The 72,089-nt window shown below is 37.8% G+C and overlaps 1 protein-coding gene across 5 annotated transcripts; it reads right to left on the reverse strand.

Annotated features, from left to right (window-relative positions):
- Positions 1-10,891: 10,891 nt before the first annotated feature.
- NDNF (neuron derived neurotrophic factor) lies at positions 10,892-47,814 on the reverse strand. 5 transcript variants are annotated; one of them, XM_045392826.3, is made up of 4 exons: positions 47,612-47,814; positions 19,818-20,006; positions 15,063-15,187; positions 10,892-12,901 (listed from the first exon to the last, which is right to left on the reverse strand). In XM_045392826.3, exons 2-4 carry the CDS (start codon positions 20,003-20,005, stop codon positions 11,508-11,510), a joined length of 1,707 nt encoding a protein of 568 aa, XP_045248761.1. In that variant the 5' UTR covers position 20,006; positions 47,612-47,814; the 3' UTR covers positions 10,892-11,507. The 5 variants fall into 5 exon arrangements, with proteins under 5 accessions (XP_045248761.1, XP_005555877.1, XP_015306272.1 ...); XM_005555820.5 differs by lacking the exon at positions 47,612-47,814 and adding an exon at positions 46,712-47,257; XM_015450786.4 differs by lacking the exon at positions 47,612-47,814 and adding an exon at positions 45,927-46,066.
- Positions 47,815-72,089: the final 24,275 nt, after the last annotated feature.

Here is a 72,089-nt window from a genome sequence, read left to right on the forward strand (position 1 = left end):
AAAGTAGTCATAACACCCCAAATGATAATAAAATATGATAAAACACAGCTGTGTTTTTTCAAATATTCAAGAAAACAATAATTCCTAATATTATACAAAATTTGTCTTAGATAGAGAAGGAATGCCTCCCAATTAGTTTTGTGAGGCAAGGATAACGTTTATAAGAAAACCAGACAAGGGAAGTATAAGAAGGAAAAATTAAGAATTAAAAGGCATTCTCATTCTGGAACATGAAAGCATAAATTTAAGTCTAAGTATGTAAATCTAAATCTAAGTATGTAATGGTTAATATATGCCATATATAGTTTTTATACATAACCTTATGTCCTCTGTTTATTCATATAAAACACACATACATTCCTGTAAATACACATAAAATCAGGACATATACAACAAACCAGATGTTAGCATTAACTGTGTATTTTATCATACCTCAAATGCAGACGCAATAAAAATTTTTACTATATACTCCTTAAATATACTTTTCAAGTCTTAGTCCTCTGTGGATCCCTTGAGAGTAGTTTCAGTTTACTTTTTTATTGTCACTTCACTTAACCAGAATTTGGAATGAGCATGCAATGGAAATTTTAAAGTATCTTTGCTCAAGCTCTTTACAGAGACAACCGTCGTGACATTTAATTCCCAGACAGCAGAGACACTGAACCCGCATCTCTATCTTCTTTTGTGCCTGCCACGTGTCAGTCTTCTGCCTGAACATTCCAAAGAGCAGCATGCAAAGGAGAAAGTGGCCAGATAGCTTGAAGATGTTTATCTTTTTCACCCATGCCAGAATTGTTTGGTAGTAATAGATGAAAAGGTAAGAGTCTTTCTCTTCCCACTACCTGCTACCCAACCAAGAAACTATCAAACCCTTCAGAATATTTAATTGTGATTCAAAAATACATGTAAAAATTTCCTTTGAAAGGGCATGTTATGACACCAAAAGCGCAGGCAACAAAATAAAAATAAACAACTGGGATTATATTGAACTGAAAAGCTTCTGCACAGCAAAGGAAATGATCAACAGAGTGAGAAGGCTATGGTTCTATGGAACCTGCCAGAGAAAATATTTGTAGATCATATATCTGGTAAACAGTTAATCTTCAAAACATATTTTAAAACTCCTATAACTCAGTAGGAAACAACTAATAACTAGGCAGTGGGAAGTGGGGGATAGGAAGAGATTAGTCAACGGGTACAAAGTTACAGTTAGATAAGAGGGAAAAGTTCTGGTGCTCTGTTGCACAACAGGATGATATGATTAACAATGTTACGTCATATATTACAAAATAGCTAGAAGAGAGGATTTTGAATGTTCTTGCCAAAAATGATAAATGTTTGAGGTGATGAATATTCTAAATATCCTAATTGTATCATTACACAATGTATACATGTATCAAAATGTTGCACTACATCTCATAAATATGGCCAATTATTATGTGTCTATTAAAAATGACATTTTAAAAATGGGCTAAGGACATAAATAGACATTTCTCCAAAGAAGACATACAAATGGCCAACAAGTTTATGAAAAAAATGCTTAACATAGCTAATTATCAGGGAAATGCAAATTTCAACCACAATAAGATATCACCTCACACCTGTTAGGAGGTCATTATTAAAAGAAAAAAAAAAGACAAATGTTGGTGAGGATGGGGAGAAATTGAAACCCCTGAAAACTATTGGTAGGAATGCAAAATGGTGAAGCTACTGTGGAAAACAATATGGAAGTTTCCCCCAACATTAAAAATAGAGCTACCAAATGATCCAGGAATCCCACTTTTGGATATTTATTCAAAGAATTGAAATCAGGATATTGAAAAGATATTAGCATTCCTATGTTCATTGTAGCACTATTCACAGTAGCTGAGATATGGAAACAATCTAAACGTCCATTGACAGATGAATGGATAAACAAAATATGGCAAATACATACATTGGACTACTATTCAACCTTAAAAAAGAAGTAAATTCTGCAATATGCAACAACATGCATGAAACTTGAGGATATTATGCTGAGTGAAATGATCCAGTTGCAGAAAGACAAACACTGCATTATTCCACTTATATGATGTATCTATCATAGTCAGATTCATAGAGTGAAAGTATGGAAGGCTGAGTGTGGTGGCTCACACCTGTAAATCACAGCATTTTGAGAGGCTGAGGTAGGTGGATTGTTTGAGGTCAGGAGTTTGGGACCAGCCTGGGCAACATGGGGAAACTGCCTCTCTACAAAAAATTCAAAAATTAACTAGATGTGGTGGCACACACCTGTAGTCCTAACGACTTGGGAGGCTGAGGTGGGAGGATCACCTGAGCCTGGGGAGGTTAAGGCTGCAGTTAACTGTGATCGTACCACTGCACTCCAGCAGTTGAGTGACAGAGCAAGATTCTGTCTTACAAAGGAAAAAAAAAAAAGAAAAAGAATGGAATGGTGATTGTCAGAGGCTGAGGGGAGAAGACATAGGGAGTTACTAACCTATGGGCACAAAGTTTCAGTCAAGCAAGATGAGTAAGCTCTAGACATCTGCTATGCACATTGTACCTATAGTCAACAATACTGCATCATACACTTAAACTTTTTTATTAAGTAGACTTCATGTTAGGTGTTTTCACCACAACAAAATAAACTTTTTTAAAAAAGAAAATACTTGGTTCCTTGCTTTGATTAGATCAAGTGGTTGGGGGGTAGAGGTTTGTGGGGAGATAGTAAAAGAGAAACCAGGTGATGACCCGCTTTTTAAAATTTATTATTTTTTATTATTATTATTTTTGTTTCTGATCCCACTTCCCCAGGATGGATGACCTGCTTTTAACCCAATCTCTTTGTCACATGTACTCAGGAAAAATTTCTATACAGAATGTCATCTTTACTTTCCAAATATCAACTTGATTAGTGTGAGACAGAAACAGTATTCAGTAAAATTTTAATATAAAAAACACTCAGCTGGGCTTTAAGAACATTTTGTTTGAACTTACATTTAAATATATTTGTCTGATTCTTAGAATAATGTGTCCATGAACCCCTAAGCGATATCCCATATTGTCTGGGAGACACTCCCACAAAGACACTGATGAGTCTAAAGATGAAGACAAGTTCTAGAATATGTTACTTGTTGGGAGAGGAAGCTCATATGCAATAGTGAACATAGAAGAGGTAGGTGATGGTTCAGCATTAAATTTGAGGATGATTTAATATGTGTGTTCATAAGACATACACCTTCACAAATCATTGGAGAATGTCTGGGAAGAATTGATTTTTTTTTTTTTTTTTTTTTTTTTTTGAGACGGAGTCTCGCTCTGTCGCCCAGGCTGGAGTGCAGTGGCCTGATCTCAGCTCACTGTAAGCTCCGCCTCCCGGGTTCACGCCATTCTCCTGCCTCAGCCTCCCGAGTAGCTGGGACCACAGGCGCCCGCCAGCTCGCCCGGCTAGTTTTTTGTATTTTTTAGTAGAGACGGGGTTTCACTGTGTTAGCCAGGATGGTCTCGATCTCCTGACCTTGTGATCCACCCGTCTCGGCCTCCCAAAGTGCTGGGATTACAGGCTTGAGCCACCGCGCCCGGCCCAAGAATTGATTTTTTTAAAGGTCAAGTTGGCAGGGAATGTAACTCAAAATATCAAATTCAATGAAAAAAGCAAAACTGTGTATTCAGTATAATTCCATATTTGATAAAAATGAAAGATAAATATTTTATGAACAGGAAACAAAAAGTATTGGAATGCAAGTAGAATTGTTAAAAATAGTTTTCTTGGGGGAAAATAATAAGGGCGAATGTTCAAGTTTCATGTCATGTGTTTCAATAATTTGTAGTTTATATATGTCTATAATATTACTTTAGCAACTAGAAAAAATATTTTCAAGTTGGAGGAGGACCCAGAGAATCAACACGGCCATCATTCCTCCCTAGCACTGTCCAGGATGGAGTCCAACCAAACAAGCCCTGATGACGCTACCTGAATCCTGTCATCAGCTGGCTCCTTTCCCATGCAGGACATGAAGTTCACTAGCTCTCAGCCTGGGACTCTGGAAGCAGCTGTGTGAACTCCTTCACTATGAAGTAGATGAGGAAAAATTTATATAGAAACAAAAGTGTAATAGCGCAAATCACAAGAATGTCAATAGTAAGTATCTCATGAGCCATCAAAACAAGTGCTTTGTAGAACGAACACAAGTCTAACAAATTTTAAAAGTAGATTTGTGCCAATGAGTTCCTTGAAAAGCAGTCAGAGGATCTTTCCCAAAGGCAGTAAATAAGTATCATCCCTTCCTGCACTGGCATTGTCTAAAACCCTGAATTGGACACAGAACTGCACCCCATATTTGCTGCATGAAATTGGGGAAGTTACTTAACTTCTCTGACCCTCGATTTATTCATCAGTAAAATGTGGAAAATAGTAATGTCTACTTCATAAGGTTGTTTTGTGGGTTAAAGAGATGCCTCAGCTCGGTCTATAACTCTCATCTCAGGATGTGGCATCTAATGAAAGCCCAGTAAACATTTGCTGTTAAATAATGATAACAGAAGTCAAACATGTGCAAAGGCAAAGCAGGAACAAAAACAAAGACAAGCACAGACAACTCTTGATATGCTAAAACACAAAAGCATTAAATAAAGGTTTATTAACATCATATTAAAGACACATTGTATCATATGTAAGCATTACATCAAACTCTATATTATAAGATGCAAAGAAATACCAAGCAAAGTTGTTATGGTAGTATGAGTCCCCATTAAAACGGGAAAGTTCTACACAATAACAGCAACTTAGCAATATTTTGTCAATTATTCGTCTTCTGTCCCTAATGCTTGATTTGTATCTATGTCAGAGAAAACTTGTTTATAAATATGCAGGCCAAGCTTTAATACACTTTAACTTTACCCAGTTTTAGTAAGGAACTCGTCATGTATTCTATTCTGGTGAGATTCACTAAGTAGCACTGGAACTCACAAGCATACAGGTGGATGTGGAAAAATGCATTCATTTGGTACCAGATGTATCTGCGTTTAAATTCCAGCTCCATCTTGTATTAACTTTGTGACCTTGAGCACGTTATATAATTTATTTGTTCTTTGAGTTTCTCCTCTGCTTAATGAGAATACAATAATGTCTTCATCTCAGGGTTGTTATAAGGATTAAATAACGGTATTTCAAATGCTTGGCACTCAGTGTATGCTTAAAGGTTGTTAGTTTCCCTGCTTCTCCAAAAAGGAATCTAGGAGATCATCACCCTTCTCATTTTACAAATGAGAAAGCTCAAGTCCACAGAAGTTTAAGAAAATGCCCAAAGTCCCACTTCTGCACTTTTTCCACTGCTGCCCTCTTATTAGCTTGCTTAACTTCAATAGAGAAGAGAAAACTCAGTGGAATCAAAAAGAATTCTTTTCCTCTTTTTAATATAGGTAAGCCACCAAGAGACTTTTAAAGTAGGAGTGAGTTTTATGAAAGGTAATAAGTAGTCTAAGAACTGTTTTAAATCCTCAGAGATATTAAAAACAGAAGTTCCGTTCTTCCCAGATTTCCATAGCAGAAAGTCAGTATTCTGTATGCTTTGGCACCAAAAAACTCCAGAACTGAGTATTTATCTGCACATTTTAACTCGGGCCTCCTGGAATGCTTGCCCATGGAATTGGCAAAGGAACTGGCATTCAGTATTTAGAGCAGCCAAGTTTGCTCAGTCCACAGCTGTATTTGAAGCACAGCTCTCTGCCATTAGTCAATGGAACTTGCACAAAATTCAATTTAGATGTAAATGTTGTGATTCTTACCCTGCTTTCATATCTCTTTCATCTTTTTCCATACCTGAAGATCACCCCAGGACAACCCAACAGAACTTGGGATCCTGTGCATAATAGAAGGCAAAATTCCGCAATCTGTAATTTACAGCTTGACCTCTTTATTTGAAGAATGACAAGCTTTATTCAGCAGGAATGAGATATTCAATATTACTCTTTTAAAATAGCCATAAAATAGAAATAGAGTCTGCTATTTCCTTAAAAAATGTTTTTGAAGTTATATTTTACCATAATAAAACTGGTTGAATTTTATTTGATTATTTAAAACATATATGTATGCTTGTTTGTCTCTCTCACTTAAAGTTCTTACCATATCCAGAAGAGCTGGAAACATCAAATGTTGCTAAAACTCAACCATTGGAAATGGGCCATATTTGTGACTAGATCAGTTGCTCTTACCAAATTGCTCATGTAGCAATCTATGTCTACCGTTATAACTATGACATTGGTTAAGCCACAATCTTGTTACTTCAGCCGTATGGACCCACAGAGCACAAACCAGGTTGGACAAATGCAGATGCCTATGAGACATTTACCAGTGGTTCTTGAGTGTGACATGCTTCTTCCAAAAACTGTTCATTGGTCTGGCAATGTGGAAATTATCAGGCCTGTATGATGAAATGAACTAATATATTAATCCTATTTAAATAGGTCTGAGTTCATTTTATAGGAAGGGATGAGAACGAACAGTCAGACTTCTATGCCTATAATGTATTCATATACTTGGTTCTGTTTATTATAAACAATTTTTCTCAGAAACACACTACTGTCAGAGTTAATATGGGCATTTTGGGGTTTTCAGTCTATCTTGAAATAACTATTGGTGTTATTCTGTTATATCTTATTTACACAAGTTGAAAGGATTATCTCAAAAGGTAATTATAGACAAGAAATGAATATTTGTTTATTTCCCAGTCATGGCATTTGATTGGGTATTAATCTTGGCCGGTGTTTACAAGAAAAGAGAGACACAAACAACATTTTGAAGTTGCACCTAAAAACTGACCAGTTCAGACAGTAATACTGCTAGACTCAAAAAAACAAAATAACACATCCATCATACCCCCTCGTTGGAAGAGTTACTTTTTTCGAGACTGTTCTGTCTGGATCTCATCACCCATAACCAGTACTGATCTGCTCTGACCTCTCTGTTTTATACCTCTGTTTCAATTCAAAACATTATGCCCAGTTCTGAAGAGGCTTGGGGCCTGGCTATTCCCTGGGAGGTTGCTTGATTGTGTTCCTGGCTCAACGTCTAGACGACATTTCTAACAAGTTCCAGGGAAACCTTACACTGTCTTGCAAGTTCTCCTCTGTAGCATAAAGGGATGATAAATTACATTCTGGTACTTCATTCTTATTTCTGTTTTTTAATGGATCTTTTACTAGGAATCAATGTCCTTCCCTGCATTGCCCTCCTCCCGGCTATACTGTGGGATAGCCAATCTCGCCCTCTCCTTTTTGGGATCTAAATAATGACAGTGTAAGATGAAACTGTGCCTAAGACCTTGAGCTATTCAATCTTGAGCTAATGGTTTTTCCGTAATGAAGATCTACAGCCTTTTATTTCTATTACACTTAGAGTGAATATTTACAAATATCTTTGAAAGAGTTCTAAGGGTCCATCTGGAAAGATATTTTAAAAGACTTTATTTCTATACTTTGATGCCTGTTTCTCGAAGGTCAGGAATGGGGAATGTAAAGAGAAATGAAGGAAATCTTGCTCAGATGCATGATCAGCCACTCCTGGGAAATGAAAATGTCCATCAGTGAGATGCAATTCTGACAGAGAGGATGGTGATCCAGGTACAATGCTCCAGCATAAGGTTACATGAAGGACAGAATGCAAACATTAATAAAATCAAATTACACTGGATCTCTTGCTTCTCTTGACTTCTTAGATCTCTCAGAGAAAGAAATGAGATAAAATTATACTTCTCTCCACACCCCACTTCTCTCCCTGTTCTCCTTTCTCCTACTTCCCACTTTCAAAACAACAAAGGCCCAAATCCCCAAAGACTCTCTATTTTTCTGGCTAAAACTCTCTGGGGAAACACAATTGTGAGTGCACCTTGGTGCTTCCCAGGTCATTTGGCTGACTACATATAAAGACCAGCTAAAGTCTGGCAGTGGTCACTCTACTTGGTCATAGGGAGAGGGCCAGAAGGCAGGTTCCCAGCCTATTGTATCTAGGGGAAGGAAGTGGCTGGAGATGCTCCAGATGACATTGTCCTCCAAGTTAGATGCTTGTTTTTGTGTTGTTTTGAAGCTAGCCAGTGAATAGAGACAAAGAAGTATACTCTGGGTGAGTTGTCCCATGCTTTCTATAGTGAAGAAGTGCTTAAGATGAAGTCCTGAGTGAACATTAAACTGGGAGTAAGAATGTCTGGATTCTAGTCTTCATTGGGCCTCAATTTCCTCATCTGTAAAATGAGATGGTATAACTAGACCATCTCTAGAAGGGATTGGTAAAATATTGGAAAGGATACTGGATTGGTTTCAGCTACAACGGATTCCTTGAATATATACAAAAGTGTGGGTGTGTGCGTGCGTGCGCACATGTGTGGTTTCATTCAGAGTCAAACCGTTAAGAATCATTAAGCCTTTTTCAAACTCTGAAGTTCATCTTTGTCATTTTTTAAGTCTCTTCATCATATCAAAATCATAATTTTTCAAATGTGTTCTGAGTAATTATAATAAGTGCTTTTCAGCACTAATCCTTAAATGCATGTTTAAACATTTAATCTAGAACTTGATTATAAAGTAATTTAACAAAGAAAATAATCTGTTATAATTCTTATAGATTTTTTATTAGTTTTAGATTTTAAAAAACAGGGCTTATAATTAAAGCAATTGACTAATTATTTCAGAGCCTCGAGGTCGTATGTGCATGCAAACCTAGATTAGAAATACTTTGTTTCTCTAAAAATAACAAAATGACCATAAAATTTTTTTCTTACAAGTTTGAAATGGTCGATTATGGGTAACACATACATTCCTAAGGAAATCTGAAATGGTCTTGAAGAATAAGTTTCTTTGAAATGGTAAGTAACACAAAAAGTGTACTTCTTTTTTTTTGGAAAATGATTCACAAATAACCCCTTTAAACCAAGAATTGGTGATTTATATTCTGGTCAGGATTTTGGAGTCTGGGCAATGCCATTACTCAGCTGTTTTGACTATGAGAACTTTTACAAATTTATTCTGACTTCTGTGATCTTTAATCTCTTTTCTACACCTGAAAAATAATAAAGATTGTAAACTAAATGTCCTCAAAGATTCTTCCCTCCCCAATGATACATGACTATACTTGGGACTCTAAATGCCCTGCTGTCAACAGAGCTATCCTGAAGCTTACTGAACACAAGGTGGTGCTTTCATATGAGCTTCTTTCTAGTTCTTTTGTTAATTAAGAACAAGTTTTTGTTTTTTGTCCCCAGTTTAGCCAAATGCTCCTGAAATAGAAATGCATTAGTAAATAAGAGAGCTTCATTTTTAATAGGTTTTCCCCTTTCTTTAGGAATGATAGAAGTTTCATAACGTGTATTTCGTTTTCTTAATAATTTCAAAAAGGCACATTTCACTGGGGCCATGAAAGAATTCTTGGATTTATCCAGACTATGTAGAAACCACCATCACAGCTGGCTAAAAAGCAAAAGCTTGGTTAAATTGACTTGGCCTGGTTCCCAGGGTTTCCCAGGCATTAAGCAATATCTGAAAGTTAAGTCTGTCACCTTCAGAAGCTGCAACAACTCTTTGATTCACTGTAGTCCCATTTAACTCATTGTTATGTAATAATATATATATATGTCAGTAATATGAGAAAGCTGATTTTTCTTCAACGGCAGCACATTCATAACTTAGGATACAGCATCTCTGGGATGCTGTCAATTTTAAAGTCTCTCTTTCCAAGTTGGTTGGTTACATAACCATGGGGGTACTGTTCTTTATCTGTTAAAAAATTCAGGTGTCATTACTGTTGGGTACAGATGTGGTCACTTTTGTTTAGATATCTTAACACTGAGGAGTTGGATGATAACGTTTTTAGGAACTATCTTTTCCTAGGGCAAGCAGAGCACAGTTTATAAGGACCACCACACACACTACCTTGGTCATAGCCATCTATACTCCACAGGAATGTTGCTGTTGAATGCCCACCATATGAATGGCAGGGTCAGCGTGCAGGGGGCAGTAGAGGTAAAGGGATTATACCTGTCCACACTTGTAGTCACAGTACTTTAGAATCATAGAATTCCACCAAAGACACCTCTTACAATAGAAAGTATCTAACAGTGTCATCTCATCTAAATCTATCACCACCTAATGTTATAGATGGGAAAGGGAGATGATGGGAGGTAACAGATTTTCTTAAAGTCATATTGCTTTAGGTGATGATAAATTCCAGACTTTTCTGATTCTTGGACCAATGTTCTCGTAACCCCTCATGATTCATGTATAGAACCTGTGAAGAATGAAGTTACTTAAAAGTGCCCTTTGTGCACGGTCTCTGATAAAATATTTCTATTATGATTTGCCTAAATTGTCTCTTACACCCGAAATTACTTTTTAAAAATCCATGAAAAATCAAAGTTAAAAGTAGCAGACCATTAGTGTTATAAAACAACAGCTTTCCTAGTTTTCTTCTTACTAATAAACGTCCTGATTGGTGTTTGTTAAGTTGCGTCAGCTAGAGGTTAAAATAATTATTTAATTATTTTGCTAATATTCAAACAGATGGAAAATACTTGAAATATCTCAATTTTGTACTTAAAATAAATGCTTATAATGTGATATATTTTAGGTTATTAAGGACAATTTGTTGAATACTTATCGAGTCAGTGTTTGATATGTCCTATTCTTTTAAAACAAGTCTATTGTAGCTCTCTCTACTCTCCTAACAGCTGGCTCCTATTCAACGTCAAAAATACAAATTTTAATAACTATTTCTAATGACATAGTAACTTAGAGAGATGGGGCATCCCTTTTTAGTTACTAAAAAAGGGTCTGTTTTGGTGCCAAACTACAGAAGGTGCAGTTTTGAAGACAGATTAGAAACTGAATACACCAAGGTAGCTGCTTGGGAAAACGAACAGTATATAATCTAATATCTTTAATTTTATGTACATGAATATAATGTATGTCAACTTTGTACATGAGATATAGTATTTAAACATTTTACTCAACAAACAAGAATTTACAATAGCAATATAACTGACTAGAGGGCTATCCACTTAATAATACTTAGATTAGATCTGTAATAGGAAAAGAATAGTTTACAATCATAGAAACACTGACATTTAAAACAAGAATTTATAAAATAATTTATATATATCCTAGCATCTATAGAGAGGAATGATTTGCATTTGTGGGTGTGTGCAATGAATGGCATATTTTAAATTTTTAGGTAATAAAATAATTTAGAAGCAGTTCATGCAGTGGTCAAAGCAAGGAATGGCAAGTTCCTTTAAGAAGTCCTCTATCTTTGACACCAACCGGCGTAAGACATACACTAGGTACCATGGGGCACGCTAGAACAAGTCTCCTTCAAGAGTTACTTATATAAACATCAATATACACACGTTGATATCCTTCCTTCCATAGTACAAGTACAGGTCACAACTTCTCTCAGCTGTGGGAGTAGTCAGTTTATACTTAAAGTGATTTAATGTCCCTCCTGGAGTTCTACATAATATATCTCTATCATAAGGTAACTAACAGAACTTTCTAGTTTTCACAACCTTACTCTGATACTTTACAGAGTGCCCCCCATGTCCTATGACATAAACATCCAGCAGGTAAGATCTGCCAGGCTGAAGACCTTTAATTGTTTCTGTGGTCACTGCTTTCTGCAGGTTTTGACTATGGAAATATTTACAGAGGACCTTTTCTGACTTCTTCCTGATATCTGGTCCTAGGCATTGGTTTTGCTCTCTTCTCTTCTGGTCTTCATTGTAGTTATCATCCACTTCTTTTTTGTAGATGCAAAACTTATTCCTTTCCTGAGTGCCTAGCCAAGCCACGGTGGCCGAGGAACAGGTACGGAGCTTGTCAAAGGCTTTGATTCTTGTGTCTTCAGGAAGAGAGGGAAATGACTGCTTAGTAGGCCTTGTGGTAGCTAGTATTTTCAACACAGATGCTCCTTTCTTGTTTCCTTTCAGTCGAATGAGGTATTTCGCTTTAGGTTTTCCTCTAAGCTGAAACTGCTGAATGCCTTCCACATTCTGAGACAGAAGAAGTTTCCCATCTCTTCTCACTTGGATTTGGACAGCATCCAGACACGAGTGAATAAAGAAGGTGACTTTTTGGTGAGAAGAGACTGGAGCGAACCGTAGAAACTTTGCTCCCTTCCTTTTAACAAATATATCTGTTACCTTCCCATCTTTTAGCTCAACTGTCTTCTGTTTGGCTTCTTCCTTGGTCCTGGCAAAGGTACCTACGTAAGCGGTGCTCATGTTGCTGTTGACGTTGACCACAAATACATCAAAGTAGTACTGCGTGTCGGGTTTCAGATCGGAGACGGTGAAGATGTTCTTGTTTCCTATGCAGATTTTCTGAATGTCAACCTTGGGCCTGGAGTAGACATGACGCCCCAGTTTTGGAAAAGGCTTTGCTTGGAAACTGCGTTCTTTACCTGAATTATCTGAAGGAAATCCAAAGTGGGCAAAGTCAAAGGGGCTGAAGTCCAGACCAGGTTTCGGTGCCATCATAAAAGCATCATCTGCACTCAGTTTTGCTTCTACTGCACAGAGACTTTTGAAATTGTGCTCTTTGTTGATGACCACGCAGTACTGAATGGGTTGTTTCAGCAAAGAGGCAGTGGGGCTTGGTTTCCAGGCCAAAGTGATCGTGGTGCGCCCCAGTGAGGTCACATCTACTCTGGGGTCATAGGGTAACTCAGGGTATGGCTGATCAGATTCTGGAGTTGTGGTGGCATATACTTTGAAATGTGTATCTTTCTCTGTTGAAAGAAGATCCAACTGATATAAACCGGATGGGGAACTAGAAGATATAAAATACTCAACATCATTGCCTTTGTAGGAGAATAACTCAGTGCCTTCCTCATTAATGATCTGCTGCTTCTGCTGCTCAAGAGGTTCCAGATCACCTAGAAGACACATGAGAAGCACAGGCTACTGTCAGGGCATACACTGTGGCTTGCCAGCCTTAAGTTATCCTTTTATCTTATTTCTTCTCTATTATGAAAATAGTACATGTTCATAAGTAAAAATATTTATAAATGTATTCAAGATAATATTTATTTTGACCATTATACATCATGCTCTTATATATGTGTAAGGCTTTTCTGAATTTCAATTATTTCTTCAGAGCAGAATCCAATTAGTAAAAATTTCAGGTCAGAGACTGTAAACTTTTGAGATATTATGAATCCTGACTTGTCAATCTGCTTACCAAAAGAAATGTATCACTTTGCATTTGGATGGCCAGTCATTTTGCTAATTTCACTACTGTTAGAAGGACTAGACAATCTGATTAAAATACAGAATATAAAGTACCAGTAAGAATGTTTGGCCGGGTGTCATGGCTCACGCCTGTTATCCTAGCACTTTGGGATGCTAAGGCTCTAAGATTACTTGAAGCTGAACCTGGACAACAAACAGAAACCCTGTCTCTACAAAAAATAAAGATACAAAAATTAGCTGGGCATAGTGGCACATGCTTGTGGTCCCAGCTACCTGGGAGGGTGAGGCAGGAGGATTGCTTATGCCCTGGAGTTCAAGGCTGCCGTGAGCTATGACTACACCACTATGCTCCAGCCTGGGCAACAGAGCAAGACCCTGTCTCAAAATAAAATAAAATAAGATGAAAATTTTAAAAAGAGTGTTTAAGGTTCAACGTATAGAACATGCACCCAGGAATAACATAGGAATAGTGTTAAAACTAAACTAATTTTTCCATATTTTGTTACTGTAGGTAGCAGATATCACACAGATACCAGTGTATAGATAAGTTTCCAGGGCTTGGTGAATGACTGGGTAGCTGCAGTGAGAAGAAACCTTTCCCAGTTTATCACTGCAGGTTGAAAGTGAGCTATACAGAATTTCATATTCCTAAACACAATCATCAAACGGATATATTAACATCAAGATTTGGCCAGGTGCAGTGGCTCACGCCAGTAATCAGCACTTTGGGAGGCCGAATCGCTTGAGCTCAGGAGTTGAGACCGGCCTAGGTAACACAGTGAAACCCTGTCTTTACAAAAAAAAAAAATTAGCTAGGCATAGTGGCATGCACCTCTGGTCCCAGCTACTTGGGAGGCTGAGGCAGGAGAATTGCTTAAGCCCAGGAGATGGAGGTTGCAATGAGCCGAGATTACACCACTGCACTCCTAAGCGGCAGAGCGAGACCCTGTCCCAGAAAAACAGGCCCATCAAGATTCGTTTTCTGTATCTTGGTCTCCTTACTCCCCAAACACACTTCCATAATTTTCCTAATTGTGATGTTTGCTCCTCTTTGTAACTACTATAGCTAGCCTTTGTAGCTATACCTATACATAGCTATATATATGTATATGTATACATAGCTATATATATGTATATGTATAGCTATATATACAGCTATATATATGTATATGTGTGTGTGTATATATAGAGAGAGATTATATATATGGTCTTCTGTAGGGCACCGTTGTCAAGCCTTCACCTTTAACCTATGATGCCCTTAAAGAGCTTTCAGGGTGTCATACAGACTCTTCTCATTTCCCTTTTATCTTATTATTTGCTCTCCATCATGTCTTCTTTAAATGCTTAGCCCATTCATCCTACTAACTTTGTTTTCATCTTGGCCTTTAACTACTACTAAATGCCTCTCTGCTTCTCTGTCGCCATCTCTTATTCCCTGGAGATCAGAGGTTCTTAACCTTGGCTGTATATTAGAATCACCTGGAGGGCGGTGCTAACAATCCCAAAGTTCGGACCTCACCCCGTGGCAATTAAATTAGCAGTTTTTAAAGCCTTATATGTGATTAGGATGTTTAGGCAAGATTGCAGACCACAGCCATAGAGGCTAGTCCAAACCTCTCCCCTTCTCCTCAAGCCATCAGTCCCCGTACCTGTCTCTCCTAACCTTTTGTCAGGATCAATGTCATCTGATGCCACCCTCCCACCTCCCTTATCTCTGTCTCATACCTTCAGCTTCACCTGTGCACCCATGCTGCTTTTTCTTACTAACACACAGAAGTTTGTATGTTTCACAAGCCTTAAAACCATCCATTCAAAGGTCCAGGGGCAGATCTATCCGCTGCTTACCTGAGCCTTCCCCACTTGTGTCCTCCGGAAGCTCCTGAAGGCTCAGCTTCCACTCCAAAGGTGCATCACAGGGCGTCACTGTGACTGATAATGGAGTATTGTCTTCTTCAACCACAAAGAAATACCTGTGGGAAAGTGGACCAGTTTAGACCGTGGTAACTCTTTCTAACATTTACAATCAAGACTTACCAGAGAAATAATTTGGTTTTAATTTTGTTTTCATTTTACAAATTTTATAAAATTTTCATAAAATGTCATTGTATTTTCTCTTAACAGAAAATAAAATCGGCTATTTGACACAAAACATGACATGGCATTAACTGTGGAAGTCCAACTGCCTCAAGGATCTGCAACCAGATTTATCATCAACAAATACAGTGTGAAATAAAAGACATTGAACTCAAAAGTATTTTGAGTTAAAAATCAACACTTACCTGTTGTGTGGTATTATTTAACACATGCCCTGCCATTGCAAAATGAATCACAACCAAGAAAATTTCCAGGTTTGATGCCCTAAAGGTGCTGTGCTTTCCATACATTTGGTGATAAATTTGTACATTACCTTGAGGGCACTCTGACATAGTTACAACTATTTCAAAAGATCATTTTCACAGCAACCTAGTCCTAAAGTGTATGTTTGTCTCTGGCACTATAATGCTGTATTCACATTTTTACATTAGTGACTTTTATTCACAGCTTTACTATTTCATCTCTTTTTATTTGTTTGTTTTGAGACAGGCTTGCACTGTCTCCCAGGAAGGAGTGCAGTGGCGTGGTCATAGCTCCCTGCAGCCTCAAACTCCTGGGCTCAAATGATCCTCCCACCTCAGTTTCCTGAGTAGCTGTGTCTACAGGCGTGTGCCACCATATCTGGCTGATTTTTAAATTTTTTGTACAGATGGGAGTCTCACTATGGTGCTCTGACTGGTCTCAAATTCTTGGCCTCCAGTGATCCTCCTGTCTCAGCCTCCCAAAGCACTGGGATTACAAGTGTGAGGCACCATGCCTGGCCCATTTCATATCTTTTTGAATGGCATTATCTAATCATCTTTTGAGAAATACTTTTAAAAAGTAAAGAACACTGTGTCAGTCAGTAGAAAGACACATTCCTCTATCACAGGTTTTCTGTTGAATTAAATAAGTTAATGATTTTAAAACAAAATTTAAAAAATCAAATGTTCTACTCTGTGCTTTCCCCTGAGCCTTTATTGTAATGCCTTAAAAAGAATAAAAATATTGCTTAACTATAGAAATACCATATATTCTTACTCCAAATGACTTAGACAGTTTCATTTAATTATCTTTCAAAACCTATAATCTTGCCAATGAGGAAACAGTGGTTTCGATTCTAGCAAGCCCAGAGTTGCTCACTGATTCCATGCAGAGAAAAACAGCCTTTGCCTCCTGTGGATTGAACCTCCTGGATATCTCTTGCCTTCCTATTCTCTCCATAACCCTGACCAACACTGACCGCCGAGCCTCCGACCACAGCCGTCTCCTCTGCTGGTTCCTTCTCACCTCCCTGAACTCTAATGTCGGGAGTGAACCACAGGACTGTGCTTGAACATCTCTTTTCTACCTATGCTCACTCCCTGTGTTACCTCATCCAGGCTCATACAATTAAGGAATTTTTCCCCAAAGCTAAAATCTAAAGCTCCGACAGGACTCTAAGCTGGAAATCACACAGTACATTTGCTTTTTTAGGAGATTCCTCTTGCTGCAGTTTTTGATTTGGAGTTGGTGAAAGTGGATGTATGGGAAACTACTCATTAATTCATCCAACAAACATTCCTTGAGAAGTCTTTGAGACTAAAGAAAAAGCATCCCTGAAGAAATGACTTTAAATGTGAGTTGGGGCAAAGGAGTTCTTTTCAGGCAGAGAAAACCACATCCCATAGATGGCAGGGTGGGTACAGTAAAGTTAATAATACAGTAAAGTTAAACAATCATCTAGACAAAATAGATGATTGAATTGTTTACTGTATGGAAAGTTTAATGTACCATAAGCATTCCTGAACAGAGTGTCGGAAGGCTTAATTTTTAATGCAGTCTACTTTTTGTGAGTAGAATTTTGTCTCTTTGGCCAGATTGCATGGGAGTTATTAACCACATAAACACAATTGAACCTATCTATATTACAAAGAAATAGATACAACAATATAAGTAGATTGGCATCATGTGAGTAAAAGAGTGTTCAAAACTTCTTGTTTGATTTTAGGTTTTATGTGAATAGCAGAGCTAACTAACGGCACAGAAAAAAACAATGTCCAAGTTTGTCTATTACCTTCTGTTCTCATTTCACACAAGGAAGTAGTTTATTTCCCAAACTGTGTCTTAGTAACTTAAACATAGGTCACAGGTGACCTATTACAAATAAAACAATGCTTGCATTCCACAAGATAATCATTATGCATATAAAGCAGCAGGGAGTCCCTCTTAAGTCAACATTTTCATATGGAAGCACTTAGATTAGGAATAAATGATAATTTGAATATACTTAACAATTTGATGGTTGCACAATTCGACAGTTGCACAAAGCAACCGTACAAGAGAGTGACAATCAGAGATGACAGGACGTAATCTACATGTTCGAGATATTTACTGGCAAGTGAGGGACACAGAAACATAATAACTAAGGAAACACGGCCCCACATTATAGTGCCAAAGCTGAGGGATAATCACACCACGAGCCATTTAGCGTTTGGAATTTATGTACAAACATAAGAATAATTAATGCATTTGTTGTCTTTTTAAATTTACTGCTGTGAAACTTTATCTGGAATTTCTTTTTTAATTTGGAATATAAACAACATCTATGTGTGCTTATCACTGCATATTTCACACCCAGAAATGAAGTTTCTACTTGTAGCTATAATCCTTTATTAGTATAAGTCTGCTTTTACTAATGTATGTTAACATTTTTTCATATTGTGGATACCAAGGGCCTCAATAATTATTGGTGGAAAAAAGATAAAAATAAAGAATGAATAAAAGAAAGAAATAAAAATAGAAAATGTTTTATAATGTCTCATAATAAAAACATGGAGCTTTTCTTCAGAAGTGTAATCTCTAAAACAACTCTTAAAGGCAACTTATTTTTAAGAAACTGGAAGACTAAACAAGATGAACTATTTAATTAAGTGATTTGATTACATAATGTGGAATGCTGTATTTAAAGTATACTGCAAAGAAGGCAGTGCACAAGTGCATTTGGGAAATGAAAGTAATTTCTACAGAAAATTTTTGATTTGATTTCACTCACATGTAAATTTCAAAGGACAAAATAATATGAAAAGCCAAATGTGTTCGCAAGAACTCAGTTAATAGTTAAGAATAACTAGAAGTATGAGGACTGCTTTGTATGCCTTTTACTGTTTTCACAGACTCAATTTTAGTCAGGACCGAGACAGTAAGTTCCTTCAATGTAACCATCATTTCCTTTTCTGCCTTTACTCTCATGAATGTCATTTAAAGATTCAAAATTATTTTATATGTTATTGACAAGTCAGTTACTAGTCTAGTGTGGTCATGCAAACAAATAATTTCACTCGAGCAGTGCCGAAATGATATCCAAACAATAGTTCACTCTAGTTAATGTATTTTGACTAACCAGATGGAGATATGACTGGGCCATTAAATGGAAGGGGTTCAGACCACCTCCTTCCATGATTACTGTTAATGAAAACTGAAAAGATGACCAATGATCTGATATACCTCAATCTCTAGAAAATGGGTTATTAATGTTCTGAGACAGTTTAATCCTTTGGCATGTCACTGTATCCCAGGTTAGAAGGAAAAACTGGTTTTGAAATATAATTATCCAAAGATTAACTGTGTGTTCTAAACTTAAAAAGGGAGAAAAGAGTTTGAGCACTATAAAGTAGGTAATTTTAAATGTAATTAATTTATAACATATTATTTATATTATTTATCTATTTTTTTAAAGGTCAAAACATTTAGAAACTTTATGTGAGCCCAATTTGTTGATGTTGGAGTAAAGGTAAATAAACAGTGTCAGTTTTTATGACTGTTTAGTTTGATTCTCTCAGAATCTGATAATATTTGTTGAAGAAATATTATACTCCTAAAACATGATGCATTAAGTGTGGTATCTCACGCCTGTAATCCCAACACTTTGGGATGCTGAGGCAGGAGGATCACTTGAGCTCAGGAGTTAGAGACCAGCTTGGGCAACATAGTGAGATCCCCATCTCTACTAAAAATTTTAAAAATTTGTGGGGCAAGGTGGCACACACCTACAGTCCCAGCTGTAGGTGTACTCATGGGGCTGAGGCGGGAGGATTGATTCATCCCGGGATGTTGAGGCTACAGTGACCCATGATCATGCTACTGCACTGGGCAGACAGAGACCTTGTCTCAAAAACAAAAACAAAACTTAATGCAAATTCTTGAAGAATTATACATATTCATGAAAATTGATTTCATTTTAATCCTACAGAATCCTTCTTAGAAATATCCTACTGTACTGAAAAGAAGAAAATAATCATTCCAAAATATAAGAAGTGCAAGCATTGCCTCCTCCACCCAAAAGGAGATGACAATCAGCAAGAATCAAACAGCCTTTATTTCACAATGAGAAGTTGCACTACCATTTTCCCCCTTACTTACAGAAAATCGGTAATACTCTTCATAGGGTGATATGTAAATTACCTAAACTAGGTCTAAAGGTTACTTTCTTTTTTGGAGGCATCCTTTGTGAGCTTTTTAATAAAGAAAATACTGCAGGGAGAGTACCTTTTAGGTGTATCTCTAAAGAGATAACTGCTAATTTCAGCTCCATCTGGAATTACTGACGAATCATGAAAAAATGCCTTGTCCCGGATCTGCATCTGAAAAAGTTCCTCATCCCGGGTGGGTAACTTCTGGGTCCTTGAGCTGAGTGGAAACAGAAGCCACAGCAGACACCAGTGGAGCAGCACCATCCTGAGGCAACAGAAATGACTGCTTTATAAGTTTTGCAGGCAGACACTCAGGCAAGTCACAGACTTTCTAAAGGGTTAACACTATTTTAGCTTTGATGGAAATTTGGGGACACATCACGTATTTTGGATACATGCACATGATCTTGAAGGCAACTTTACTACATTTTTTCTTCAAACGACTTCATGATGTTGAGAATAAATTCACTAGAATTTCAGACATTAAAAAGATTTTGAAACGAAAAGACTCTTGCTGCATTAACTTCTCTGGGTATTGAGAGAGAAAATCCTCACTTCATTACAGCAGAAGCCTATATGGACATTGTAGATAACATTGTATCAATGTCTCAAAGCTTGTATGAAAATAATCTCTTAAGGTCAGTTCTTCGAACTATTATAAAAGTTAAACCAATGGTTGGCTGGTATCACTGTTCAGCAGACAAGTTGCTAATTGCTGATACGGTTGAACTATTACATTCAACGTAAGTCAGAGACTCTTTGAGAACCAGAAAATTATCACTGCTCAATTATTTTTATTCTTCCCTAAAATCTGACTAGGGATTATACATATATAACTCTCTATATAGTATTATGCTTTTTCCAAGATCAAATTTTCTTAAGTCAGGGATTTATAAATCATAAAGTTCATCTCTCTCACAGATTAAGCAATTTATCCAGAATCACAAGATGAGTTATTTGTTGATGTCTAGTTGTTATCAGGTACCAGAATCTTCAACACAACGTTGACATATACACCTCTATCGTTTTAGAAAATGGGCTTGAACCCCTACTCACACATCAGGTCAGAAAGGTGTATATTTGGAACATTTGTCTTAACTTCCAGCAGAGTACTTTCACTAAGTTACGTTTTGGCATTTGTCACTGACTTTCATCAAAGATCCTCTAAGTAATGATGGATCATTCTCTACTGCATCGTTGTAGGGGTGTTGTCGAAGCCACTGTCTTCCACATGTCTTGATGTTCCCAACAGGAAGCCCCAGGTACGCAAGTTCCTTGACATGACAGTCATGAAAAAACTTTGCTTCCTCTGACCATTTGGTACATTTTTTTTCTCACAGAAAGAAATACGTAAATGATTGTTTTCCTTTACCTCTTGGACTTAACATGCGTCAGGGAATTAAAGCATTAGAGAAATATAGTGTTTTTACACTGAGGTACTTGAAATAGCAAATGTTTGTGATAATTCAAGATGAAATGAATGCCAGTTTTATTTTTAAATAGACATTACTATAATCAATCTCTAAAACATCATTTGATTTTCATTTTATCTTTCTTTGGATGCTATCAAAAATAGATTCAGATCGCAAAAATATATAGTTTGAAGGAAATAAACATTCTCCTTTTTACAAGGTGGACATGAGAGGTGGATTTTTCACAGCGAGCTTGTGCAAAAAGCATTTTACTTTTTTCCAAATATTCTTTTCTTCTCTGTGTTCTGCGGTTTTCCATACAAAATGTCTGCAGTGATTTAGAGCTACTATGTGCAAAGCACTGTGCTAAGTTCACGAGCTGCATTACAACTTTTAGTCCTCACAATAAGCCTATGAAATAGCTGCTATCCTATGCAAAAATAAACTTCCATTATTTAAGTAGAGAAAGGATATAAATACAGGTGGATCTGACTGCAGAGCCCAATGTTCATCCTCTGTAATAACTCTCCAGAAAGCCATAATAACTTATTATGAGGTTTTTCCTTCCCACTCTTATTTCTTAATTGTATTGCAAGTGTAAGAAAATTCAACTGAGAGCTAAGAAACTTGATGTTTAGTTTCAATTCCTAACTAGATGTGTGATCTTAGGCAATTCACCTAGCCACTCCGGACCTCAGTTTTTTGAGGATTTTGGATGGGTGATCTCTAATGAGCAATGCTTCTGTGACTGAAATAAACTTTTCTTCCTAACAAGCTGGCAGTTTAAGAGTAAGACCAGGCCTTCTTAAGTTGCATGAAGTAATCCAGATGATTGTCAAGGAGAAATCCAAAAGAACTTGGGGATGTCAGTGGGAGCTCATGAGAGTTGCTAACAGTAGGCAAGGGCTATGTCTGCAAAAGATGGCTGGATGGATCAAAATTAAGACTAAGTTGATCTAATCTAACCAAGCAAGGACATGGGGGACTGACCTGAATGGGACCTCCCTCACCGCTCTCTGTCCCTCCTTTCTGTTCCTCTTTTGTTTGGAGCTAACAAAAACAGAAAATCCAAATGACATTTGCTATGCTGCCTCTGTTTAGAAATACCATAGACATGCCACATACAATTGTACCAGTTTATTTCTCTTTGTAGTACCATCCCCAAAACTTGCCTTGTGAGAACAGACGAGGCCAACTAAAGAAGAAAATCTCTTTAGAAATAGCTAGAATTTAGCTTTCTGTACTTGTTAGAAACCTATAGCAAACATGCTACCAGAGCACTTGAAAGCAAGATACACAGGTGTATTTGCCTCAGAGCCACTCAAGGCTTACCTCCTTAGGCCCCATGCTTGCCCACAAAGCTGCCAACCACAGTGCCACAGTATGACTTAGCAGGACCAGCTGCCTAAGGACTCAGGATATCTGGGATATTTAGGTCAGCCCCTGAGTTGGAGAAATAGTGTTGACTGATAGGAACTTTCCCTGCATCCTCAACTGCCCTAGGAAATAACTCTCTTTTTATTAAATCAGATACTTATAAAAAATGAATTCTGGCTGGGCGCAGTGGCTCACGCCTGTAATCCCAGCACTTTGGGAGGCCAAGGCGGGTAGATAACGAGATCAGGAGTTTGAGACCAGCCTGGCCAACATGGCAAAACCCCGTCTCTACTAAAAATACAAAAATTAGCTGTGTGTGGTGGCAGGTGCCTGTAATCCCAGCTACTTGGGAGGCTGATGCAGGAGAATCGCTTGAACCCAGACAGTGGAGGTTGTAGTGAGCCAAGATCATGCCACTGCACTCCAGCAAGACTCCGTCTCAAAAAAAGAAAAAAAAAATTCTGAGATAAAAACAATATTAATAAATTTTGTCATGTACATGCCACATGCCAGGCATTCTTCTAAGTTCTTTAAGTATATTATTTCATCTAATGCTAGCAACAACACTATAATGTAGGCACTACTCTTTTTTCTCATTTTAAAAATGATCAAAGTGAGACTTAGATCGTAAGGTCAGACAATAAATACTATCCGACATAAAAAACATGAACTATTTATTATAGGTGGCTTAAAATATGGTAAATCTGATTATTATATATTCTCCAATTCAGCTACTTAACAAATGAATATTAGTAAACAAATTCAAGTTATAGGATTATGCAGAGTAAGTGCTGGGAAGCAATTCTCCATGGGTCTCTGTGTTTGTTTTTGCAGAAGTACTTGGGAGCAGAAGTACTGACTGCTTTTGTACCACATTATCTTTTCAAGGATATTTGTATAGTGAGCAGCCTTGGAAGATGAAGCCTCTGGAGCAAACAGCAGGCATGGTTACCACCCATTATAAAAGATTTTATGTCCCTAAATTCAGGGATCCTCTCCTGTAATAAAATCCAAACATGGCCTAGTGCCCTCTGGCCCTGTTTGCATCATCCTGTGGGAAGTGGGGGGTCAGGGAGCCAGTGGAAGAAAATAATGATACTCTGCCTGAGTAATACATCACTGTGAGTAATCAAGTCCTTTGTCTCTGACCCAGGAGTATCATGCCTTCTTCTAGCATCCATGAAACTATGACAGACTAATTTATTAGCTTGCAAGTGGGCTAAAATCTCAAATCTTTCATAGTTTTTGACACTAAGCTTCTATTTATTAAACTATTTTACTGGTTTGCCTACTTTATTGGTTCCGGTATATGTTTTTATTTAGATGATCACCAATAAATAGGTAAGAGACTGAACTTTATCTTTTGCTTTATCAAAAACATCATATTTCCCAAACTAAAATTCCATCAGGCCACATTTTTTTTTTCTGAAACAGTTTTAACCATCTTAATTGCTATACCAATTATGAGCAAAACACAGTTTTCAAAAAAGTTTTAAAAACTAGTATGGACCCCAAACACAGAAATTTATACTCTGTCAGATTCTGGTTCTACAAATATTATCTAATAACATGCAACTACTGTTGGGGAAAAATTTAAATATTAGGGAGCATTGATGGCTTGTTCGATTTGGTGAGGTTACAGGCAGAAGTTAAAATGTATTTAAAAGAAGCACTGAATATAGCTAATCAAAAAAATGACGGTGCAGATACATTGTATATATTTTTAGAACTTACATTTGCTGATAAAAATTATTCAAATGGTGGTTTTAAGATTTTACACATTTTCCCCTCCCAATAAAATGTTCTCTCTCAGATACACAGTTTAAGAACTAGTCATTTAGAATAAACAATGAAAATTCATTCTTCTTAAGCAAAAGCCTTAAATTGCTTTATAAGAACAGACTTTTTTCCTAAAATTACAAAAGTGCCCTCTAATGGCATAACTTTTCCTCTCATTTCTTTTTGTTACTTCTAGGTAGACAGAGCTTATCCAGATTTAAACTTTACATTAAATAACATCAATCAGAGTTTCACTTTAAGCACTATTTCTTTTTTCATGGCCATCTGGTGGATGATGTAGGAAATGTGTTTGCACAGCAACAAATCTTGCTATCTTTCTACAACTGAGGCTTTAGTTCAAACATAAGTTGAAAGTTGCTAGGATAATTCCAAATATTTTTATTTTGCTAGGCAGATCAACTTGGCTGCACAGTTATCCACAACCCAGAAGAACTTGGTAGTGTTATTCTGTAACTGAAAAAATTGACTTTGTTTCAATTGAAAAGTGCTAATGAATAAAAGATATAGATGCTAATATATAATTCTGCTATTTTTATGTTGTCAAAGGCCTTCTTCATATTTGGCACAAGTCCTCAGATACTGCTAAAACTGAGGTGAGAAAATAAAAATGATCTAATGATTTGATACACCTCAATCTTTAGAAAACAGATTATTGGTGATATGATATTTTTCTTTGGAATGCCAATATCCTATTGGTTAAAAGGGGAAATAAAACTGGCCAAAGATTAACCATATAGTCTATACTTACAAAGGTAGAGATGGGTTTGGATAATCCAAAGTAAATAATTAGTTTATATGGTGTATGAATATATACACACACACATATTTTTAGACCAAAAATGTAGAAACATTATGAGTTCGATCAGTTGATATTGGAGTTAAGGCAAATGAGTAGTAGTCCCCAAAGAGAAAACTTTTAAATATAAAAATGGAATATCTGCTGCCCACTTTCTGGTGAGCAGGTAAATACTATACAACTCAAGAGATGTGGAGAAGGGATTCTTTCTAATATTTTAGGACTATGGTGATGGGTACTTGTTCTCCCCTTCATCACCTCCGGTTTTAAAGAAAATGTCAGTGAATAGATTTAAAGCATTTTTATTGCTCTTCAAGGAGTAGGGAGTGGAGCAAATGATGGATAACTGAGCATGTACAAACAATTCTAAGACTTTCTTTAGCATTAATTTGAACTTCATAGTCTATGGAACTTTTAGATAAATTAAACAGTCCAACTGACCTGGCATATCCTTTTCCCACAGACCTGTGGAAATGCTTGTGAATTATAAAATGGTCAGTGACAAGCAAAGTAAAACTTTAAAGGGAGTTTGAGTAATTTATTGTATCAATTAAATGCCCAGAATTGCCTCTATCATCACAAAAAAAGCACAACATACCTAAAAAATTAAACTTGCCCCAGAATGTCTATAGCAGTTCCACTACTGTCATTTTGCAAAATTTATCTGCAATTACATAAGATCAGAAAGTCAATTTATTCACCTTGATTAAACCACTGGTTCAGTTAGCTAACATTTATTATTTGAAATTGTATGAACAGTGATAAGAAATAAATCTGGCTACTTTTTTTTCTTAAAATTCCACTAAATGGTTTTACCACATATAACAATTAAGACTCTTAAGAGCAGACTCTTATTTCAACCACTAGAGAAAGCTTGTCTTTAATATTTACAGACTGCTATTTGGTTATATTATCTGAGCAATTCAAACAATTGCAAATCTGGTAGATATAAAGTTCTTTTGGCCTTTCATGTAATGGTCCAAGGCTCTCAAAATAGAAGACGTGATATAAATTAAGGCACCGTGACCTTTCTCAAACTGTAGCTTCCTCAGAACAGCAGCCAACAGCTTTACCTACCTGTGATAATATGATCAAAACAAATTCCTCCATCCCTTCAACACCAACAACAAGTTCTTTGCAGAAATGTATAAATGTAGCTGTCAAAAATATCATCAAGCTCTTATACAAGTTACATATTATAAAATTTAATATCAGATTCATCAGTATAAAGATAACATAAAGTATAAAATTTGAAAAAATATATAGTATCACTGAGATTCGCATAAAAATTACCTAATGTGCCTGATCATGTGCAGGCCACGAAGTTGAAATAAATTTACAATGACAAAAAAGGATGGGCATTCTGATTTACTTGAAGCAAATGTATTGAGAATAAATGGAATCTAATGTTTAATTAAAGAGAGTGGAAAGTGTATGATTATAATTTAGCGAGAATAATTTCAAGCAATGGTCTGCCACAGAGATTTCTGTTATTTTATTTTCCTAAGTGCAAATATTTAGTCTTTTAAATTTCCATTTTTAAACTCAAGGGCATTTGTTTTTGTTTGAATCATTCATGTCACATTTGATAATAAATCTGAAGCATTTGGTCAAGGTGTAAGAAAAACATATATAGCTTTGGTTGGGGGAAGAGCCTTGTGTCTGGTGTTGACTTGCTGGGCAGCAAGCGAAGGGGACTGCACACTTTAATACTGAATGTCCACCATGTGTCAGCGTGAATGTACGGATTCCCTCAAGGCAAAAATGCAACAATCAAAAGTTGAATTCCCAAAAGCTGTTTTATTTTGTTTTCTTTTGCAAGCAATGAAAATGTCTGAAGTTAGTTGTTCTTAAAAATCCAAATCTGTTAAAAATTTGAAGGAAATATAGCTTATTACAGACTGACATCTCCATATTTGAAAAGGGAGAAATAAAGCAGATGGAAGTAAAGGATTCCTGGTCTGCCCTGAGGAGTGGTCTCTGGCACATGCTAGGTGAGCTCTCGCTCTGTGATAACATGCCAACTTCTACCCAGCTCAACAAAGTAGAACCGACATTATGTACAGAACTCATGCACTAAAGCTCTCTAAATGCAGGCTGTCAGTGCACAGTGGCATGATTATTAAGGGTTTTAGAGTTCATTATGTCAATAATCTATGGATTAGGGACTTGCACATGCATTTCAACTGCAATCATTCCAACCTCCCTTAGCACTTTTCTAAATGACTGCCAACTTTCCTTCTGGAAGGAAATTAAATTAATATAAAAAAGCAATGTGAAATTAAAACATGCCAAGGATTCGAATAAAGTTTCCATTCTGTCATGCACTCCCTCTGAGTCTCATGATGCAGAGTTCATAACAGGGATAACGTTAGGGCATTCTAATTTAAAAGATGGCCAAGCCTACACAATCCGAATTATTTCAAAGAGGATCAGATTTTAAAGTAAGTAATCTTGTATTCCCATCAATATTAATGCCAATGAGAAGAATAATGAACAATAGAATTGGCCGAAATAAACGTCCCATAGATAGTAGTCTGTAATTCAGGAAGCCAGACCCATTTTAATAAAGAAAGGAGTAAAACTCTTAAAATGTATCAGATGGGTGATTAGAAGATATGACAAAGTTCAAAAGCAGTGTATGGGAGAATGCAAAGAAAAACTCGAACAAAATACTAAATACCTTCTTCCTATCAAAATGTCCTCTACATGTGAAACTGAGATAGCTGGGATAACTTCCATTGTCTTAGGTGATGCTAATGATTCTTAGAAAGCCCCAAAGGAAGGAATAATATGCTTGGTTGCTTTTCTTGCTTTTGTTTGGCAACTAAGCCTTATTTCCTGTTGATCTGCAACAAAATGAAAATGACTTCCTGTGCAACATTCCCCAAAGCAGTTTACAAACTGCATATGTCATTCTCTACTGAAATTTAGCTAAGATGGAGCATGGCAGTGCGCCAGTAGCATTTAGCAACAGCACATATCAGCCTGGAAGGTGAGGCATGAATTGTTGTGGTCAACAAAAAATATTGAGTCCCTGCAGTGTGTAGCACCATAAAAATTTGATTTTTTTATAGCAATTTTATCCAAGAAGTTAACTCTTCAGTAAGTCACTCCATGGATTTCTTAGGATACCAAAACCTAAATATGTCCAAAAGAGCAAAGATGAAGAGAATAAGAGTTTGTCAAGTATTGATGTCATGCTCCAATCTCAACCGGGTACTGTGAGGTCTCAAAAAATATATATATTTTAGGAACTTAGAATCTATTTATGGGGCAAAATGTACCTGCCCAGCCAACAGAGTCCAATGTCAGCATTTCCACTCATTTATTATTTTAATTCAATATCTATATAATAAGTTTTTGCTACATGCCAGGTACTCTTCTAGGAACAGTTGTGACCTCAGGAAGTGAGTGTTCTAGTGGTTGTGACAGGCAACACATAAACAGATACACAAGAAAACACCATTGCTGGTAGCTATGCTAAAAACTAAAATAGGCTTGTGTGAAAGTGTGGTGATGGGCTGTTTTAGATTGAGTATTTAGAGAAGTTTTCCTAGAGGAGATGACATTTATGCTGTCATCTGAATGACAATAGGAAGCCAATGAAGCAAATAAATACCAGGAGAAAAAGCATTCTGGGCAGATAAATAGCTGGTGTGAAGGCACTGAGGTTGCACTAAGCATGAGGTATTGACAAAAGGAAAGGACATCAGTGTGGAACAGAGTGGGGGAGGGAAGAATGGAAGACCAAGTAAGTTATCTCGGCACCAAGTATATGCCAATCACATAAAGATTTACACCCATATTAAGGGGTTTGGATTCTGTTCCAAGTGTGTTGGAAAGGCCCCCACCGCCAACTTTTTTGAGACAGGGTCTTGCTCTGTTGCCAAGGCTGGAGTGCAGTGGTGCAATCATGGCTCACTGCAACCTCTACCTCCTGAGCTCAAGAGATCCTTCCACCTCAGCTTTCTGGGTAGCTGGGACTACAGGTATGTGCCACCTGACTCAGCTAGTTTTTAAATTTTTGTATAGAAGGGATCTTGCCATGTTGCCCAGGTTGGTCTCAAACCCCTGGGCTCAGGTGATCCTTCCATCTTGGCCTCCCAAAGTGCTGGAATTACAGGCATGAGTGGAAAGCTCTTTAAGCATGGAAAGGCCATGAAGTGATCCAAGCTTTTTCAGGAATAGCCCTGTCTACCGTGTAGAAAATGAATTTCAGAGAAGAGGTAGTGTTAAAAGCAGAAAACAACTTCATCTTTATGAAAACAAAAAGACGAGATGAAGGCTACTGCAGTTGCCCATGGTAGAGATGGTAGTTGTTTCAACTTTGGAGAGGAGATGAGGAATAATGGAAAAATTGGGGATCTGTTTTGCAGTTGGATTGCCAGAATGTGCAGGTAAGTTGGAGGAAGGAAGTGAGGAAAAAAGAGGAATAAAAAATAACACATTGATTGTAGGAACATGCATATGATAAAATGACAAATAGAAAGTAATGCAAAGATGGAAGAAATGAGAGAAATAAATTAGTCAAACAGAATTTTCAGGTGGCATCTAATAGCCTGAATAGCTGTCTATCTTAGATGCAGTTTTAAAAACTAGTTATTATATTTAAGAAGGTATTAGAAGAGAGGAGAAAAAGAGGAAGGTATTCTCTTTAAATGATGAGAAACATAAATGAGGAAAGGCTACAGTGGAAATTAGTAGAAAGTGTGGTTAAAAAATAAAAGACTGATTTCAATTATCATGGTGGGAAATGTGATCTGCCAGACACATGGATGGTTGAAGATATTAGAGAAAGGCAATACATACACACATGCACCGCCCCCCAAGAAGTCGCTTCTTTGAACTTAAATTTTAAGTGAAGGGATGCATATTATTTGAGGCCAACCCATTTGTTAAAAGTACCCAGAGGAGAAAGCAGTTCGAAGGCATATTTTTGTCCTGGAAAGTGGTTATGGTAAATGAGAAAGAAACAGAATTAAGAAAGACAGATATGGAAGGTACAAAGAAAATCTGACAAGAAAATATTACGGTTTGGTATATGTGACCAGACCTCTTCATATGCTGTATCCAAACAGATAGGCTAAATAAAATCTATGAACCTTCCTAGAAACTCACACCTGCCAAATACCATATAACTTATGCTACTAGGCACTTATTTGGAAAGAAGCACCATCCCTGGAGGAATTCTAAAGGCAATGGAGTAATCCGGAATGTAGTGAACTACACAGGTACTAGCAGGAAGTGGCAGATGGTGAGCTCAGTGAAGAAAAGACTAGGAGGGAATTGACTGCAGTCACCGAGACAGTCAAGAAAACCAGGCTAGAGAGAGTAAGGAAGTGACTGGCAGCATCTTTAGGACGGACACCAAGCTTTGACGTATAATGCTCCATAGGGCAGCTCAGCAATCTTTTCATACATTTTGCAATACGCATGTTAAATGCTCACTACTGATGGATCAAATCGAACCATCACTATCTCTTCCGAACTGAGATAACTACTGATTTTGTTTGTTAGTAACAGCAAGGATAAAACTGAAAGACTAAAACAGAATAGTACAGCAAGAAAAAAAGATACTAAAAAACTATCAATCATTTCATTCAGTCATGACCTTGAATTTTTGTATATTTTCCATCTATCTCAGGCCATATGTACTATCTACTTAAAGGATCTTAAACATTCAAAAGGTTTTTCTAGTTCTACTCACCATATTAACAAGACAAGTTACTTAAAATGATTTAAGTTCAAAGATGTTTCTGTTCTTATGACAAACCTGGTTTTAAAAACTGCCTTGGTGATTCTGCTGGCGATGTCTGTTCAACACATGGGATGCATCCTCCCTAAAGTTTCCGTCAAAGAAATCTTTTATAACCCAACTTCCAGTGATGTAACAAGAAGCAATACCCACTAATAAAGCAGTGACAACAGAAAAGAGCAAGCATGGTGGGATTACGGAGTTCAGTGGGTAATTCCACAAATATGTGTAGGGCATTTACTCTGTACTAGGCACTACCTGACATGCTGGGAATGAGGCAGCGAACAAGAAGTGTGAAGATCTTGAGCTTGTAGAGCTTATACTCAGTGGATAAGAGGGACGAAAAACAAGTAAAGAACAAAGTATAATTAGTATAATGATCCCAAAGGGCACTGAGCACTCTAAAGAAAATGAGACAGGATAAGGGACTAGAGAGGACCTTTGGAAAGGTGAAGGCTGGGAAGAAGGGGCCCTTCTAAGCTGGTCAAGAAACCCTCTCTGAGGAAGGAACATTTCAGCAAGGGCTCGCATGAAGAGTAAGCCATACAGAGCCACGCAAATTTGGAAGCAGAAAGGACTTTTAACAGATGAGAACACGGAGAAGAGACAGCAGAAAGACAAACACTGGTCTCCCAGGCTTCGCACCTGGGAACCTGCCTCACCTGAGTTAACTGCAACCATCAGCCACGAAGAGGGACACGCTGCCAAGTCACAGGGTCTGTAAGACAGGCACTGGCTCACCGGGCACGGCAGTCAGGTCAGGTGAGGAATAACTGGCCAGTGTTAAACCCAGGGAGGACGCCAGATGCTCTGACGTCCATTATCAGATGAGACGGATTAGAGGCTTTCCGGCTCGCCCAGCCAGTCCCCATGGTCAGCGCGGTTTTAGAGGAAGGAGCTTGGAGCTCAGCAACATAAAGGCATATCTGACAAAGCCATTCCACTGAAGGAAGCAGTTTGAAAGGTAGGAAGTGTCCCTACAGAGGGAGGATGCTTCCTGACTTTCCGGAGTGAGATACCCAAAACAGGGCTATAAAATCTCCGGGGAAATTCTTAATAGGATTGCAACAGTGTGGTGTTTACTTAGATGGTTTGTTATCTGAGCTCTCCCTGTACACTGTCAATAAGTCAACCAGTGTTTATTAAGTGCCTACTCCAAGTCCCCTGGGAACTTCAGAGGCCAATAAGGTGGAATTACAGTCCTCTGGCGAAACCAAAGACTTTGTTTCTTACGTTACTTTCTCGTCTAACTTGAATTATAGTTATTTTTATATTTTTCTTGTCCCTATAAAAAAGCTCTTCATGGGGCTTATATAACACAAGTTTATGAAAAAAAATTACCTTTTACTCCCCTTTATATTCCCTTCATACCTGTTTTTAGTTTTCTTGTATAAAGTAGGCATTAGATAAATATTTGCCGAATTATACTGTTTTCAAGAAGCTAACAGTAGACAGCAAAGCAATCTGAAATACCTCCCATCAGAAAAATTCCTAAAATTTCTGTACTGTGCAAAGAAGTTAGGGGTGGCTGTTTACCAAACCCTCAAGGCTAATTCTTAGCTTCAAGACTCAAGAGTCAGGCTTGAATTTGAATCTGAGTTCCACTCCTTCCTCTGCCAGAATGCCTCCATACCACTGTGACTGTGGGCAGATGATGCAACTGCTCCAAGCCTCGGTTTCCATGTTTGTGGATTGAAGTGTAACAGGAGGTCCTGACGAGGCAGCTGAAGGGTAAACGAAGATGCTGCATGAAAATCAGGACATGCCAGTGCAGCAGCACCATCTTTCCAGTTATGAGACTAGGGACCTTCATGCTATCTGACTTTTCAATCCCCATGTCCTATTAATCCTCAAATCCTGCCAATCTACTTGCTGCATATTCTCCAAAATTTGTTCTCTCTTTTCTATCCAAATTGCCAATGCCTCAAATCATCCACTTATTGTGTCTCACCTAACTGCTCTCATACCCTTTTCCAACATCTCATTCATTTTCTATGGTACTGACATTGGCATCTTTACAAACAAAAATCTGTTTCACTCTTCTAAAAACTTAAAAGTCAGATGGCTTCCCATTACCCAGAGGATGAAGTCTACAGCCCACGAGGTCCTTCACTCTCAAGCCCTGCACTCTGCCACACTCATTTCCTACAAGCTCCTCACCCTCTGCTTCATATTCCCAGTAAGTGCCTCTAGCCTGGGCATAGGCCACTTTTTTTGCTAGGATGCCTTTACTGCCTCTCTGGGTGGCAAACTTCTACTCATTCTTTAAGACTCAATCCTCAACAATGACAGAGAAATTTGGTTGTGCATTTATCTATGCTCATATTTCTATTGAAGACCATCTTAAATTGTTTGTACACATTCTGGAGTTTTCTAAGGGTAGAAAAGGAATCCTACGTATATCTACAAGTTATAGTACTGACCACAGAGCCCAACGTCAAGCAGATACTCATGACATTTTGTGGGTGCATAACGAATAAATGAAAAAGAACATTCAAGTTGACTACCGTTGCTGATGTACAGAATTTGTTTCGGGAGAATATAGGCTAAATAGCAAATAACATATGAATGTTTTGACAATTTTATGGGTGCTAAACTTATATACAATAGGTTATTGTGTGAAGCCTAAATAGTCTGGAAGCATATCTCTAATCTGTTGAGGGGGACATCATGGACATCCACTGGCATGGCTGCCATATGGTGATGACATGTGCTGGATGATCCAGGACCCTGGTGTAAGGATGCATTTTTCTGTCTTTAAGAACACAAAAATGTCCTGGTAAGAACAAAAATAGCATATTACTCAGGAGGGCCTCCTTCCTCTGAAATCATGTACATTTTGGTTTGCTTAGGATCTATTCTGATCTGAGCACAGGAATGGCGTACAGAAATGCTGCTCAAACCTTTGTGGACACAGAAATCACTGTTTTCCCATTAAAATGCAGATTCTGGTTCAACAGGTCTGGGGTAAGTCCTGAGAATGGTCCTTTCTAACGGGCTCCCAAGAGATGTTGATGTTGACAGTTCATGGACTGCACCTGAATAGCCAGGTGATGGATGGGTCTGTCTCTTCCAATCTCGCTATTCTCATGTATTTTTAGGTGATGGATGGGTCTGTCTCTTCCAATCTCGCGATTCTCTTGTATTTTTATTTTGAAACTTCCAAAACATGAAGACCTATAATCTGGTAGTAGCAGCAGTAGGATTTTCATCTCTGGGATTTTGATTGTTAGAACTTTCTGATCTTTAATTTTCATTGACTACCAAGTTTTAATATTTTAAACCTCTATTTAGGGAGAGGTATGAATGGGAGAGACATTGCCCATATCCTTTCTTAGTTCTAAGAAATATTATTATATCAATACTATTTCAGTTTTCTCTTTTCTCTACCTTCTTTCTTTAGTTTTATTTTTTTAGTTTTGAGACAGAGTCTTGCTGTGTCACCCAGGCTGGAGTGCAGTAGTGCAATTATGGCTCACTGCAGCCTTGACCTCCCAGGCTCCAGCAATCCTCTCACCTCAGCCACCTAAGTAGCTGTGACTACAGGCACATGTCACCATGTCTAGCTAATTTTTTTAGTTTTTGTAGAGACGAGGTTCAAAACCAGGCTGGTTTTGAACTTCTAGCCTCAAGTGATCCTCCTGCCTTGGCCTTCCAGAGTGTTGGGATTACAGATACGAGCCACCGTGCCCAGCCTACCTCTTTTACATTTAAAAAAAAAAAAGTTTATTCCCTCGAGTACTTTGTGTTTATCACAAAGCCCAATAATGGACCAATGGACTATTTAGGAGATGGTGACAAGATTCAAAATTACACCAAAGTTTCTGGTTTGTTCATATACTTAAATAGAGTTTGCAAACATACTACTAATAAATAAAATGAGATCAAGAAGAAACCATTTATTACTACTATAGAATAATAAATTGCATAGAGTAAAAAGGTGATGCTTCATTCTGTCGGCCTAATCCCACATTTACCGAAATATCTGATGGTCTGGAAGCTTCAACTCTCCCTCATCTTTACCCCCAACGTCCCCGGCAGTTCTTTTGATGGGTCAGCACTAAAGCCTAAGTATTTACTATTAAAGGATGTGTGGTGGCCTCCAGTGCCAAAGCACAAGACATAACCAAAAGAGTAATTTTAAAAAACTATAATAAAACTTACATAATCCATAGATAGATGAATGAGTAGATGTACCAGTGACCTTAAAGAGTTAAAAGGGTTAAATCCTTTCCATGTCCTGGAAATATTACTTCCAGAAAAAAGGTGAGGGCACAGAAGTATGAAGTTAACTTGTTTTTGTAAAAGAAAGTAACTTAAAAGGAACAGTTCTCAAATATGTATTTATTCTATCAGCCCTCTTATAAAATCCAAGTTCCCCAAAACACACAAAAACACCTCTGGAAAGATTAGAAAATATTCTCCAAAGACATTGGTTCCTGATAATTTAGTAATCTGAGAGCTTGTTTGGAGGTTCTGGCAGGGGAGCGCAGCTACTCATACACCCTTGACCAAAGACTGGTCCCCCGCCATCTGGACGGTCATCCTCTCTGGCCGAGTACGTAGCTTCAGGAGGGATGCACATGGAGCAGGGAGGGAGGAAAGGACACCCGCCTAGCCAGCCAGATCAGCCTAATCAACCCTGGCCATCAAAGGGGTGACAAATGTCGCAGCCAGATCACCCTCACAGCCACAATCTCGCAATTTGGAGAAAGAATAGGTAACGTATCATTTCCTTTTCTTTCTCTCTCTTTTCTGCTGGCTCAAAGTTCAGTGTCTCAGGTGACCTCTTCCCATGTCTGAGTTCCTCATCAATTCGGGATTGAGTTTTCTTGCAAACACCTGAATTTATTTTTCGATCTGTTCTTTACTTCCCCCTCTCCCCCCACCAACTATTATGTAATTTTTATTATTTATTCGTGTATTTATTCATTTATTCATGCATTTATTCATTTAGTCATGCATTTATTCATTTAGTCAAGTTTTGAAACAGTTTAAAGGCTGCCAAAGCAAAATAGAAAAAGATCACTCAACTTAAGAGTAAGATCTGAGTCAAAGATGTAAGTTGAAGAGGTCCTTGATTAAACCATGATCGGCTTTGGTACTTTGACTGAGTCTCTTAATCCCCTTCAATCTGAATTACCTCATCTACAAAATAGAGACAATTATTCCCAGGATTGCTATGAGATTAAATGAAATAATTGATATGAATGCTCTTTGAAAATTAAAAAGGTTCTATTGATCTTCAAGTAGTGTAAGCCAGTTTGTCAAAACTGGTTGCAATGTTTCATTCGGCAGCAAAAAACACATCTTGACTTACTCTTAAAACAGAGATATGTGAAGAAGTTTCAGCATCAGATTATTCCATCTTTATTTACCTCACCTATCAGGTAAAAGATTAGGACCCTATTCAATTAGATACTCATTAGAAGCACAGAGTAAAGGCCAAGATGTTGGATTTTAAAAAATAATCACAAAAATAATTGTAAACTCTTAATATGCTTTCTGTTATCCTTCATACACCGTATCTGAGGACATCAACACTGTTTAATAAACAAAACTGGATCAACACTGGTTCAAAGGTGAGTGTGCTCAGGCTCTTTAGGCACTATATCTAGCAAAGGATTTAAGATGCACGTGTCGAGATCAGAGCACTGAGGATCAGGATCAGTTCCTGGGATGTTCTGCATTATTATTTCTGGATTAAGAGATGATTAAAGTACACTTTCAAAAGGCAAACAACACAGAGAGATCCCACAGTCGTTTTCAATAGTTTATAGGAAATTGTGATGAAATAATACAAGCATGTAAACTTCCAACAATTAGAGAGATGACAAACCACAAGTACTGACACAATATGGGAATTCAGACCCACAATTATGTAATCCTTTCCCCCCGAAGGAAGTAAGATATACAGTGAGGTGTGGTATTTCTTCTCCTTTTTTTTTTTTTTTTTTTTTTTTAAGGGAAGCACTAAGGAAAAAGCTGCAGCTAGTGAGTGTTGCGGTCAACAATGTTCAGTGATCATTACACAACATAGAGCCTGCCAAGAGAAAAAGAAGTCTTGAAACTACTTGGTTGTTGTCACTGCTTTGTAAGTGTGAATAAACTTTAAATGTGGAAGTTTTAAAAAAAAATTATAGACTGAGTTTGGTGGCTGAAGTGCTGAGTGTATAAATACTTTCACTATCTGAACTTATTTTTCTTAGTAAATTTTAAAGGGTTTTAAACTTTTGGAATTTTTGGCATATCTTTTTTATATATGTTTATAGGTGCTCTCGTTTTGCTGAAATGTATAATTTCATCCAATTAAAAAAAATAATTTTAAAATAATTTTTAAAATCTTAGAACTGATCTAACCTCAACTCGTGCCTCTCAAGAATGCCACAGAATTAACATTATAATGGAATAACTTGATAGGTAAATTTACTACTAACTGCTTCTGATTTCAAAAGGCGTTCTGCAAGCTTATTGATTTTTCAGTGATTGCAGCTACCATACATAATTGGAATATGTTTCAATATCATGGGTTATGTGTCTCTAATAAACTTATGAGTTATTTTTCGAATCCCAAATTTTCTTATTGGCCTCTATTTACTGAAGAAAATATATTTTATTATTTCCTTTTTCTGATAACTTGTCTCTAAAGTATGTGAAAGGCTTTGTCTGTCACATGTATGTGCACATACAGATACACACACACACACACACAGAGAGAGAGAGAGAGAGAGAGAGAGAGAGAGAGGAGAAATCAAACTCAACAAATAGCATATCCTAGAACATTGCAATACCCAGATTTGAATGACTGGGTTAGTAGGACTAATTAAAAAGAGGGCTGAAGAGAGAAAATTTGATTTCAAGAGATGATTTCAGGCTATAAGTAGACTTAATAAAGCAAACTGACAACCTAGTTTACCTTTTATGATTGGAGGAGAATCTATTCAAATGGTGACTGGGGATGTGGGGGGCCAGGGGAGATTTACATCAGAACCTATGCATGTTCAGAGATTACTTCACTTTCAATGATTTCCCCTATTAAAAAAGACTTTAACCTTCTGGAAGGAGAGACACGGGGATTTAGGTATCACTGTTAGCCCTTTGTGCCATTTGTAACTAGTGTTTTTTACTCTCAAAGGTAACTTTTGTTTCTGTTTTACCTGAAATAATGATTTACAAGTAAAAAAGTTTAATCAGTTTCCCCTTTTAAAATTCCCTAAGAAGTTAACTATTACCAAAAACAAACAGTGAGTGCATAGACAGTCTACAATTATGGTCTTGTGGATTTAGGCTAAATAAGTTGTATTCCGAATAATTAAATTGTAAAAAACTTCTAAGCAAATTGTCCAGACAAATTAATTTGGCAACTAATCTCAGCCTACGTTTTTAAACATTTTTGCTTCTAAAACCAAAGAGTTACCACTTTATTTAAAAAGTTTCTGTGAGTTTAGGCCAGTCAGATTTATCAGGAGTAGGAGGATAGAATATCTTCCTGACTGGGTTGCTGTGAGGGTTAAGGAAAGTGATGGATGTGGAAGTGCCTTGTAAACAATCAAGGGTTATATAAAGATATAACATTATTAATAAAGAGAATCATTTCCACTTCCACTTCCATTGTGAAATTCAAAGCATGGAAACAACTTTAACATTAGTTAATAACTGACAGCATTACTGAGAAAAAATATAATGTCAAAGAAAAACTTCAAAATGTAACACAATACACATGAAATATGATGGATTGAACATTTTAAACTCTCAGATTACTGAAATTTTCAAAACATAATGGAGCACAATATATGTATTTATTCATAAAAGAGGAATTATGAAATACCTCTACAAATAACAGAATAATATTGAAAATAGTGACTAGTTTGAGAGCTTTTTTGGCTTCTTGCTCACTTCCTTTCAACGCCTCTCACTCAGTAATGTGTTGTCTACACTGAGGTCTCCAAACCTCTTAGAATTGTGATTTTAAGGCCGGGCGTGGTGGCTCACGCCTGTAATCCCAGCTCTTTGGGAGGCCGAGGTGGGCGGATCACAAGGTCAGGAGATCGAGACCATGGTGAAACCCCGTCTCTACTAAAAATAGAAAAAATTAGCCCGGCGCAGGGGCGGGCGCCTGTAGTCCCAGCTACTCGAGAGGCTGAGGCAGGAGAATGGCGTGAACCCGGGAGGCGGAGCTTGCAGCGAGCCGAGATTGCGCCACTGCACTCCAGCCTGGGCGACAGAGCGAGACTCCGTCTCAAAAAAAAAAAAAAAAAAGAATTGTGATTTTAAGAAAATGTGTATGCATGTGTGTGGGTTTGTGTGTGTGAATCTGTATACAAACATACATACTCATAATACATTAAAAAATACTTAAAAGCACTCTATACTGGGATGAGTATCATAGATAATTATAGTAGATATAATTGTACATTTTATATCTTTTTCTGGTTAATTCTAGAGGTGTTTTATAAACAGAGTTGATTATAATATTATTATTATCATCATATTTTTAGAGATGGGGTCTCAGTATGTTTCCCAGGCTGGACTGCAGTGGTTATTCACAAGGGAGATCATTGTGTACTACAGCCTCAAACTCCTGGGCTCAAGTGGTCCTCCAGCCTCAGCCTCCTTAGCAGCTGGGACTATAGCTGTGCCACTGCACCTAGCAGAATGTCATTATTTTTATCTTGCATTATTTTTGCTTCACACATGCTGTCACCTCTGCTGTTCTTTGTTGTTCCATGGCCATCTGATATCCTGAGTAAGAGTGCTTTTGTTAATTTATACAGTATTAACCAATATTCACAAAACTTGACTTCATTCTTTACAGATAAAAGTGACTATAAATAGATCTTCTGGTATTTCCTTCTTACACCATAATGAGGCAATCTCTGCCCCACGATGAGGCAAAGAGGGCACCCCCTTTTAGAGACCTCCGCTTTATGAGGCTGACACTAACAGAAGCTGAATATCTGTTCAGTACGATTTGAGAGGCAATGGGCAACCTCCACTTTGATTGTTTAAAAGAGTATCTTGCATCCTCCACTTTACTGTAATTAAAAGACAAGCTTTTAAATGCAAATATTCACTGGGCCTAACCTTGCAAAGATAATTTCAAATGTCCTTTTCTAATTCCTGGACAGCTTCTGATAGTGTCAACCTTGGAAAGCAGAGGTCTCTAAAAGGGGGTGTCCTCTTTGCTTCATTGCGGGGCACAAATTGCCCATTATGGTGTAAGAAGGAAATACCAAAAGACCTATTTATATTCACTTTTACGTGTAAAGAATGAAATACACACACACACATATATTATACACATACATATTTTATACATATATATGTATAAAATAACCTCTTTCTAAAATGTTGTCTTAAGTGACCTGGCTTGATCTCGTTATTAAAATACCTTTGTAAAACGTTAGCTGATATCAGTTTACCCATTTCCTATTGCAGAAATATTTTCATATTTATAGAGGACACTGAAAAATAAAATTACTTTAAAAGTTAAAAAAAGCATATTTTTTGAGGTAGTGTTTTGGTACCTGAGAGGCCTTGGGAGCAGGGTACCTCTAAGGCCACCTCTCATGTAACCCACCTGTTAGTTCTACTAGTATGGTGAATCCTGCTATTGCTATCACTAAAGTGTTAAATGTTTACCTCACATTTAACAGGCAGTTTTCTTTTACCATAAAAAGTAACGTATTTACATAGCACCCAAAGAACTGACAATATCAGAGACTCAGGAAGGCACAGTAATAAACGACTGATGTTTTTCCCCAGTTAACTACGTGTCTTAGCTAGCGCTGGTGTTTCTGATCTCTGTCCCACTGTTGGCAACAAATCTCTCTTGAATTACAGGATGCAGCGACTTATGAATCAATCCAAATTTGAAGCTTTTGATAATATCAGTAAATGTTGTGAATGTTGGAATTTAATGTAAAATGACAACATTTATTGAGGGCCACCAACATATACATAATATTTAGACCTATATCATGTCTACACACACACACACTAGTGTATTATTATGGGTAAAATGTGGTTATTATGTGCTTCTAAATGTATTTTTTTTAAAGACGATACCTCAAATGAATCAAGTACTTTTACGTTTGCATGGAGGTTTTTTTGTATAGCTCTGATAATTTAATTGGAAATGCATTTTATTCCAGTAATAGTGTTCCACATGGCAAGGCCCACAGACTTAGTATCCTTATGACTTGCACGCAAAAGGGTCATCAAAGCCATCTCTGAGGTGTATACGGATTACTATGGTTTACTTTTCACTACAGCATAATATAAATTATAACCATCTACGCTCCAGAAGTCACCATACACTTGTAGCAGCTAAATTGGAGAAAGTAATCCCAAATAAATCAATCAGGCCCTTTTATACTAGCTTTTCTCTTTTAAACACAGTATTTTCAAGTAAGTACCACAACACTACCCCCAACTGTCTGACAACAGTTTGTTTGCCAACTGCCAGGATAGGGCATTGTCTGTCTTGTATATACCAACTTGTTCATAGTCCCTACATTATAAATTTTAAAAATAGTCATGGTGATTTCAAAAACAAGATATCATATTTTACAGGTCTAATTATGAGTTCAGATTTTACTGCTTATTTTAGAAAATGTTAAATTTCAGTCTCCCATTTTATCTACATCTGTGTATACAAGGGCATTTCCTCAGAAGACAAGATATGGTGATTTTCAGTTGTTGATAAAACACATATTTGAATATAGTCCATATTTCTGGCTGTGTTTTTAGATTGTGGAATATATGTTCTCAGAGCACACAGCTGGACGAAGAGGGTGTTTACCTTGATTTCCTCTTAGAGAGAAGAAACACTGACAGAAACTTATACAGTCTCCATTTACTTCAGCTGGTCACCACTATTTGTGATATTAGCTGAAATCATTCCAATTAGAAAGCAAACGTGCATGCATGTTGTGAACTGTTTTTATAATTTGGTTTTTATATTTAAAAGTCTCCACACTACGGAGGCAGTGTCTAAGAGTCCTACTCAAATGGGTTGATTCCCAATCATGTGTAATCATATTTTTATTGAGTACCCTCCAAACTTTATATAATCTTACCATTATTCCTAAAAATGTCTTTCTTTTAACTATAAAAAAGACAGAAAATTATTTTAAAAGAAGAATTGAAAGAGACATTTGATAAATTATATTTATGCTACTACCTCTAGCCATATTTTTTTAAAGAAAAGATTCATTTCAGAGATTTCATAAGTGAAGCTAAAAATAAATACTTCAGAGAAATATATAAAATATTAATTGTGTCATGTTCAAATTTGTTACAGAAAAAATTAACAACTGAAATCCAAGACCTATTAACTAACTTACTAAAATCAGTTTCCAAAGGATACGGAAATTATTGAAAGAATAATGACATATAATATTGGAAGTTTCTATACCTTTCTCATAAACTTGAGGTTTGTAGACTTTAAAGTGAAGTTTAAATCAAAGTTAACTCAATGAGTTCCTTGAAAAAAAAATGGCATTGTAATAGGGCCCAATACCCAGTTGTTCTGTGGCCAAATTTGTCTCTTTATCCCAAAGTGAAGAATCTACAGACACATTTTGCTAGCTTGCTTTTATACCACACTTATCAAATTTGTTATCCTTAATTTTTAAAATCAAAACAAGCCACAACTTTTTTCTTTTATTGGGGGAATTAACATTATACATTACATGTTTTCCAAATATTTCAAAAGACTAAAATTCATGTGTTTGTTGGTTTGCAGTTTTTAGTAAAGTACCAGAAGGAATGGGAAAGATGTAGATATTGCATCTTTGAGTTGTGTGTTTAGGAAGGAAGTAGCCACGGATACACCTGCTTTTGGCACTGGCTTAGGCACTGGAACAGCAAATGCCAGGTGTCATCTCAGAAGAGGCAAGAAATACGTGAAACACACACAGCCAAGCAAACAAACTTACACTGAAATGGTGTGATTTTCAACAAAAATATAACTGAGTTTATGGTCAACATCCCACCAGGTGATTCAATAAATATTAGCATTCTTGTTTTTCTGTCTCATACTACATGATTATTTTTTAACAACAGCAGCAAAATATTTACTTTTTTTCTAGGAGGAAATTAACATGGAAGCATGACTGCATGCATGCTAAGTGTCATGTAATATTACATTTGTTATACAGTGGAAAAATACAGCAGAATTTATCCTAACTTCAGGGAATAAAATGCAAAGTATTTTAAAATAGAGTATTTAAATACTGGAGGATTTGATTTTAAAATCAGCTTTCAAAGCAAAGATTTCGTATGGTTTACTATTTACTATTAACCATGCTGTGGCTTCTATTAAATGATTATGAGCCCGCAGGGGAAGAATAAATTATGTTCTTTAGAATAATCATTCTAAAATAAACATTTAGAGGTTCTAGATATTATTTCAGGGTCAAATGAATTAGTTGAACTATTTTGTTGGTTATATTGGGTATCCCTGCCTTTGACCCAATACAGATGACTGAGACATACTTTCTTCCAAGTGATTAGCTGATGGCGACTGACTCTGGCAAGGTTCAGCTGCTACTACAGGTGTATGGCTCCCCAAAGCAAGACCTGACAGGAAGGCAGGGAGGAAAAAAGTGAGAGAGAGAGCACTGCTTGGTCACTATCGACCACCTTATCATGGAGAAACTAAGGAAAGGAGATTAAAATAATTTTAATTAGCACATATGATGTGGAATTCACACTCTGTTTCTATGCTCTCGGTTGATTCTGTCATCATTATTCCATTTCCAATATCTACTCATCCATCATACCAAAATGATATGTCCTAACAACGACAATAAAAACACAATCAGTTTTAAAATAAAAATTCTGACCTCTAGATAGGCTGAAGAGAACTGCTATAGAAATAAATATTTTATTTCTACCTTTCTCCCCTTCATGCCAAATAATTTAAGAGTTTTAAAATACATTTTTTTTTTCCGGTCAATAAATCCAAGTGAGAAAACTAAAATCTGAAACAGGAAGGTTCATGCAGCCAACTGGAAGTGTCTCTACATTAAGTTGACAACTGATCCACTGTGGCTATTTTCAAGGTAGCATTCCATCGGCCTGATATTGGCAATGTTGTGACAATAGTCTTTACTCTTTAACATTCATACTTTACTATGTGAATGTTAAACAGACCCAGGACAAATAAACTGAGGGTGGGGGCTTCTCTTATCCTCAGAAGGATATTTTTCAATTACATATTTTGTTACATCTTAAGAGATAAAAGCTGTATCTGCAAGTGATTAAAAGATGTTTTATATTCATGGTTTCATTTCTGATGAAATAAATGCGTAATTTAAACCACACATAATTCATAGCAATTTAGGCCTATTACAGAGTTCTAGCTTCTTTTTTATGATAGTTACTAATTAAAACAGAGTGTTACTGCCACACTAAGCAGTCTTTGACGTTCAGGTTTAATGAATAAAATGTCCTGACACAAAAATGAAAGCAATAATGGAGACAAGCCTGCAAGCTGTTATGTTTCAAGTGTGTGGTAAAGATTAAGGGCATTCACTGAAGTGATGAACTGTGCAGAGAAGGACCTTGTAATTTCTTTCTTTAAAGGAAGAAGTAAAGGAATTTTTAGAGAAATCTGAAATAGTACTAATTTCTCTAACTCCTAGGCCCCTCATTCCCAGTTGTCCCTCTCTCCCCTCCAAGAATTTAAACTCATAAGAGTCACTTTTGAGGAATAAATGATGGGGTATTTTAATATAATCCTGAATATAGGTTTAGATTGAAAATGGGAATTGGGACCATAATTAATTATGTTGCCAAGTTTTTTAAACTTTAAGAAGACAGATGGAGGCAAATGACATTTTATGACAGTGCAACCTTCTAAAAGTTCATAGATTAAAACTTTGGTAAAACGACAGTATCTTTTTTGACATTTGATTAATCCCATATGCAGAAAGACTGAAGAATTAATACCGTTTTGGTGTTTTCACTTTCTGAAACCACTGTAATAAGAGACTGACATAAACTCAAGCCCAAGTATATAAACACAGTCTGAGCGAGGGTTGCGGCCTTATTATCACTCTTAACAAACAATAATGAATAATCATACCGATCGCCCTCACCACACTCTGCTTTATATACATATTCCCTCTCGGATCCATCCATCACTTCTTTCAAGATAATGAAACAATTCAATCCCATCAAATCCCCCGCAACCGCTCCCTCGGGGAGGGATGTTTTATCTCTACTTCTGCGAGCCCAGGGAGGATTTTACTTGTTTGAAGGGGGCGGAGAATGGAGCGGGGTCCTATTTATTTCCATTGATGACTCCCCTGGTTCTCACAGGCGCTCAGGGACCGGGTGGGAGGAGGAGAGGAGGAGGTGCGGAGATTCCCTCCGTCAGAAAAGAAAAAGGGTTCAGGAAGCGAGGCAGGAGGAGGAGGGGTGGAGGGGGGAAAGAGAGGGTAGTGTGTTAGGAGAGAGCAGCAACTAAATGAAAAAATAAACTCTTCTTTGTGATTTAGCGGGATCGACAGATGAGAAGCAAATTTATCAACCCAACAAAGTTGCTAAAAAGAACTCTGTAAATAAATTTAAAGAAAAGAAGGAAAAAATATAACAACAACAAAACCCAGGCATATACTCAGGTTCATTTCCCGCTCAAGGTCTTGGTTTTAGGGAGCCACGCGTACCCAAGAGCAAGAAAGGGACAGCGCCCCGAAGGGGGCCGGGAGGGGAACCACCACTTGGCCGGAGGGACAGCTCAGAGACAGCGTAGAGGTGCCCGCGGCAAACTCCGAGAAGCTGGTGCGGGGCGGGTCCGGGGAACTGCGGGGAGCTCTCACGCCTGGGCCTGGCATAGGGTGCGGGAAGAAAGGGGAACCCAGAGCGCACAATGCAAGAAACCGCACTCCAAATTCAGCGGTTTGCAAAGTGCCTCCAAGAAAACAGCTGGGACCTGGAATCACTCGTTCAGACTCCTAGGTTGTCGGAGCCGCGGCGACTCCGCTCAGGAAGAAAGGTAGCGCGGGTGAGAGCGAACCCCAACTCACGCACAGAAGGGACGAGGGCACGAAGTCGAGTCTCCGGGCTGGGGTCGGAGCGGGCGTCACCTCGGTGGCCGCTCTGCTCCCCGGAAGAAAGTATGAGCCGGTCCCAGGCCACCTCACTCAGCTCAAGGAAGTTTCTATAACGATGCTCGCCTACCATGCAGAGGACAAATGAGGAGCCAGAGCGGCTGGGGGTCGGGCCAACTGAACTCCTGGCCCCGGCTGCGCAGCTCCCAGACGCCCATCAGGAACTCGCGCGCTGCCTGGACCTCTAGCTTTTCCCCCACACGCAGACACCCTCTGCAAAACCGCAGTCCCGCAGACTTTCCCTAGCGGCGGGCGGAGGGCATGAACCTGAAGAGGGAGGCAACAGCCCTCTTGGCAGGCGGGCAAAGTAAGTGTCCAGGCTAAGTCCGGGATAAAGGCTCCGCGGCTCCCCGGACCCCACCGCACCCCGAGCTCCCGGGTCCCAGGTCTTCCCCGCCCTTGCGCTGTCTGTCCACCTCCTCACATCTCTCCGGGCCGCCCAGCTTCGACAGCAGCTAAATTAAAAACAAACAACAAAAACAAAACAAACAAAAACGAGAGAAACCTGCTCCTGTCCCTCATGCCCTCAGTTCCTACTGATAGGGCGCCCTTGAGAAGCTTATTGGGTCCTGACGATTTGAGGGCGCGCGCCTCGAGCCCCCATCTCGGATGACCCTTCGGGCGTGAACGCTCCTTGTGCTAGGTCTAGGGGTGGCGGGCTAAGGCGTCGGGGCTCTGGGACATTGCTTTCCTCTCCCCACTTACCTTAAAAAGATCTGTTTGTTTTTCATAGGGAAAAGAGGAAAAATCCCTCACCGAGGTGTGGTGTGCGAAATAGTCCACGTCCCCGGACCCTGCCAAGATGCTAAGCACCAATATTCAGGAACAAGAAGCCTGGAAGGCGGGGACGGAGGCAGATAAAAGAGAAAAATTCAATCCGCTGAAGTATCCCAACTTTGCAGTCTGCACAGCAAACTTCAAAGGCGGGCGAGGGCGGGCGGCGGTCGGCCGCCGAAGTTGCTGCGAAGTGGAGTAGGGAGCCGCGCGGGGCTGGGGAATCCCGGGGCAGAGCCTGGAAGCTGCGGGAGGTCCTTTTAAACGGCCGGGAACGTTCGGGGGCTGGGCGGCGGGAGGATGCCGCAGCGACCCGCGGGGCTGGCGCGGGCTTCGCGGGCGGCCGCGGGTCGCACAGGCGCCTTGCTGGAGCGCCGCGCGGGGTGCGGGGAGAACCGGGCGCACGGGGCGGCAGCGGCGGTGGCGGGTGCGCAGCTCAGTTAGCTCCGCTCTCTCGCGGCTGGAAGCGGGGAGTGTGTGTTCGCTCCCGAGTGTCACCGCTGAAGCCCGGAGTCTCTACCCCTCCCAGCCCTAACCCCTCCCGCCTCACCGCTGCCCGCCCGCCCCCTCCCTCCTCTGCCCGTTGCCTCCCCCTCTGTCCCTCCTTCTCTCCCTCCCGCTGCGCGCCAGCGCGCGCGCACGCACACACACACACACACACACACTCATACACACACTCACACACAGACACCCTCTCCCTCCTTTTCTCTCTCCCTGTAGCCCTCCCTCCCTCTCTTTCTCTCACACACACACCACCCTGCTCAGCGACCCAGCGCTTCCCAAACAGGACCCTCGCGGGCGGCATCGCAAGGGACATACTGCTGTCCTAACCTCAGTGCCACTCGGGGAGAATGAAGGAGGCCCACCGAGTCCCCGACAAAGCTGCAAAATCCAGCAGACGCGCACGCGGGACCATCACCCTGTCAAGGAGACTGGGGTGCACAATAGAGGGAAACTCTGGGGTTGATTTGGGGGCAGGGAGGGGGACGTGTTAAATCCAGAAGGTTGGTGGTTGGAGGCGGAAAGCAGAGTGTGCAAACTGTGCATTCATGTCCCACTTTTCACCCGAACGCCTGCCTATCACAGCCTTCACTCAGGGAGCGCTTCCCCCTCGGCGCAGACCGAGCCTCCTCCGGTTTGAAACTCAGCAGCTGCTTTAACAATTGAAAAGCGGCCCTACAGGACCAGTGAAACTGAGCAGAGTGTGTGAAGCCATTAAGGCTGACTAGGTAATTATGATAAGAAGTTACCTAATTAGCAACCTGGCCTGGGCTTAGGAAAACCAAGAAAAAAAAAAAAGTACCGATTGATTTAGTGATCTCATTTTTGCAACTGAGAACCTGATTTCCAGCAAACCTGATTTTATATGAGTTCTAATAATATATAATTATTTATTAAGATATAGTGTCAGTATTGAAAACACTAGTTCTGTTATTGCCACAATGAAATTAAGGTAGATAAGATGAAAATCAGCCTTACCCCGGTCATATTAAGAAAGAACTATGATCTTTTTTGTTAAATAGCTGGTCACAGAGGGTGGACCAATGCAGCTCCTAAAGTTTTGTGGCTCCTACATGAAAACACTGCAGGAAATGCATTTATAAAACCGTTTATATGTCACAAATAGTTTCGTAAAATTTTTAAACACTAAAAAGGACATTTCCGATCTCTGTGCAAGCATAATTTTCGCAGATGAGACGTTGAGGTGGGAAAAGTCCTGCACTTAGGAGATATCTAGAGCAGACCGCTGGGTCATTCATTAACAAACACTTATGAAGCCCCTGCTGTGTACCAGATATGTCTTAGGTGCTGAGATTTAGAGGTGATGGTGCTGCCTTTAAGGAACTCACCGCCTGATAGGGAGACAGAGGCATAAATGAAAATGTGATTAGCACTATAATAAATGCAGGATCCTGGTCGTACGGGAGCATGGAAAAGGAAACAGCTAACTCCTCTTCAGAAGCTTCTCTTGGTAGAGATTTCAGTGTAGAGTTCTGAAGGACAAGGAAGCACAAGCATGTGGTGGGAGGGGGGAGGGCATTCCACAAACAGAAGCAAGTGAAGAGGTTAGGAAAGTGTCAAAGTACACGGTGTGTCCTGGAAACTAGGAGACTAGGTGCGGCTGGACTGCAGGTGAAGTAAGCAAGGCCAAGCCACACGAGGCTCTCTGGGTGTAAGGAGCCAGAACTTGCCTGGAGGTGGTGAGTAATTGGGAAACTGTTAAAGGTTTTAAGTTAGGAAAGATTTTAAGGTTTGTAAGTATTATCAGATGATGTGTTTTAGAAGGTTTCCTCTGGTTTCACTGTGCAAGACAAATAGAAAAGAGATCACAGTGAGGTTATTTCCAGTGGAAAAATTAGGTCTGAACTAAGGCAGCAGAAATGCTATTTGGGAGGTTGAGACAGCTCTAGAGATATTTAGGAAATACACTAGACAGGGCTTAGTGATTGACTGGACATAGAGGGTAATGCAGAGAAGAGAGTTTAGACTGACTCCGTTTTCTGGCTGGTGCACTAAGGCAGGGATGGTGCCACTAGCCAAGAGAAACACACAGAGGAGCAGTTTTAGGAGGAATGTAATGAGTTCTGTCTTAACTTGTTGAGTTGGGGGTGCCTCTGTAACATCTGGGTGCCCTGCCATGTAGGCAGCCAAAAGAGGAATTCCTAGGAGAGTAGATAGGAGCTGGAAGGGTACATTCAGGTGTCTGGCAAGCATGGGGGAGGAGTAAGGCAGCCAGGAAGAGAAGACTTAGGATGGGACATGGCAGAACACCAATGTCTTAGGTATGGATGAAGGAAGAGGACCCTGCAAAACAAAGGGATGAACACCAGAGAGGAACAGAGTAAGACCGATGAAGCCAAGGGAGGACAGGGCTAGTGACCAGGGTAGAATGAGGCAGACAGATGAAGACAACCAGACTGAAAAGCTGCTGCTCCACTACATAACGTCTTGGTATTCTTGAACAATGCAGTTGTAGTTTATGCGTTATGTGTATGAGGATCACTTCTCTCTTTGGTACATTGAGGCAACACTATCTACCCCTGTGCATTTCACAGGGTTGATTGGAAATTCAAATGAACCAGTGACTGGGATATTGATTTAAAATTGCCATTAAGAAGAAACTGAGTGCTAATGATGTTAGAGAGACAACATTAATTCAGGCAATTAATGACAGGCCTGACTGTGTAGGAAAGTTCCATAAGGACTCTGTGAATTTCATAAAATTCATCAAAAAATCTGTGTTTTGCGTATATCAATATACTCTGTCTTCTCTAAAACTATGCCACCAATAAAACCAGTGGCATTGTATCTATTTATATGTACATACATATGTAAGTATCTTCAGTGTTTTGAGAGACTTGGGTAGTGTGCTATATTAGATAGAACATACATTATTTAGCCAAACAGGCTTATATTTAATTCTAGACTCTGAAAATTATTTGCTGTAGGACAAAACCTCTTTGAGCATCAGTGGCTTTTTTCAAATATAAAAATGGAATAAATTATAGTTGACTTACAGATGTTTCGTGAGGATTGGATAGTATAACATATTCAAGTGTTTGCAAGATATTTACATATTTATATCTGCATTTACTTTTAAGTCGGGAAATTCATAAATATGCAATTGGAGGAAAAAGCCGAAAACTACTATAAAACCAAGAGTGAACTTCAGTCCGTTTAGGAGAACTACTAGTTGAAACCTATGTTTTAAGGCAGCAGTCCTCAAACTGTGGTTCGTAGACCCGTGGGGGTTTCTGAGATACTTTCAGGGGAGATTTGCAAGGACAAAGCTAGTTTCATATTGATTCTAAGACATAATTTGCCTTCTTTGACTGGGTTGACATTTGCACTGATAATACAAAAGCAATGGTGGGTAAAACTGCTAGCACCTTAGCATGTTCAAAACAGTGGCACCCAACTATCCTAGTAGTTATTGTATTTTTTACTGCTCCAAATGTCAGTTTCACTTAAGAATGTCTTTGATGAAGCAGTAAAAAATACTTATTTTATTAAATTTTAACTCTTGACTATGTCTTTTTAATATTCTGTATGGCAAACTGGGGGGCACAAATAAAGCTCTTCTGCAGCATTTGAAGTACAGTTGTTTATCCTGAACGAAAACATTTATGTAATTGATTTGTGAGCTAAACTACCTGCTTTTTTATATGACATATTTTTACTTGAAAGAACAACTGACAGACAAACTATGGTTATTCAGACTTGGATACTTGGCACACACTTTTTTTTTCTTTTAACGAATGAAGTCAGCCTGTCATTTCAAGGCAAACAAACAGCAATCTTTATTTCCAATGAAAAATTTGAGCTTTTGAGTAAAAAATTAGAATTTTGAAAACTTGTTTCTGTCACCATAAGCTTGACAGTTTCCCAGTACTCGAAGTCTTTCCTAGTAAGATCGTGATCATTTAAATGAATGTGGTTTTAGATATCGTACAATGAAATGTATCAACATTTGGAAGAGCTGCACGACTCAGTGAACAAGTATTTCCAAATGACTAATAATGCATGATGATCTAAAATCATGCATAAGGATCCATTCAAAGTGCAAAATATACCAATGGGTTTTAATGTAACACATTGAAAAGTTAACTGATATGGTTTCATATTCCATACTGCAATTACAAGGTTTAAGAAACTACCATTTGTTGAGTTATGGTGTCACATTAAAGAAGAATATCCAGAATTGTTTGAAAAGATTATTGAAGTGTTTCTTCGTTTTCCAACTACATATCTGTGAAAAATTGGATTTTCCTGATATACTTCAAACAAGACAACAAATTGCAACAGATTGAAAACAGACATATGAGAATTCAACTGTCTTTTGTTAAGCCAGACATTAAAGAGATTAACAAAATTGTAAAACATTTCTTTGGAAAATAATGCTATTTTAATGTGCTGTAGGTTTACTCTAGTTATTTAAATGAATTAATAAATAATCTAAAGATTTATGTTATAATTCATATGTTGACTATTGAAAGAAATAACCTATATAACAAAAACTGCTTGGCGTCCACAATAATTTTCAGACTGTCAAGTGGCCCTAGGAACGACTGTCATATGGACTAGGCTCAATCATGAAAGAAGGTTGAAAGATCATCAGAAGCTTATAATAATATTCTGCCCATGGATTGGCCATCACCTCAGTTGCGTTGTACAATACAGTTCTCATTTTACACAAATGTAGATAGATCCTTCTGTACATAAACTTCTAGAGTGTTATAGTCGACATCTCTACAATGGGACTGGGACAACAGAACCGATAGAAACCATCCTGCAAGTCCTGAAGCTTGGATAAAACAGTGTCATATCCCAGATCACACTAGCACCAGATAGTCTTTTGTCTGTTGGTTCAGTTTCAGTCTCTTCCTTAAACAATTCAAGAAGTAGTTCTCTAAAGTCTCTTAAAAATTAATGATCATCTGTAATTTGATACCTCTTACACACTTAGCCAATGTAAAGTTGAAACATCAAGTCTGGGTCACCTTTTATTCTTCCTGAGGGTGTTTATTCCCTTAATAAACATTTGCTGAGCACCTGTTATATGCCAGCCCTCTGCTCGCTGCTGGGAACAAGGAATAAATGAGGCCCTTGCTCTGAGGATCCTGCAGTGTAGTGAAGAATGAAGCAATTAGCAGGTGATATATTAAGGGAATGGGGCATTGCATAAGTCAGTGACCAAGGTGAGAGTGCAGCCTCAGGACAGGATTCTTGGAGAAAGTAACATCTAAATAGAGATCTGAAGGATAGATCAGTCATCCTAAGCTAACCGATGGGGCTGTGGGGTAAACGAGGGTTTGAAGGAAGAAGGAACATCATAGACTACAACATATTCAGGAAGTGTTATGAAATTTACTATTACTTTTAAAATTACCCTAATTTTAAATATGTACATAAGATCAACTGATTTTCCTTGTTTTAGTTCATTCAGGAAGTAGAATGGGATGTTTTAAGATCGTTATGGTACATTTAACAACATCTTAAATCAGAATTGCCACTATCTTACAAAAAACCACTGGATTAAAATAAAAGATTAAAAATTATATTTAAGCCCTCAAATGCAATTTGCTTGAATTTCCAATGATTAATTTAGGACATTGAAAAAATAATACAATTCTCACTTTGTTCAAGGCACGGAGCACAGTGCTAAAAGAGATACAAAAAAATCTAAAACATAGTATTTGCCCAGAAAAAGTCTGTAAGATGAGTTTAGATATATTTTCTTTGTTTCCTTTAGACACTCAATAAATATTTATTAAATGCCTGTTATATTTCAGATGTTGAAGATACAGTATTAAAAAGACAGATATTATTCGTGCCCTCAGAGAGGACACAGTATGATAGTGACTAGTTACTTGGCTTTAAATATTACTTGTAGCATCAGATGTCAAATGACAACAGCCAAAGGAGTGCTAAGAATTATAGGATGTAACTGACTCACCACTGGGAAAGGTTTGATTTGGTAGAGAAGAGGATGAGAGCATCAAAACCACAGACATGGCATCCAGGAAATGTTCACAGAAAGGAAATACCAAAGTACATTTCACAGGCAGTGAATAGAGTCATTTGGTGAGATGGATTTTGCTAATGAAGTTAACAGAAGAAGAAACTGGATACCTAGGTTGGGCAAATTGGAGAGATCATGTAGTAGAGGTTCAGGCTTCATCCTCTTGGCAGTGAGTAAAACCTAAAGGAGAAAAAGCAATAAGGCAAATGCCACTTGCCACACTTAAGAAGGACTCTGGTGGTTTGTAAAAGAGACATTCTCTTGATTGCAATTAATGGGTTCCTCTGATATAAAAATCCCTGATTTGTTTTCACATCAGAGTATATATCCACCCATAATCCCATTTCTTATGAAAGTTTTTACTAATTGATTTATTACACTATATAATTTACATGATGGAAAAATTAAGATTTTTTTAAAATGTCGATATTGAAAACATTTCCTAACCGCCTCCTGTGTTCTAGAAGAAGGAATCCACTGATAACGTTGTCTCAGCCCGTGATCCCACAACTATTCTCTGGTCCAGGTTAGTTAACCAAAGCAGCATGGATGGCTGTTTCCAGGAGCCTGTGCTCTATCAGTCTTGTAGCAATGACGGTCAATGCAAGCCTAAGCTAGCAGCAGGGTTGTGAGGGTACTAAAGCTACACGTGAAAATAAAGAGATGACAAAATACTGGGCCAGCCTAGAGTATGGAAAGGGCTGAAAGAAACGGGTGGAGATAGATCCTTAAATGTAACAGACAGTTTGAGATTGTGTGATTAATACATTCCTATAATTTGAGTTCATTTAATAATTGCTTTATTTTCTACACCCCATGGCTTGTTTAGGCACAGCTAAAGAAGAAAACTCTTTCATGTGAGCAGTTTGGCCCAAGTTCCTGATAGCTATGTGCCAGTGATATCATACTGCCTTAAGGCCACGCAGACATAAAGCCTGGTTATTTTTTTAAATGTTTCGAAGCTGAATGGCATCAGATGTAGTGGAAAGAACACAGACATCCAAGCCAGAGGTCTTGGGTACAGTTTCCTGCGCTGACATTTAATAACTTTGTGACTGTGTGATCTTGGAAAGTCACTTAATCTTTCTGAAGTTCAGTTTCCTCATCTGTAAAACGGGGCTAATAAAATTTCTCTAATAAGGTTATTGTCAGGGTTAAACTATTTTGAATATGTAAAGCGCCTGATACATAATAGGCGCTAAACAATTGCCTATATAATAATCACCAATTCTTACTCCCAGGATTCAATTTTCCTTCAAATAAACAAAACATTGCCTCTCCCTAATCAGAAAACCGTACTTTGTAAGTGAAAAAATAAAACAAAAGGAATCACTGAGACCCTGCTTGTTAGGATGGCCAAAATGATTAATTTCAGGTAACATAAAAAACTCTTCCCTTTACAAATTTATTCCTAAAACATCCAGTGAAAAAGACATTATTTGCATTTCACAGATGAGAAAACTGAGGTTTATGGCCATCAGTGGCTGAGCAGGGGTCTGAGCCTCATTCTGTCAAACTGCAAAGCCTGTGTTCTGAACCAACTCAAGCTGCCCCAGGATATTACTTGGAGCCTCTATCAACTAATTTCACAGATTTTTTTTTTCTTTTTTGGTGCTGGCATTATTTAAAAAGGGATCTTACCACAGAATTTGATTTGGCATCTCCTTGTTGGCACCATATAAGAGCAAATCTAACCACATGTAGTGTTTTCACAACAGTGTACCTATCCATCAATTCTAGCCACAAACCTCTGAGGTCAGAAGTCTCAAAGATTAAGCCGGAGGGAGGTGGAATAGTCCAAACTGATTTAGCTGTTTGAGTCTTCCCTTTTATTTGAAAATCATTTAAACTCTGTCATTGACACAGTATGAGTTCTTTCCTAAAGACATTTAAAAAACTAACTTCTCTATGAAAAGCAGTGAATAGGAGGGCTAACAATTTTTTAAAATCTCATCATGTCAGCTCATAAAAAGTAGGCATATGATTGTATATACTTTTGATTCAACCAGTTTCTATTTCAAGTAACCTGTTAACCCTAGAGCTGAGTTATTTTTTTTAAAGGAGGGGGATCTCCACCTTAACCTTTTGGCCATTTAATCACTTATTTATTGAGTGGTTTCTAAATGCCTGCTATTGTCACTCACTGCTCACTAGTCCTCAAGAGAGCAATCTTCAACAGGAATTATTACAATTCCTCTTTTGGACATGATGCTACTGAGGCTATCAGAACTTGTCATATTTCTAGCCAAGAAATTTGAACCCAGGCAGTGCTTGTAGCTATTATACTCGCTCCTCCCCTTTTGAAATGGATTCGAGGTAGTCACTCACAAATGTGGAGAACAAACTGAAGAAAGAAAGAATAAGCCAAGTCCAGTCATCTTAACAACCATTTTTAACTGTTTTATAGTAGTTTGGCGTAGAAAAGAAATTTCCCTAGAGAAAATAAAACCTTAGTAGAATAGCATTATTTTAAAATTATGTTAAGCTTTTCAATGTGTGTTATCAGACTCAAATGTATTAAATTCCTTATTGGATTAGACCAGTTAACACTGGATTTTGTCACATTTCTACTTTTAAATACCACATCTAGGAAAGAAATGTGTTAATATTTACTTCATTATGCCAAATCAGATTCTATTGTAAAACTAGATCAAAAATGAATCACTACTCTATAAAATGCAAAACTCTGTATGGGACTGTAATGAGAAACAGGGACTGTTCTCATTTTCTGAGCGCAACTTCTCAACTCTCATTATGCTCTGTTGAAGAAAAAATGCATTATTTCAGGTCATTTAAAAGAAGTAGGGCCATTTTTTTCTAGATAATAAATGGTAATTGAATCACTGATGATTTTGGGAAAACAGTTTCCATACCAATAGTGTCTAATGTAACTCTGAAAACTCTTGGTGTTATAAAGGAAAAATTTGAATTTTTCTAATGTAAGCTTAAATGTACCCAGTCGAAATCCTCTCCATTCCTTCAATGTAATCCTTTAATGTTTTCTCATCCAAAAAGTATAACCAAACATAGAGCCTTGAATATTTCTCTTTTGTCTCCATAGCTTTTTATCCATTGCTCTCTATATTTCTAAGACCATAATTTCTATTAATGTGATAATCATAGTGGTATTCTATCACTTTCAATCGCCTAGCTGAAACTACTCAGTGAAACTCTGAGGGAATTCCTATTTTGAAGAAACTGCAAATTTAGAGGGTGGACTTTTTTTTTTCTTTTGCAATTAGAAGAAGAGAATAACATAATGAAAATTCAAATAGGCTTGAAACTCAGAGGTCATTTGAAACACTAAACTCAAAAGAACTCATTTGTACATCTGTCAAAACATGGGAAAATCACTGTGATTTTGAAAGGACTTTTCAAAGACCTTATCTATGTGGGAAATTGCACACTGACCTGTAAGGAATATGTAATTTGTGTTAAACAGGGTCTCATTCAAAGACTAAAGATAATCTTATATCCAATCAATTTTAGACCAGAATTTTTGTAACTTATTTTGAGTAACAGTGTTCTTAAGGGAATCAGTCATACAAATCAAGCGGGACTCAAATGCCAAAAGAACTTCAAAAGCACTAGAAGTGTCTGGCTCCCTTTATCTTTACATCAGCAAACACATTTACTTCTCCTCTGGATTTCAAGGTAAGTGCAGCAGGGCACAATGTAGAAGAAACACAATAAAATGAAGGATAAAGACACTGAGTAAGAGGAGAAAAAGAGGAGAGAAAAGAGTGAAGAGAAGAGGAGATAGTGGTTAGGGCTTAAAATAGTGGTGGGATAATAATGACAGGTAAAATCATGAAGGTTAAGGATAATTAGTAAAGAGCATGGAGGCAGAGGATATAAGAGATGAAGACGGCAGGAAAATAATGAGAAGCAGTGTAAATGCACTAGAAGAGTCGAGAAATCTAAGGGAAAAAAGGGACATGTGTTAGCACCAAAACTAGAAGTAGTGCCAGAAAAGTGGGCTACATAACGTAGGAATTACAGAATAATGGGAAAGGCTGAAGATGAAAGAGAGGTTTCCAGAGCAGTGACATGAAAATGTTTTGCAATTTTCTACCACAATACATATTTAACATCAAAAAGCCAAAATTTGTATTATGAGAAAATATGAATAGAATGGAGAAGCACAATAATATTGATGGAGGGTAAGGGTAGCATATTTCCAAAATTACCATCTTGCTACTAGTTAGTTAGGAAAGCTTTAAAAAGCTGCTTGATTTTTTCACTGGCAACAGAAAGCTGAAGCAGGAAGGATCTTAAAGTTAGAGGGGTCCTTTTGGTAAAAGGAAAGAAAGTAAATTAGCTAGTGTATTTGTTCCAAGTGAGGTTTGAGCCAATTTGCCTTAAAGCAAGATTTCCCAAAAGTTTTCCATATTTGAACACAGCCTCTACTATTACTCAGTGTAAGCTGTGGATCTTCTTTTTACTAAATAGCTTATTTAAAATTAACAACTTAAATAGTAATATCTGTTTTATGTGTGGGTTACTTTTTTTAATCTCATACATATTAAACAAAATATTTGCTATAGAACCACCTAAAATAATATCTAATTCTCTTCTTGCTTTGCATGCATGGGAAGTGTGATATTCCTAGGCTAATATGAAAGGCAGGAGGGATCTTGTCTTATCCTTCACAGTAGTGGGAAGCCCTGAAACATTCTAAGGAGGAAAGAAATACAGTAGAGGAATGGGCAGTGAATCCCAAGGCCTGTAATGGGGTAGGGCTGGAGAAGGGGGAGCAGAGACGAGGAAATGGTCTCTTGAGGCCTGGTACGGAGGCTGAGCACTGTCACTTCTGTCTCATTTTATTGGTCTCACAAGGCAATTCAAAAGCCTGGTCCAGATTCAAGAGGTGAGGAATCAGTCTCCACCCCTGATGAAAGGAACTGCGAAGAATTTGTGGCCATTTTTAACCCACCACAACTTCTATAATTACATGTTCAAAAGCTCAACAGAGAGTCATTGACATAATTCAAAAGAGGTGATGTTAATTTGGAATGCCCCCAATTTCATGTACTTTTGAAGATATAATATGTGTAGAACTGAGCTTTACAGAATTAGGTCAGATAGAAAAGGAAGATATCTACAGTTTTATTTTAATTCTTACTTTCATTTCTCTTAGATCTGGACGTAGGTATTCACGCTCACAGAAACACAAACAGCTTCTGGGCTAGTGTGGGTTTCTTGTACTATCTTTGTTCATGTGAACTAGACCATTTTTATAATATGAATGGGAAGAACCAAATTAAAGGCCATCTTAATTTATTTTAACCTAAAGAAAACACACAGTTTCTTGGTTTTGTATGGCGTCTCTCAATGGGTGAAATGACTAATTCAAGCATCTGAACAGAAAAAAAAAAAATCATTTAGGATAGCAGAATAGTTCCATTTTAGAGTGGAGATGGAGAAATGATTTATATTCCACTTAATTAATTCTTCATAAAAGTAATATGACAGTGTTTTGTTTAACTCTTCTAGTATATTGTTGTTCCCTCAAAAGTATGCAAGACAATAATGTCAACATTCCATTAATCAATGTTTTAAGAAACAAGGGGAAGTTCACAGGTCTTTCCAAAACAATGTAGAACTTTTCATTTTTTTGGCTCATTGCTAGGGTTTGGGTTTTCTTTTTTTTTCTGTTTTTTTCACCTGTTTTTTCAAAATCTGAACACGTATGAGGTTCCCTTTTGAATTTTATGTAACATTTTGTGACCCAGGTTAAGCTATTTTCACTTCATTTTTAATGCACTTCTCCCTACCCTGCTTTGTGGTGTTGGAGATAGACTCTAAAAAACACATTTCTGCTTTGCCAGCTGGTCCTGTTAGACTCTGCCCATCAGTGATTATGGAGGGAGAATGCAAGGGCGGAGGAGAGAGAAATAACGCATTTCTTCCTCAGTGCTTCCTAGTTTATTCCTACTTCTGTTTTTGCATCTTCTTCCTGTCTCCCTCAATGTAGCTATAGTTATTTACTTGGCAGTGGCAGTATTTTGTAGAAGCGGCTGTTGACTCCAGTTCACAGTTTTCCCAAGCTTTAGAACCAGCTTCATCACAGTCCCTCAGAGACGTCAGTGCCAATTTACCATTGCCCTGTCCTTGAGGTCGAAGTCTGTTTTGCAGCTCGAAGGCAGTAACACTAGTCTACTCAGAGCCTCTTACTCAGAGATCAGTTTCAGCTCCACAGAGCCCCTCCATGGTTCTAACTCTAAGTTTCTAGGTTTTGACGATTCCACCTCTTCCCTTTGTGCTCCAGGACAGGGGTTGTAACTGCTGTCTCAGTTGCTACCTCTGTTCTTTTTTGCTTTTAGTTCTTTGATACTTAGTTATATAAAATTCTCTGTTTAGATAACAGATATGATTTCTCTCTTCTTTTATACAGGAAACAAAATACATATTGTTTCCTATATAAAAGAAATTCAAATTTTTAGATTGGCTTTATTCTTATTGGTGAAATTTCATTCATAAAGTGACTAAAGACTCTACCAAACATTTAAAGAAGGATTAATGCCAGTCCTTCTCAAAGTCTTCCAAAAAATTGAACAGGAGGTAACATTTCCAAATTCATTTTATGAGGCCAGCATTACTCTGATACCAAAGTCAGACAAAGATACTGCCAAAAAAGTATAGGCTGATATTTTTGATGAACACAGATGTAAAAGTCCTCAATAAAATCCAAGCAAAGCAAATTCAACAGCACAGGAAAAAGATTATAAACCATGATTGAATGGGAGTTATCCCTGGAATGCAAGGATAGCTCAACATATACAAGGCAATAAATGTGATACAACACATTAACAGAATAAAAAAACCATATGGTCATCTCAATAGATGTAGCAAAAGCATTTGATGAAATCCAACATCCTGTCATGATAAAATGCTCAACAAATTAGATATTACGAATGCCCCTCAACATAATAAAGGCCATTTATGACAAACCTACAGCTAACATCATACTCAATGCTGAAAAACTGAAAATGTTTTGTCTAAGATAAGAAACAAGATAAGGATGCCCAGTTGAACCCTTTTATTTAACCTAGTACTGGAAATTCTAGCCATGGCCATTAGACAAGAAAAATAAATAAGTGGCATCTGAATTGGAAACGAAAAAGTTAAACTGTCCCTGTTTGCAGATGGCTTGATCTCATATATAGAAAACCCTAAACACTCCACCAAAATACTCTTGGAGCTAGTAAATTCAGTAAAGTTGCAGAATATAAAATCAACACACAACAACTGGTAGTGTTTCTATATTCTAACAATAAACTGTCCATAAAAGACATCATGATAGCAATTCCATTTACAATAGCTACATTTAAAAAATATTTAGGAATAAATTTAACCAAGAAGGTGAAGCATCTGCATACTGAATATTATAAAACATTGATTAAAAAATTGGAAAAGACACAAATTAATGGAAAGATATTCCATGTTCATGAACTGGAAAAACTAATATTATTAAAGTGGCCATAGAACCCAAAGTGATTTACAAATTCAATGCAATCCTTATCAAAATTCCAATTACATTTTTCACAGAAACTGAAAAAAACAATTGTAAAATTCATATAGAACCACAAAAGACCCTGAACAGTCAAAATAATTTTAGGCAAAAAGAACAAAGCTGGAGGCATCATACTACCTGATTTCAAAGTATACCACAAAGTTATAGTAATCAAAACAGCATAGTATGGCTTTAAAACATACACACAGACCACTGCAACAGAATAGACAGCTCAGAAATGAATCCATGAATTTATAGTCAATTGATCATCTACAAAGTTTCCAAGAAAATACAATGGGGAAAGAAGAGTTTCTTCAATAAATGATGTTGGGAAAACAGAATGTCCATAGGCAAAAGAATGACATGGAACTTTATCTCACATCACATACAAAAGCCAACTTGAAATGGATTCAAAACTTAAATATAAGACTTGACACCACAAGAATACTATAAGAAAACAGGGAAAAATCTTCTTGACATTGCTCTGGGCAATGATTTTTTGGATATGACCCCAAAAGTATAGGCAATAAAACCAAAACTAGAAATATCAATTGAATCAAACTAAAAAGTTTTGGTGCCACAAAAAAAGCAGCCAACAGAATGAAAAGACAGCCTATGGAATGAAAGAAAATGTTTGCAAATTATATATCTGATAAGGAGTTAATATTCAACATATATAAGGAGTTTAAATAACTCAATAGCAAGAAAACAAATAACATTAAAAATGGGCAAAGGGCTGTTTATTCATGTCTTTAGCCCACTTTTTGATGGGATTGCTTTTTTTTTTCTTATTGATTTGTTTGAGTTCATTGTAGATTCTGGATATTTGTCCTTTGTCCGATGTATAGATTGTGAAGATTTTCTCCCACTCTGTGGGTTGTCTGTTTACTCTGCTGACTGTTCCTTTTGCCATGCCAAAGCTCTTTAGTTTAATTAAGTCTCAGCTATTTATCTTTGTTTTTATTGCATTTGCTTTTTGGTGCTTGGTCATGAAATACTTGCCTAATCTAATGTCTAGAAGGCTTTTTCCAGTGTTATCTTCTAGAATTTTTATGCAAACAGCCAACAAACATATGAAAAAATTGTTCAACCTCACTAATGATCAGTGAAATGCAAATCAAAACCACAATGCAATACCATCTTACTCCTGCAAGAATGGCCATAATCAAAAAATCAAAAAGCAGTAGATGTTGGCATGGATGCAGTAATCAGGGAACACTTCTACACTGCTGGTGGTAATGTAAACTAGTACAGCCACTATGGAAAACAGCATGGAGATTCCTTAACAAATTGAAAGTAGAACTACCATTTGATCCAGCAATTCCGCTACTGGTTAGCTACCCAGAGGAAAAGAAGTCATTACACGAAAAAGATACTTGCACAGGCATGTTTATAGCAGCAGAATTCTCAATTGCAAAATCGTGGAACTAACCCAAACGTCCATCCATCAACGAGTGACTAAAGAAACTATGCAATACTACTCAGCCATGAAAGAGGAATGAATTGACAGCATTTGCAGTGACCTGGATGAGATCAGAGACTATTATTCTAAGTAAAGCAACTCAGGAATGGAAAACCAAACACCATATGTTCTGATATGTGGGAACTAAGCTATGAGGACACAAAGCCATAGGAATGATACAATGGACTTTGGGGACTTGGGGGGAAGTATGGGAGGGGGTTGAGGTATAAAAGACTACAATAGGGTTCAGTGTATACTGCTCAGCTGATGGGTGAACCAAAATATCACAAATCACCACTAAAGAACTTACTCATGTAACCAAATACCACCTGTACCCCAATAACCTATGAAAAATATAAAAATTAAAAATGAGCAAAGGAACTGAAGACATTTATCAAAGGAAAACATACAAATGGTCAACAGATATAGGAAAAAAAAGTTTATCATTATTAATTAACAGGGAAATGCAAATCAAATTCACATGAGATCCCTCACACCAATTAGAATGACTTTTTTTTTTTAAAAAGCAAATGATAACAAGTGTTGGCAAGTATGTGGAGCAAAGGGAACTCTTGTACCTTCTTGATGAGAATGTAAGTCAGTACAGCCATTATGGAAAACAGTATGGAGGTTCCCCAAAGGAAATGAAATCAGTATGTTGAAGAGATATAACTCTCCCATATTTATTGCAACAGTATTTACAATAGTCAGGATATGGAAGCAACCTAAATGTCCATTGGTGGGTAAATTGATAAAGGAAATATGAAATACACTTGCATGTGTGTGTAAGATAATGTGTGTAAAATAATGGATGATGGAATACTATCTAGACTTAGAAAAAATCCCATCCCATCATTTGCAACAACATGGATGAGCCTGGAGTACATTATGCTAGGTGAAATAAATCAGGCACAAAAAGACAAATACTATATGATCTCACTTAAACTTGGAATCTGAAAAAATTGAACTCATAGAAACAGATAGTAGAATGGTCTTTGCCAGGGGTTGGGGGTAGGGTGAGGAATAAGGAGATGTTGTTCAAAGAGTCTTAAGTTTCAGTTAGACAGGATGAATAAATTCTGGAGATCAACAGTGCACATGGTGACTACAGTTAACAATAATGTGTTGTATATGTGAAAATTGCTAAGAGATTAGATCTTAAATGTTCTTGCCACAAAAAATGATAAATATGTAAGGTAATTAATATGTTAATCAGCTTGATTTAATCATTTCACAACACATACATACATCAAAGCATCATGTTGTGCAATATAAACATACACAACTTTTATTTGTCAATTATACCTTAATAAAGCAGTTGGAAAATGTGATGAAAGAGAAACATGGATGATAAAATAGCAACATAAAGTTAATCATGATCAACTGAAGTGTGGTCTTAAAAGTTCAGACTGTATCTACCCAAAGGGTCTAAAGAATATAATCTTTAGGAAATTTCAGAATTTACAAAACTCACTTGAAGTGGTTTAAAATTAGACAGACTTTTTAACATTGAAATCACATACTTAGGGGATGGGGTTACCAAAAGAAAAAAATACCATATAATTAACATCAATGTAGACTTTTCACCTAACAATTTGAACGAACTTTGTAATACTGACACTTTTAGCTAATTTGTACAATATTCTCATGAATATAATAGGATGCAAATATCACACATATGAAACAGCCAAAAATTAAGATTGTTTCAAGTATACGAGATTCAAGCAGAAAATCCAAATAAAACATTTTATATGCAACTAAGTTAAGCAAAGGTATGTAGAAGAAAAAAGTAAACAACTTATTTTCAATGGATTGCAGCTTCAGCTGGAATGTGCGAGAATAGGGACCATTTAGATATTAGGGTTCTGAGCAGAAGATGTAGCAACTTTGGGCCTCATCATGCCCTGTGTTCCCCAGGGGGATTGTGTGCTGAGAAAGATGGCCTTTTCAGACTTATGACAGAATCTTTCTCAGTGACTGAGTGACTCTTAATTGTAAATACAGTTAACAGTGCAAGTAGGCCAACTGTAGGTGTTAGCCCTGGGTGTTGCTGGCTTCAAAGGTGCTAAGTGCAGCCTTAGGCTGGAGGAAAGTGTGGGGGCAGTTGGAAAGATTTATAAAAAGTTGCATAATGACTTGCATATAAGTAGAAAATCTATGGAAGGATAAACAAAAGTAATAGCATCTATTGTCCCTATGGGGGTGATCTGAGTGGCTGGGGGACAGCATGGAGAGACTTGCCTTTCACTATATAACCATTTGTACTTTTTGAATTTTGTACAAAGTTTATATGTTATCTATTCAAAATACAAATAAAATAACCAAATGTTTAATTCATATTTGTATTGTCCTTTACAGTTTCCAAATAGCTTTTGCTTCCATAATTCCCTCTGGTACTTGCAAAAAGCCTGTGAGGCAAACATGGCAGGTATTCTCATTTTATATGTGAATTAACTGAGGATACAGGTGCCTGACTTCCTCCACATCATACAATCAGTTAAAGCTTAGGTTTAACACAAGGTTTTCTGCCTCCAAATCCAGCGTTTGTCCCATCATAACTTGCTTTCTTGGGTATGCCAAGGACCACAAAACAAATTGGGTAGAAAAAAAAAATCTGCCTGTACAAGACAGAATTGATGGGCCAAGCTCTGGGCTATGCAGCCTTCTAGGCCTTGTGGAAAGACTATTACTGCAGCCACAGCAATCTACAAACCAAAGAGTGGACCCAAAGTTCCATGCCAGTGAATCAGAATAAATATGTATTGAATAATGATTGTCCAGGCATTATTTACAATCTTTACCAAGAATTTTACCTACCTCTCCAAGACAGGTATTATCCCCATTTTGTAGATGGGAAAATTGAGATACAAAAAGATTACATAACCAATATGTTAAGCTAAAAAAATGATAAGACCAAAATATATCTTCAATTCATCTTTTCTAAAGTCCAGTGTTTTTCCAGGTACTGGGCTGGTTGCTCTTTTGGATACATAGATAAAGAGAGCAGCTGCCTCAAGAATAGAGGTGTGTGTTGTGAGGTAAGGAGAGAAGAGAATGGTTGCGCAGAGAGAAGGGAGGTCCTGTGAAGACTAATTCTGATGAATCTAGGTATTACAAAAGAAGTCTGAGCAAAACTCTGTAACAATTTAAAGGAGGAAGCAATCTTGGCCTCCTTTAGATGAGTTAGACATGGCTTCACAAAAGAGCTAGGATAAGAAATAGACTGAAGAATTACTAGGAGCTTGAAATATGGAGTAGGCCTGTGCGAATAACTTAATGACTGACGTTGTCTAGAACATAAACCATATTTTAAAAATTGTCTGTTTTATCCTCCATATCAGATCTTTACATTACAGGAGCACTTTGGACGCTACCAAGATACTGGTGACTAAAGCTCCTTAGGGGAAACAGTGCAAAAACCAAAAACATGATCTGTTAAAATGAATGTATGTAAGGTGGAAAAGAAGCAAAGAAAGCATAGGAGGACTGCTTCTACTGCCCAATTTTGTATCAATCTGTCTTGGCTGACCTCTACTTTATACTACTATCTCATTGTGATAATTATTTAGTGCACTGTTAAGAGACATAGGAATGCCAAAGTAGGCTGGATGCAGTGGCTCACGCCTGTAATCCCAGCACTTTGGGAGGCCGAGGCCGGCGATCACAAGGTGAGATCGAGACTATCCTGGCTAACACGGTGAAACCTCATCTCTACTAAAAATACAAAAAATTAGCCGAGCATGGTGGTGGACGCCTGTAGTCCCAGCTACTCAGAAGGCTGAGGCAGGAAAATGGCGTGAACCTGGGAGGCAGAGTTTGCAGTGAGCCGAGATTGCGCCACTGCACTCCAGCCTGAATGACAGAATGAGAGTCCATCTCAAAAAAAAAAAAAAAAAAAAAAAAAACCTAAAGTAACCTTTGCTGTATCTGCCAGCTCTGTACAAGTCCAAACCCAAGCGGAGCATTAGGTTGGTTGAGTGGGTGAATTCACAGCTCCTGCTACCAAATATGCTCTTCTCTCAGTCTCAAGTAGTTTTCAATCTGAGCTCCCCAGATACTTTGGACCTTTGAAAGAGCATCAGGGGTTTTTACAATGAAAATTTTAATTGCCTAACAAAATGATTCCTTGATTCTACCTGTTGCATGTATTGTAGTTCCAGATAAGGTTTTATTAATTTTAAAAAGTACAACATAAGCTGTAAAACATACATCATTGAAATACATTCTCAGTGTTGCAAGATTTGGAAATTCTGAGTCAGGTCAAGGGTTTCTCATGCAAGCTACAAATGAGAAGCAAGGTGGTGAGCAGTAACACTGTGTAATGGAAAGAGCCCTGGGTAGGAGGGTATGACAAATGGGTTCTTCTGTGATCCTATTAACAGGATGGGAGTTTTGCCACTATGTGGTGGGATGACCTTAAAATAATACCTTACCTCTCAAGACACCTTTTCTCCCAATCTATAAGATGCAAGAACTGAAAAGGTGACCCTCATTTGTTCAGCTCTTGCCAGTAAGATGCTGAAAACTTTCTAGGATTAAAGAACACTGCTATTTATTTATTTATGGTAGGTTGTTAGCCATTTTGGACAATGAAAAAATGTTTCATTTGATGTGAATCTGTAAACTGAGCTGAAAAATTCACTTCAATTTGTTAATAACTGACATTATCCAGCACCAAGTGATTTCTCTAGGAGTTCAGTATAATCCATGATAAATTACTTCTTCAATATAAGTGTTGCAATATGCCATTATATACAAAGACTGAATATATGGACTTTCCCCTGACCATTCCATTTGTTCTGACTTCGTTAAAGATCAACATTGATTACCACAGGATGACTCGAATGTTGTGCATAATATAGACACTGCATGCCAGTTCATGAGCCTGCAGGTGTGTAAAAAGCAAAAACAATCAAGGATCATCTGTAAGATGCAGGATGCTACTAGAGGTACATGGGATGCATACTAGACCCAGGTGCAGTAAGTTAGCAGAGATTTTCTGGAGGGAGACATGTAAGCTGAGAGGCTGGGTAGATGAGAAGGAGTTAGCCTTGCAAAGCGGTTGAGAGGTGGAAGTAAGAGCATCTAGACATAGGAAACAGCATGTGTGAAGGGCCAGAAGTGAGAGTGACCAGAGCATGTTGAGGGAACTCAAATGGGTTAAAAGAGTGAGACTAGTGGGTTTGAAGGGGGTATGACCACACGAGGCCAGAGTAGTGAGTGGTGGTCAAGTTATGCATACCATTATAAACTATCTTAGGGCAGTGTGACATTATCCTATAAGTCATTAGAGTAATTGATGTGTTCAATTGGGGGAATAATCCGATTTGTATTTGTCAAGTTTACTCAACCTTCAGTGTGGAAAATGGATGGCTGGAAAGCAAGACCGGAGGCAGAGTGACAATTTACAAGGCTATGACAGAAATCCAGGTGGGAAATTATGATAGTCTTAACCAGGGCAGTGGGACAGACGTTGGAGCAGAGGGAGCACATTCAAAAGTTTTGTAGATGGTAGAACTGGCAGGATTCCGTATTTGATTAAAATATGTAGTATAAGGGAGAGAGACAATCAAGGGAAGATACTCTGGTTTCTAGCTTGGGAAACTTGATGAATAGTACTGCCTTTCAATGTGATAAGGAACAAAAAATAAGACATAAATTTAGGTTAAAAGAGGAAATGTGATGAGTTTGGTTTGGGACACATTGTACTTGGGTGCCTATGGGCCATCCAGAAAGAAATGTAGGAATACGCACCAAGCCCGGCACGGTACTGTAATCCCAGCACTCTGGGAGACTGAGGTGGACAGATCACTTGAGGCCAAGAGTTCCAGACCACCCTGGCCAATATGGAGAAACCCCATCTCTACTAAAAATACAAAAACTACCCAGGCGTGGCGGTGCATTCCTCTAATCCCAGCTATTCGGGAGGCTGGGGCAGGAGAATCTCTTGAACCTGGGAGGTGGAGGCTACAGTGAACCGAGATTGCAGCACTGCACTCCAGTCCGGGTGACAGAGTGAGACTCTTTCTAAATAACAAACAAAAAAAAAAAAGTAGGAGTAAAGCTCAGAGGAAAAAATTGGATTGGAGATAAAACAGAGATACAGAAGTCACCAGCCTAACGCATTTGAAGCTGTGGATTAGATGACCATTCAGGAAAAGTCAACAGAGTTAGAACAGAACAAGGCCAAGAAAAGAGCACTGCCCAAGGTCACATTTTAAGAGATGAATTGGGACATAAGAGGATGTCCAGGAACACACACACAAAATCATAGAAGTTCAAGGGAAGAGAGTGAATTAAAGAGGAAAGAATGGTCAATAGTGCTAGGTGATGTAGAGAGCCCAAATAAGGAAAGATTTGAGAAGTGGGCCAGGTGTGTTGCCTCACCCCTGTAATCCCAGCACTTTGAGAGGCTGAGGTGGGCAGGTAGCTTGAGCCCAGGAGTAGTTGTAGTGGGTAGTTGTTGCCCAGCCTGGGCAACATGGTGAAACCTCCTCTCTACTAAAAAGACGAAAAATTGGCCAGGCGTGGTGGTGTGCACCTGTAATCTCAGGTACTTGGGAGGCTGAGGTGGGAGGATCACCTGAGCACAGGAAGTCGAGGCTGCAGTGAGCTGTGATCACACCACTGCACTCCAGCCTGGGTGACAGAATGAGACTCTGTGTCAAAAGCAAGAGAACCCCAAAACGGTCATTGGATTTAGCAAGCAGAAGGTCATTGGTGTCCTTTGTGGGAACAGTTTCACCTGGGTCATGGAGATAAAAGTCAGATTACAAAGGGATGAGAAGTTAGTGAAAGCTGTGGCTGAGGTGACAGCATGTGTAGAATACACTTTCAAGAGGTTAGCTATTAAAGAGAGTTGAGAAAGATAGTGCTAGACTGTATTAGAACAAAAAGGACTTGAGCATGTTTATATGCTAATGGGCAGAAGCCAATGATGAATAATAGGATAGTCAGTGGGAGGAGATTTTTAAGGATGTGGGAAGGAAGATTTGAGGTACAGTACTGATGGAAACCTTAGCCTTTGCCAGAAAAAGAGAAGGAAGCAGTGATGATAGTCCAGTCACAGGTTGGTTAACAGAAGGTAGTGTGATACGTTTTGAGATGCAAAGATGAGTATTACAGGATCCCAGTCTTCGTTCAGTTTGAGAGAGAGAGAGCGAGAAAAAAAAAATGCAAATAATTCCACTACTCAGGTCAAAGTAATAAATAATTTAAGAAACTTACAAGTCAAAGACAATGAATGGTACCTCAGAGACTGGAAAGGTTGTTTCCGATTGGGGTGAAGTAGAATTGCATAAGGAAGTGAAAACTTAGATGTGTCTTGAAGTATGTCAAGAATTTGGAGGTGTAGGCCATTGTATAGCATGAGAATAGTTTCAGCAAAGGAAACATATCAATAAAGTGAAGGTGTGCAGAAAATGGTGAGTAGGTAAGATTTGAATGAAATGTAAGATATGTAAAATAATAGCCAATGAATCTCAAAATAAGTTGGAGCTTTATTGAGGAAAGCCATGCATATCAGGCCAAAGAGTTTGGCCTTGTTTTCAGCAGGCGGAAAGAAGTTACAGAATAATTTTTTGTAACATTTAAAAAATGGAACATTTGGGAATCAAATTAGAGAGGTATGACAGCACACAGAAATAAAGGCATGGAAAATCTTGAATGCTCCAAAAGTATACTAGACATTTGATAAATATTGATTAATAAATACAGGGCTAGTTGGATGGGTGAACAAAGGAACACACAGACAGTCATTCTAACACTGGAATCAAAGGTTTACATAATCTTGCATTGACTACTTAATTATGTGAGTAGGCTGACTTCAGTTGCACCTCTGCTGTTTATGCCAAACATCAACAATATGTTCTTATTTACGTAACAAACTGGTCCACAGTCCCTTAGTAGACCAATTTTGTTGTCTAGCTTTAGGATGGGAAATTGAACTTCTAGACTTGTCAAAGTACACAATTTTCTAAATAAAATGTACAGAGTGTGAACTGCTTTTGTATTTCTACATAATATAATATTAAATCAAAACCATGTTTGAAACTTCATTTTTTTGAATGATTTAAAGGAGGAATAGGAAATTGTTATGTTAGTTTTTGAAAACCTTCCTTTACCTGCTAACTTATACTAAGGAAATATGTAAAAAACAAACCATTTACTCTCAAAACTTTACAAAAAGATTTTTTGTGTCAATTGTGAGAGCTTAGAAAAAAATTTAAGAAAGTATTACAGCTATTCCAACTTAATTTTAAAATGTCCCACAGCTTTTATAGAGAAAAAAGAACTACAGTATTTTCCATGACATCATGATGACTCAGACTTGCTTTATGAAATACATACTCTTTGATATTTCCAATTATTACCTCAAAGAGTTTGTGGAGGGGGCTGATTGATTTCCCTTTATCAGTTGTTGAAAGTGTACACTTGTGGGGCAATGTGTGGAAGAAGCTTGTCATTAAGTTAGAGGTTTGAAGCCTCCAACCAAAATGCTTTTATATTGCATTTAAAGTTTGCTTCCTCAGGATTGTATTTCGTAAAGATAATGTTAATAATTAATTCCAAAGCCATATTTAATTATAAAGCATAATATGCCGTAAGAGGTTGAGTAAATACTTTCAAAAATATTAGTCATAAACACCATAGTAAGAAAACAAAAAATTGCTCAAGTGCTGCCTTAAGTATCCTAAAATAATGGCAAACCATGACAAATTTTAGTTAATAAAGATATTTTTATATTCGTGTCAGCAACTGCAAATAAGAATGGAATGTAATTTGCAAATGTACTATGCTATTTGCGTTAGCAAAAAGTAAAATGTGCTCTTTAAATACAGTTGTGTAGACTGGGCAAGAATGTGTGAATACGCAATGATACTGTTTCTTTGAGAACTTTAAGGCACTCACATCTAATCTACGTGTGTGTATTTTTCCACACTTGAGGGTTTTATAATCTTTTTGTTAGACACTTTAGGTTTAGGGTTTTTATTTAACCCTCTAGAAATTTTTGATTTCTGACTCATGAAGCAAGTTCCCAGGATTCTGATTTTAAGGCATGTTTTTTAACTAAGATATTTTCTTTGTTGTCATTAAACCTATGAAACATATAGAAAATAAACTTAGAGAACTCAGCATTGAGACATCTTAAGTCTTAACAGAGATGCAACAATTTTCACAATATAAGCCTTCTAATGACATGGATTTTAAATGCTGTCATTTATATAAAAAATAAGAAAGTAATAAAGGAATTATCTATCAGTTTTTATGATGTAACTTTCACTGGGAAAGTTTTAGAAATAGGTTTTTTTTTTAAGGCATCATCCTCGATCTTTTGAAACAATACTTCCATCTAGTGGACACTTTACTTAGGAAAAAACCTTTGATTTCAAATGTAAGTTTTTTCTTGTAATGAAATCAGCATTGTAGGAAAATAACACGGACAATAGCAGAGATAATTTGTTCAAAATATTAAGCTCACGATAAGCAAAATAGAAATCAAATGATTAAACTGTAAAACAAACAAAAGTATCTGCCTATATAAGACTTTCCTGTGTTTAAGAATTCACTAAAACTTTGGTACAAAATTGGCTAATTTATTGTAGAGAGCCAAACTAGATAACACAGGCCCTGGAGTAACTGTAACCAGAACCGAACTAAAACTTGGGTTTTTTTTTTTTTAAAGATCTGGTACAGAAGCCTTGAAACATACAGGGCAATAGAGATCATTCATTCATGTATTAATTTTGGCAGCAATATTAACTGGGCTTCAGTTACGTACTAGTCACTTTCTAACACCTGGCGATAC

The sequence above is a fragment of the Macaca fascicularis genome, chromosome 5 (assembly GCF_037993035.2).
Source record: "Macaca fascicularis isolate 582-1 chromosome 5, T2T-MFA8v1.1".
In the NCBI taxonomy this organism is placed as follows: Eukaryota; Metazoa; Chordata; class Mammalia; order Primates; family Cercopithecidae; genus Macaca; species Macaca fascicularis.

What these genes read in the sequence shown, in the direction of transcription:
- NDNF (XM_005555820.5), bottom strand. Translation starts at nt 46,737, where the DNA reads ATGAAAAACAAACAGATCTTTTTAAG. An exon ending in AACAAACAGATCTTTTTAAG is followed by an intron (nt 20,007 to 46,711) that starts GTAAGTGGGGAG and finishes CTGTTGCCTCAG; the next exon opens with GATGGTGCTGCTCCACTGGT. An exon ending in TTTAGAGATACACCTAAAAG is followed by an intron (nt 15,188 to 19,817) that starts GTACTCTCCCTG and finishes ACTTTCCCACAG; the next exon opens with GTATTTCTTTGTGGTTGAAG.